Genomic DNA, 71,415 nt, shown 5'->3' on the forward strand with positions numbered 1-71,415 from the left:
TTTTCTAATTTTTCTGATTTCAATATCAAATCAAAACATGAATGAACGGAAGATACCCTCAGGATATTAAATATTGTATTTTTTAAATACATTTTCAGTGCATTGTTACAATGATCATTTTCAGCACACAGTTAAAATATACCTCAAATATATTTTATAAAGTGCAAATAAATACACTTTTAAAAAATAAACTGAACTTACACTTCAAGTATATTTTTCTAAAATATATTTTTTAGAAAATATACTAAAGTATAATTATTTTAAAATGTGTTAAAAGTTGCATTGTGAAAATATGATACTAATATACTTTTTATATATTTAATGATAGTACATTTTTTGTTAGTTTATTTGCAGTGTACTATAGAAAAAGGGAATATATTTAAAATACAATAAAGTATACTTTTTTTTTCACTAGGGTATATAGCAAGAAAAGATATCAGCACTGTATAACATAGTGAATAGTGATTTTCATAGACAAGGCTTAAGATAGTCCCAAAGTAAAATGCATGTTTGAGCTGTTTTAACTGAAAGTAACTTGCACTGACATATCTTAAAATATGTCAGCGTCATTGTTTTGTCTCAAGATACACACCAGTAATGTTTTTTTTTCCTAGGGTATGTTTATTAAAGCTTCTTAATCCTGGTTTAGTTTAAGCCCTGTCTGTGAAACCGGGCCTACGGCTTGAAAATTTAATACACTGTATAGTGTTACAAATCAGAATGGCTGACAAAATTTGATATAATTATCTTATCTCTGAATATAATGAATCCCAGGTGAAAAAGACGTACTATTAAATGTATTAAAAATGCAGTATAGTATCCCAGCCAGCGATGACATGTGGGGCCCAGATGAGGGCTTCATGGGCGGCAAATGTGGGCCCCATTATGGGCTTGCACCCGGGATCCACATTGGGGCAAGCCGTGGAAGCCCAGACGTACTAAAAGTGGGACCTGTAAGGGTACTGCATGGGTCTTAATTGGGCAATTCATGTCAGACCCATTTGGGCCCCACCTGCCCAAAGGGGTACAAAGTGGGCTTTGCAACATGGCTACACAGATGGGCTTTAAATGGGATCTGTAAGAGTCTTATGTGGGTCCTAACTGGGCAATTCATGCCAAACCCATTTGGGCCCCACCTGCCCAAAGGGGTTTAAAGTGGGTTTGCACCCGGGATCCACATATGGGGGCCAGCCGTGGATGCCCAGATGGGTTTTAAGTGGGATCTGTAAGGGTCTTGTGTGGGTCTTAACCGGGCAATTTGTGTCAGACCCATTTGGGCCCCACCTGCCTAAAGGGGTTTAAAGTGGGCTTGCACCAGGATTCAACCGTGAATGCCCATATGGGCTTAAAGTGGGCTCTGTAAGGATCTTATGTTGGTCCTAACTGGGCAATTCATGCAAGGTAAGCCCAACCATTCATTTAAGGGAACAATCTAAGAAAAATTAAAAAAAGAAGAATGAATGTAAGTACAAGATAAATACAAGACACTTGATGCTTTGAACTGGAAGAAATATATTAAATTGAACAACAAAAATTATCTTTAAAAAACAATGTCACAACATACGGTAAACTAAAAAATATATTTTAAAAAAATCTCTGAAAAAAAAAAACAATACAAAATACACTCATTATATAATACATTGAACAACAAACATAATCTTTAACAATTTAAATTTTACAACGTACCGGTAAATAAATTAAAAAAATATATTTTTTAAAAATGTCTGAAAAAAAGAAAACAAAACATCTCTCCAAAAAATACATCCAAAACAGTCATGGCGTTTGTGTTGTCGATGTTCTTTTTTACCCATAGATATATGAGCAATATCACACTCGTAGCCGTGCGATATGGCTGTATATCAGCACGCTGTGATTCGTCCGTAGGTAATCACTGCTGATATACAGCCATATCGCACGGCTACGAGTGTGATATTGCGTTTATACAACAGTTCGACGGCACGACTTCGGTAAAGTTGGTTTTATATTCGCACATTCGTACTTATGATAAATTCAAACTTTCCAATAAATGTGCAATAAATTAATTAATTTTTAAATATATTTCAAAATATACAAAAAATGGCCAAAAAATATATTCGCTATAAATATATTTTCACATATAAATATATTTTCTAAAAATATATTTTTTGGCCATTTTTTGTATATTTTTAAAAAATATATTTTCAAATATATTTATATAAATATATTTTCCTAAAATGTATTTTTTGGCCATCTTTTTTGTATATTTTTTAAAAATATATTTTCAAAATATATTTTACAAAAGCATTTAAAAATATATTTTGCCCTACATATATTTCAACCCAAGAAAATACATTCACATGTCACATTTGAAAAACTTTTATTTGTTGTCTGTAACACGTGAACATTTGAATAAAAATCAGCAAGGAACATACTTTACAATGTTCAAAAAAATTACAATATTCAAACAAATATAACTTTTTTGCTTTCAAGAAGTCTCAGTTTCCCCACGTCAAATCCTCAAAGCCTCTTTGGACACATTTGGAAATCTCTTCTTTACTGTGAGACAAAAATCAGTTATTTTTTTAACTTAATGTTTCTAGTAAATTTTCCTTTCACTAAGTATTAACTTACCGTATATATGGCTGCCATGGTTTCCTCATCAAAGGCACTTCTTCTCTGTCTCTACCACTGTACTCATACAAAAGACAAAACACAATAACTGAACATCAGTACAGGCACAGAGGGCATGCACTTTGTCTTCTAACTAGTTTTGGATTTCCTGATATTTTTGTTTACACTGGAACTAAAACAATTACAGGTATACTGGATTTTAAAGATATTTAATGGGCATATTTTTAGACAGTACAGTAAAGAAACTGATGATTGAGGAGAGGTCGAATTAGCCTTTCTTTACACTTCTGCATTGCATTTTCACTTTTACAAATGAAGGGATAGTGGAATATCACAAAGTCACTCAGTTAAGCACTGGGATACTTACCCTCATGCTGTTCCAGTTGATTATGACATTCTCTTTTTCTGTGGAATACAAACAGAGATATTTAGAAAAATAATCCATCTCTGTGTGTTCACGCAAGAAGGTCAAAAACCAAAGTGAACATGATGGTAATCCACATGACCTCAGTTGATTAATCAACTTCTTCTGAAGTGAAACTTTAGGTGTGTTTTTGGAAAATACTGTTATGTTAAATTTGTTACATTACAGATTTGCCAACTGTCCAATATGGGCTCAAAGTCAACATGTTGTAATTTGTGATGTGTTTTAAAGCTTGAGGAATCATTTGGATGTACAGACTTTAAAATATTAGTATTTTTCTAACACACACCTAGTGTTTCACTTCAACTAGGGTCATGTTGACTATTTCATGTTTTTTACTGTGAAGCTGTTTTGTATAAAGTGCCACAGAAATGAAGATGACTTGACTATGAACATTATCCTGTACCTGTGACTTGTGGTTCTCCAGCACAATCGTTGGGCTGGTGGGGCGGACAGCAAGTGGACAAGCGTCTTGACAGATGGGTTTTGACCCGCACCTGTTCCAGACAGAAACAGATATTAACACAAGTGCAGAGAACATATCAATTCATAAATTACACAAATAAAATAATATAATTTGCTTAACAGTGCTTAATTAAAAAAAAAAAAAATCTACTTCTTAAAGTGTCTCATCATTCTCACCTTGTTGCTGTTGCACAAACCGTCTCTGCTTCTGCTACTGAAAATAAAAAGCAGATTTTTTTACAGTAATGAATGACACATGTAAACCTGTAAGTCGTGACAAATAAGCATCTTCTGTTACAAGTAACTTACTGAATCACTGGCTCAACTGGATAATCGAAAACAGCTTCATTCAGCAGAAAGTGAATAAAAATTATATTATAGTAAGGCTATATTAATAATGATAATAATAATAGTAGAAAAATTGAGCGTATGAAATGCCATTAATGCCAAACCAGCATATGCCTGAACTTTAATAACGTGTGCCTACTTAACAAGTTTAGTAAAACATTAAATTTAGCCAAAAAAAAAAAAAAAAAAAAAAAAAAAAATTACGTTACAGGCCACTATGACAGGAGCATCATAGATCGACAACAGCAGGCAGCACCGTCTCCCAAACACTCTACAGCTGAAATAAAAAAAAAAATATATATTAAAAATGTTTTGTGTGTAACGTTAGTTTTCACTAGTGTCCAAATTAAAAACAACTAACTTTAAAACGGAATTCTGAAATAAAACATTATACATTCAAAGTAGCAATGAACATTACATATGTGAAAAATGACGACTAAAAATAAAGTTATAACGTTAGCTCTTACCTTTTACTCCGAGAACTCCCGGTTGACTGACGACCGTTACAGTTCAAAATGACGCGCATGCGCAGTACTCCAAAAGTCCGTGAGCGCTGCTAGTGGTTTCCCATTCAAATTACGTCACAGTTAACATCGTACAGCTAGCGATTTTATTAATCTATTGTATTTGATGTAGATCTAAACGCTATATTACACTGACAATAAATTACAATTAAATAAATAAATTAATTAATTAATAAGTAATAGACTAAAACACATTTGTGAGGTGCCATGATTACACAGATCTGTATTTTTGGGAAGATATGTGAACAAAGTGTCAATGTGGAAAATATGTGTAAATTCATGTTTTTCTGTAAGTGTTTAAAATTCTTCAAACATAATGGATAGTTTTGTTCGCAAGGCTTTCTTCCACGCACATTTGCATTGTCGACTGTAAGATTGGAAATGTATTTTCTTGCACCCTGAAATATATTTTTATATATAAATATATTTTTCCTGCCCCTGAAATACATGTTTAAATATATTTTAAGTATATGAAGGTTGAAACAAAATATATTTTCAGTTTCAAAAATATATTTCATTGAACTTCACTGTTTGCAACATATATTTACCATATATTTAAAATATATTTTGGCCAGATAAAATATATATTTTTTACCGTATGGGAATGTTTGCGAATTTTAAGCAGCGACATGATATTGACAACCAACAATTGTCAACTTACAACATTTTTCACAGGCGATCAAAATAGGCAAGTATTGTTTTAATGGCATATTTACTTGTGAATGTCCAATGTAAAGGCTATTGAATACGGATGTCTGAATGTGCGAATATAAAACCAACTTTACCCAAGTGACGGCACGAGTATGTAAATAAATAAGAACAACAACGGAGTGTCTTTAAAACCCTCTTTTGTGCAGCACTACTTCCTTCCGCCACGGATTCATATCTCAAGATGTCAGTTGGACCAAGCCTCCGTTACTAACTCTAAAACGTCACTTTAGAACTAGTAACGAAGGAACGTCGAGTCGCTTCATTGAAACACATTGAATTTTATACAGTATTAGAGAGAGAGAGAGTAGGCTATTACCTGTCTGAAATATTGCATTACATTCATTCTTCAATTATATCCTTGAAGATATCCATATCCATATTCTTCTATTATATCCAATAAAAAAGTCAGTTTGAAAGTCCTTTGAGGAAAGCGATCTTTGTATAACACCACAGCGCTAAAAACATCTTCCTTTGCAAAAGTTCCTTTCAATTTAAAAGTCTCTTGTGCTTCACTGACTCATTCCTCCTGTAAAGTGTTGCCGCCATCTAATGGCGTATTAATGTAACTGTCACTCAATCCATATTACTTACTAATGGACATATTTATATAAAAATAATATTTATTGAACAACAAATAAGCACAATTGTACAGTTCAGTCAAACAAAGCACTAGTTATTTACAAAAAACAAAAACAAAACAAAAAACATTTACGCCTGTATGTGGGTTTTACAAATATTTAACAAATGAAAAGGATTTTAAAGAGCTTGTGACAAAACCTCCTAACTCCATTGGATCCTAAAACTGTCAATCAAACCTCATTTATCCGCCTCACCTCGTGAATTAAGTGTTCACGCAGTTTGGACATCTCCTCTATGCAATGCCAAGGTAAATAAAGATCTGATGTTTGTAAAAAAATTGTAAAGCGTTTTCTTTACTCAAATTTGAAGAGCAGAGAAGAGTCTTCGTCTGATATGTGACGTCTAGTTGAAGCCAACATGCTATATATAATGATGTAACATAACGTTGTTTATTATCAAATTTAACATGGCACAATTCGACTTGCTCTGGAACAAATAATAGATTAATAAAGACCAAAGATTGCCTGTTCTATGTACTCAAATTGAATAATGTCTCGTGTTTAACCACTATAAGAGCCAGCGGCAAATCCACGAAGCACTGGCCGAGACTAAGCTGTTCTCGGCGGTTACAGAAGCACTGAATGGCCGCTGACGCCCTGGAGCTCACATCTCCGAAAACGTCAAAACAAGTTGTAAAATAGGCGTTATTAAATATGAGTCACATATTTCAGGTCTAAACAACTACATTCTCACCTAAAAACTATTAAAACTGCAGTTTGTGGTACAACAAGTAGTATTTGTAAAGCTTGCGGTTGATTTGGTCGGCCGCCATGACGGTCACTTCAAGTGGAGTGATACAAACGGTGAAAACATAGGAGGAGTGCTGTTATCACTGAAATATCGCATGGCTATCAGCCAATCAGATTTGAGAACCAGACAGAACTGTTGTATAAATATATATAAGACCCATATATGTGTTCCCAGTTCAAACCCATGCCAACTTGGCCCATAAATATATCATGCAAGACCCATATATGTGTTCCCAGTTCAAACCCATGCCCACTTGGCCCATAAAAATTCTATGCAGGACCCATATGTGCATTCCCAGTTCAAACCCATGCCCACTTGGCCCATAAATATGTCATACAAGACCCATATATGTGTTCCCAGATCAAACCCATGCCCACTTGGCCCATGCCTGTCCCTTATGGGGCCCATGTAATCAGCTCATATGGGCTTCCTATGTGGGACTCGTACTACAAAACCTACATGGGACCCGCTGATTTCACCCAGCCAAAGCCCATGCCCACACAGTACCCATGGAACCCGTAGTTAACCCATCTGGGCCCCACGTGTCATTGCTGGCTGGGATATTTGTATTGTACTAAAAACATACTCAAATACATTACAACTCCATATTCACACAAAGCGTACGTGTTTCCCAAAACAAGTTAAGTTTCCCAAAAGAATCGTAAGCCTAACATTGGTGGCAATGGAGCTACGATCAACTTAAGCTTACAATGCTTTTGGGAAACTCTGCCCAGCTCTCCATGAGCAAAGTGTAAGCATTTTAACATTCTCATTAATTAATTCTTTACATGTAGGTTATTGTTATTTTTTTCAGTTGTACAGTGTTTTCATCCTTGCCACAGCTGCACCTGACCAATTCGTTAGGCCTACCAAAAATAAAATATATATATTTTTGTTGTTAATTAATTATATATTGTAATGTAGAGTCCACCGATTGATTCATCTGGCTCCACCAACCTTCCAGCGATGTTCAGTTGCAGAAACGAACACAGGGAATTCACAATCAACATATTGACAGCTTCTATAGGCTATAATTATTTTTTTTTATTATCATCGTTTTTACTTACGATTGGATTTAGTTCTTCAGGAAGAATGTGTTTCTCCTTGCGGTTGTACGCTTGATGAAATCATCTGCAATAACATCCAGATTTTCATTCCTTCAAAGGTGAAAAAAAGTACACTTCTATAATGTACTTAAAGTGCTCTGTGTTCGTGCACTAATTTTGTACTTAAAATACTAAAAATTCTTCTTTAGTACTTCTTAAGAACATCTAAGTGTACTCAACTGTGCTATTTTGAGACACCATGAAATCTGAACTAAAATGTGCTTATACTATCTCTGTATTTAAAAAATGTATTTAGATATCACTTATAACACATTTGAACCCAAAGTGTACTACAAGTGGTATCTAAATACATTTTAATGACTTTTTTTCACCTGGGTTGACATGTTCTTGTGACAGTTTAAATCAGCAGTATGATTCAGTCGTCCTTGACCCATTCTGGAACGCAGATATGTCTTAAGACATCAAAGTCCTGAAAATGACCTCTCTGAAGTGCAAGACGTCCAGCAGTGTAGACACTGCTAAGCGTAATACCGCCCTCCACAGGTCAAAGATTGAACTAGTTGTTATATACTATTGAACTAGCATATTGCATATAAATATTAGTTCAATCTTTGACCTGTGGAGGGCAGTCTTATGCTTAGCAGTGTCTACACTGCTGGAATTCAAATAGAGGAGAAGAAGAAGAATAGAGCTAGTTCAAGATGAGCATTTATGGCTAAAACTTAAATCATTTTCAATTTTTTTTCAGAAAATGAGTGATGGTTTCACTAGATAAGACCCTTATTTCTCATCTGGGATCGTGTTGAACAATTTGAAGCTACAGTGAAACTAATTTTGACCTTCAATCGTTTGGTGCCCATTCAAGTCTACTATAAGGAGAAAAATCCTGGAATGTTTTCATCAAAAACTTTAATTTCTTTTCAACTGAAGAAAGAAAGACATGAACATCTTGGATGACATGAGGGTGAGTAAATTATCAGGAAAAGTTTATTTAAAAGTGAACTAATCCTTTAATGTTTCAAATGTATATTAGTTAGGCTTGTAGTTTTTGCTGTGAGAACTGTGAAATTTCTCTGAATTTTGGTAGCGTATTTATTACAAAACAATTTATATGATGATATTCTTTCACGATGTATGGACGCCCTTAGCCTTGGCCACCCCCTAAAGTCTGTCAAGACAATCACTGATCTCAGATGCGTTTTATACATTTCTACACATTTTTAATGCCATATTTGTATAATAAAAAGGAAGAGTAGTAGTTAATATTCTCTTATTAGCCTGTTTAGCCAAACCTTCCATAAAACAAACAAAACAAGCCCTGCAAATTAATAAAATAACCCCTATTACACAGACACTACTGCTGCGTCCCAATTCGCATACTATGCGTCCTAAATAGTACTCGAAAAAAGAATTAGTATGTCCCAAATCGTAGTATGTTGAAATGAGTATTCCAAAGATACCCGGATGGTGTACTTTTCCCGGTTAGAATTCGAAGTGCAGATCCGTGCACACTTCTAACAGCTAATATTGCCCATAACACAATGCGCTGTGTACGAGGATTCGATTAGAACTACAAATACGAATAAAAAGTGTTTAAAAACTACAAACATGACGGACGTGCGAGGTACGACGGTTAAGATAAAGGGGCTTGAATGATTAATAAGCAGTGTCTAACCTGACAAAAATATATTTATTAAATGTTATCCACATTATATTTCATCTGCAACAGCATTGTGAACTTTTATAACGATGTGTTTGGTCATTAACTTTTAAATGCATCATTATGCAAAGATGAGGAGAGTTCTCTGCATGAAAGACCCATGACTGGCAGATCAACGTGCCACTACATTTCTCTCCGAAACGGTAGGAAAATAAATTTAATTCAATGTGGAGGATTTTAACTGTGACAAGATGATTGACAGGTAGTTTAAACAGTTACAGGTTGAGTAACTAAGCAACAGAACGTCCGTTAAAGACGCAGTTATGACGAGGTAGTATGTCCCAAAACTTGCATACTCTTCTACTACACACTCAAAAGTATGTACTTTTTCTTTACAAAAACAGTACATACTTTTAGGACGTAGTATAAGTAGGCGAATTGGGACGCAGCATATATTCACTGTTTAGTTATTTTCAAATTAATAGACTGCACTTTCATTAAAACATTAGTGATTGGTCTGTGAAGGTGTTTTATGCATGCTTTGGTGAAGTTCACACAGTTCAGACCAGCAGAAGATTCGAGCGCTTCCACACTGAATCATTTCGAGCGGAAACTGATTCGAAGTTCCGAAAAGACTCGTTTCTGTGCTCGTGCTCGTGCTGCCATCCAGCGGCGTTCACGAGACCTGCGCCGTGGCGTCATCAGCACGCGCCGCCGGGCACGAGGAGCAGCGCATGTTGAGTTGACGCGTCGCGTGTGAGAGCGAGCAGCACGTGAAGATCAGCAGAGATGGAGTCGACACAGAAACCAGAAATCATCTTTGCCATAAAGCTCGCGTCCAACGAGAAGCCCGTGAGGAGCAAAGCCTTACTGAAGCTCCGGAAGTACATCCGTGCGCGCTCTGGCAGAGAGGAGGGTAATTAATGATGATTACACTGATTAACTTCACCAGAGTTGTGTGTCACTGTATAATGTGCTCTTTCAGGGGATGTAAACAGCATGTGTAGTGCACTAGGTAGTGTGGTTCAGTGAGCGGGTTTGATCTGGTTTCAGGTGGTTTTGGAGAGGATGAGCTGCTGAGGATCTGGAAGGGGCTGTTCTACTGTATGTGGATGCAGGACATGCCACTGCTGCAGGTGAGGAGGAGGATGATGGACACACACACACACACACACACTCACACACACACACACACACACACACACACACACTGCTCATCATAACCTCCTCATGTTTTGGGATTTCAGGAGGAACTGTCGACGAAGATCTCCGGTCTCCTCCACAGCTTCCAGACCGCAGACAGCCGTGAGTCTGGATCATTCGTGAAGTCTGAAGTTTATTTATGTGTCTGCTTAACAATACTGTGACTTCATTAATGCAGAAAGTTCACACAGAGCTGTGAAAACAGATGTAGACGTGACACATGATGATAGAGCGCCTCCAGAGGTGTCAGAGTAACGGATAGTAAAGAGTCCTCTCTGACAGACTGATTCAGATGTGTTTGATCTGCTCATGTCTCTGGGAGCTGAATCAGTGTTCGGACAGTATATATCAGATCAGTGTTTGTGTGACGCTCGTGGTGTTCACGGATTCTCCTCTCGTTCGACCGCAGAGCTCCTGTACTTCAAGACGTTTCTTCAGACCATGAAGAGGGAGTGGAACGGCATCGACCGGCTCCGAATGGACAAGTTCTACCAGGTCAGGCTCAATGTGCTGCAGTTCTGCTGTGTTGTGCCATTCTTTCTGTTTATTTCATGTAACTCATAACATCTGTGTTCTTCCTCCATGTTAGCTCGTCCGCTTCGTTTTCCGAGAAGCGTTTGAGATGCTGAAGAGGCGGAGCTGGGAGTCCAGGTAACACTGCGGGTGTTTAACATTGTGTATGCTTTTGTTTTCTGGAGTAAAAGGAAGTCTGTTCTCGATTACATAAAGCAGCTTAAGCGTAATGTACTTTAGCATAACTTGTGTTTAGTAACTTCACCATCAGCGTGAGACGGAGTGAGCCGTTCAACCCAAGCCTGCTGATGAGACATGATTGAACTCTGTATATGAAAAACATTTTAATTTAAGCGTTTATTCACATTAACATTGATCAGATTACATAAGCATACCCTATCTGTGTTAATAAATATTGTGTCCGTGGCAACAATATAATCTTATAACAGTAAAACCCGAGGCGCTTCAAAGACTTCATATGCAACATTCCCATAAGGCTCAGCGCTGCAGATGATTTCTGCTGGCCCGGTTGGGTTCAGATTTACTTGATCTGACAACATTTTCCCTGGCCCAGCAACAAAAAAATTAATAAAGAAAAGAAAATGGGACCCTAAAATTTTAGTTATTAGGTATTATTTTCATTGTTTTTGATATATATTAAAGGATTAGTTCACTAAAATTCTCTGATAATTTACTCTCCTCCATGTCATCTAAGATGTTCATGTCTTTCTTTCTTCAGTCGAAAAGAAATGAAGGTTTTTGAGGAAAACATTCCAGGATTTTTTTCCATATAGTTAACCAATGCGTAATATTGGTTAACTATTTTAAAGGGTTAGTTCACCCAAAAATGAAAATGTTGTCATTATTGACTCTCCCTCATGTCGTTCCACACCCGTAAGACCTCCGTTCATCTTCTGAACACAGTTTAAGATATTTTAGATTTAGTCCGAGAGCTTTCTGTCCCTCCATTGAAAATATATGTATGGTAGACTGTCCATGTCCAGAAATGTAATAAAATCATCATTAAAGTAGTCCATGTGACATCAGTGGGTTAGTTAGAAGTTTTTGAAGCATCGAAAATACATTTTGGAACGACATGAGGGTGAGTCATTAATAACATAATTTTCATTTTTGGTTGAACTAACCCTTTAAATGACATTTATAAATATAAAAGATATTCAGGGTAATTTTTGCCCCTTTTCTTGATTTCTGGGTCATTTTAAAGGCATTTTAATAGACTAAATCACGCAGTGAAAGCGTACACTCTAAATATGCACACGCACCAGTCTAACCTATTAGACTACGTCACGTAGGTCATGTGTGCGCTCAATGAGTGTGTTTTTGTTTGGTTTTTGTAAAGTGAGGGACATGCTCTAATATCAGATCGTTAAATCAATAATTACGATATCATAGATGATATATAACGCACACCCGACAGCACTGGCCCGATCGGACAGGTGACCGCTCCGTCTGCTGTCCCGAGCGTCGTTCACACTGGCTCCGGGCCATCGGTCAGTCGAGCCCTGAATGTGTAAAAAGTTAATGAATTAAGTTGTTAGTTTTATGATTTAAACTGATTAGACATGCTTTTTGATTATTATTATTCTGATATTGTGAGTTTACATCTGTCTACTTTCTCAACCCCATAATGACATAAAGCTGAAGAACTTGACCTGGAATATATTTTCACTCCTGTGTGTGTGTGTGTTCAGTGTGGTGAGTGAGTTCCTGCAGATCTTCTCGGCTCAGCTCCTGCAGAGCTCCAGCGCCGCTCCGGCCGGACTCTTTCTCCATGTGCTGGAGCTCTACACCACTGAACTGGCCCGCGTCGGCGCCGCACAGGTAACACTGGGGGATTTATCAAGTCTGAAATCATCTTCTCAATGTGTTGCATGTGATTTTCACATCTAATTAGTGTTCATATCCATTTGTAGTTGTGATGCATGTAACCCTCTTCATCTGAACAGTCAGAAGTACCTTATTTATCATCATTTATTCTCCCTTATGATGTTTTAAACCCACAAATAAAATCCATTTAACAAAAATTTTCATAAAGGGATGGTAAAACTAGTCCATATGAAGCGCTTTAATCAAAGTCTTCACCGGTCAGGGCCGATTCATTTCAGGAAGTTGTTCTGTATCTTCATCATTCCTTCTGATGTTCATTCATGTTTATTTGCTGCTGTAAGTAGTAGTGAAGAGGTAGAGATGATCGCTTTAACTACAGTGATCTGTCACACCACACAAAAACAGTTTAAACACATTTTATTACTCTCAAGTTTGAGTATAAATGTGTCTGATCTCTCATGTTCTCCTCCAGCTGACTGCAGAGCAGAACCTGACCTTCATTGAGCCGTTCTGCAAGGCCATGGCCAAGACCAAAGAGTACGACCTTCAGTCCCTCATCAGTTGATCTATACACCGCTGTGATATGAAGCTTGATGATGATTTGTGTTTCTCACGTCTGCTCTTCAGTCGGGTCCTGCTGAAGGCCATCGGCAGCAGTGTCTTCAACACCATTGTCGATCAGGTTCCCTTCGCCATCGAGGATCTGCTCCGAGAGATTCGTCAGGGTGACGGGGAAGAACTGGACGCTAGTGACGGATCTGAAGACCAACAGGACAACGAAGAGCTGAAGACTGAATCCAGCTCGAAGAAGAAAACTGAAGGTGCACAGGATCATGGTGGGTAGATTGACTAAACATGATCAACTCTGATACCGCAGCAAAAACTGTTTTAAATATTATTGTGGGATTCAATAGATAATAGAAAGATCTTAGCAAACATCTAAAATTAGATTTTTGCGCTGTTTTATCAAATGATACAATTCATCGTACATGTCTGGCCTGAAACACTTTGCTTGTCACACAGTCCGTCTTGTCTTGAAGACATCAAATAATCATCAAAGAAAAGATTCAAAAGATTGTACATTGTATGGCAGGTTTAAGGGAAGCCTATAGAAGGAGAACAGGACTGGACCTATGACAGAAACTTGAGGCACTCCATACTTTGTTTTTGTTACATTTCAGTTCTTCATTTACAATTAACAAGTAGTGACAGTCAAACAAGAAGGATCTGAACAAGGCCAATGCTTGACAGATCTCTTCATTTTTCAGTTTCTTAAAATTGAATCATTTAGTTTGAGTTTTAACCCTTTAAACTTAGACATGCATGAAACCAGTTGTTACAGTGTCGTCTTGATGGCCTCGGGGTGCATTCTGGGAAAAATAAGTAAAAAAATATATATTCAAATTGATTGTCATGCGATTTGATTGAAATGTTTTGTTTTTGTTGATGGTGTCAGAATCTGAGAAGGACTGTGATGAAGATATCACTTCACTTCCAGACGACATTGATAGTAAGGATGATGCAGATGATGCATGTGGACCAGTTCTTCAGGTGTGTTTCATAGTCTTTTCTCGAGGAAGGAATATATCTTTAATTGTATATCATGGTGAAAGTGGTGAAACCCAATTAAAGGACAGGAGGCACATAAATGTGGTGTAATTGTCTTGTACACTCATGGTAGCAGAGTTGTTTTTGAACACTCTTATTATTCAGTAATGAATGGATGATCAGTAACTTGTGACCTGTGTGTGTTTGTCTGTGCTGTCTTTAGAGATGAACACTTGCTTTCAGAGGTTGTCTGGTTGTTAATGTAAATAATTGTTTGTTCTTGTACAGTTTGACTATGGTGCAATAGCTGACAGGCTTTTTGAGCAGGCCAGTCACTCAAATATACCCAGCTTTAACCGATCCAAGATTTACAAGTTTGTCAAAACGTAAGTAGTGATTTTTTTCTATCATTTTGTTGTTTAACTTTAAAAAAAGCAATGGACATAAGTAAAAGTGGTCAGTTTTGTTTTAAAATGTTTCTTTTAATCTCTTTCCCCATGGGATGAAGTTTCCGAGACTTGAGCGAAGGTAAACTCTCTTAATATCACAAAACCTTTGGTGAAATGATTAGTCTTTCTGGCACTGTCATCATTGTTTTCTGTGGCGTCTTTGTTTAGGCGCGTTCCCTCAGGATGAAGTGGAGGAAGTGTCCACTGATGAAGATGACTTTGACGACAGCAGACGGAAAAAAAAGAGAAGGAAAAAAACCAAAGGCCAGAAAGAACAGGAGTCACTGAAGAAATCCAAAGGTTTGTCTCTTGTTTAGTGGTCATGTTATAATGGATTTTTATTTACTTATTTTTTAAATGAGCCAATGTCGATATCAACTGAGCAGTGTGGCTAATTATAGAATAATGGTAATATTTTTATATAGGAAGTATTGTGTTGACAAAATTGTCAAGATAAAAAAACATTGTGAGTTGGTTTAGTTTGGATTACACTCATAGTAAAGTGCATGAGAATCAGTGTCCATGTTACATATTCTTAATATTGTAAAAACAGGATTTTTTTTTTTATAATTACAAGCAACTAATCCTAAACCCATAGCAAGTACATGTTAGTTAATATTACTGCAGTATTTATTAGTTTCTGAAGTGTCAGTTTCCAACAGGTCAGTCGGAGACAACAGCTGACGCTGACACATCCGAGGACACAAAACAAAAAAACAAGAAAGGGAAGAAGAAAAAGAGAAAGAACAGAAGTTTGAAGAGTGTTGAGGGAGAGACGGATCAGCAGACGGATGCACAAACACCTGTTGAGCCCTCGAACCCTTCAGAGGTCACAGGAGAGACGCAGGACTCGGAGACAGCAGAGTCTGAAAACAAGCCTGATGAACAACAGAATGGTCTTGGCCTTAAACTGCTAAAGAAGAAACGGAGGAAGAAGACAGTAGCTGAGGACTCGGAGATGGGAATCGGCTCTACATCAGCTGAGGTCGTTACTTCTGCTCCCATGAAGAAAAAGAAAAAACTGCTGAAAAAGGCGAAAGACGTCGGTGAAGGAGAAAAGGAGCATGACGGACAAGCAGAAGTTTCTGCGCTAACATGCTCTATCCCAGCCAGTGCGGAGGAGCCGTCAGCGGTCACTCCGTCAGAGAAGAGGAGCACAGGAAAAAACGCAGAAGTCAAAGAACAGCAGGATTCACAGGAGACGGGCTCCTCTAAACCCTCGAGAAAAACACTGATGAAGAAGAAGAAGAAACAGAAGGACACAGCTGTAGATGTTCCAGAAGCAAACACCAATGGAGAAGCTCATCAGGAGGTTGAGAGCGTTCACACTGAAGAGCAGCCAGATGGCCCTACAGAACTGACGACTGGGAACATGAGAGCGAAGAAGAAGAGGAAGCAGAAATTAGAAGAATCCGCTGACCAGATCAAACCGAAGAAGGTGAAGGTGAATGGACACGCCGGGAAGACGAGCGTCAAGAGACCGAAAGTCATCAGTGTAAGTCTGTCGGGCTCAGACACGTTTGCCCTGTTAAACCATCTGAGTCACTGAACACTTTCCTTCCCTCTCTTTAGGCTTACGGAGCGTCGCTTCCTGTCAACGCTGAAAATGAGATGAAGCAGAAGCAGTTTGTGCTCCGTCAGAAGAAAGCTCCCGCACCCATCTTCTGTAAAGCTGCAGGCCGCAACACACGCAAGCTCAGTAAGAAGGTACAGACCGTCACTTCCTGCTCACATGCACACTGCTGACAGATATCCTCCGACTGAGAGAGATGGAGTCGGCAAACAAACATTCCCCACGGGTCCATAAAATGTAGAAAAATATCTTAAATGCTATAGGAAAATCAAAATAACAAGATCTAGAATTTGGGGACGTTAAACCAGAAATTGCGGAATGACTTAATGCGATTATTAAACTTCAAATGTAGGGCTGTGTATTGCCAACAATCTGCCGATACGACACGTATCACGAGACAGGGTTACGATACGATATATTGTGATATTTCTAGTTTTTTTAGAAAGAGAATCTAATTTTAGAAAAAAAAACTGTCATAGAGAACACACAACCATATGCTTAAAACCTGACACCAACTTCTGTTTTATTTAATCAAGACCGTATAATTCGTATTTATATCACTGTTTGTCAAGTCAAGTCAAGTCAAATTTATTTATATAGCGCTTTTACAATTGGTAATTGTTTCAAAGCAGCTTTACATATTAGAAGCACAGAAAAAAAGGGAAGTGGTTAAAACTGTACAAGCAAGCGTGGTAATATGTAACATATACAAGATGGTGCTACATTAAGCCAATGTCGGCTGACTTCCAGGGGTGGAAAAAACCCCCTAGGAGAAAAACCCAGCGTGCTAGCACTGGGAAAAAAGTCCTAGGAGGGAAAAAACCCCTTGGAAGATATATATATGTAAATGTATATGGAGATCAAAATCTGAATTGTACATTTTTATTATAGAGATTAAAAATCGATTATATATAAATATATGTAAGCGGATACGGGGATCCTGGGCTACGTTGTAGTCAGGTCCAGACGCAGGTTCTCCATCTGACCTGGATACGGCCTGGATCCAGCACCCGGCAAACCTCAGGATAAGCAGAGAGACAGATATTAGCGTAGATGCCATTCTTGTTCTGATGTACAGGTATATCTAGTGTTATAGGAAATGTTCTCGGTTCCGGCCGACCTAATTATTGCAGCGTAACAATCCTTTAACGGATTTGAAAAATGTTAATGTATTGATAATGTGTTATGTGTATGCAAGAGCAAAGAGATGTGTTTTTAGTCTAGATTTAAACTGACAGAGTGTGTCTGCTTCCCGAACAATGCTAGGAAGATTGTTCCAGAGTTTAGGTGCTAAATAGGAAAATGATCTGCCGCCTTCAGTTGATTTTGATATTCTGGGTATTATCAACTGGCCTAAATTCTGAGATCGCAATAAACGTGAAGGACTATAATGCATTAAGAGCTCACTTAGGTACTGGGGAGCTAAACCATTTAGAGCTTTATAAGTAAGTAGCAAGATTTTAAAATCTATACGATGTTTAATAGGGAGCCAATGTAATGTTGACAGAACTGGGCTAATATGGTCATACTTTCTGGTTCTAGTAAGAACTCTAGCTGCCGCATTTTGAACCAACTGTAGTTTGTTTAAAAGCCGAGCAGAACAACCACCCAGTAGAGCGTTACAATAATCTAGTCTTGAGGTCATGAATGCATGAACCAACTGTTCCGCATTTGTCATTGAGAGCATATGTCGTAATTTAGATATATTTTTTAGATGGAAGAAGGCGGTTTTACAGATACTAGAAACATGACTTTCAAATGAAAGATTGGTATCAAAGAGCACACCCAGGTTCCTAACTGAGGACGAAGGTTTAATGGAGCACCCGTCAAGTGTTAGAGAGTATTCAAGGTTTTTTCGTGAGGAAGTTTTTGGTCCAAAGATTAGGAAATCAGTTTTTTCTGAATTTAATAATAAGAAATTTCTTGTCATCCAGTTTTTAATGTCAGCTATGCATTCTGTTAGTTTTGTGAATTTGTAGGTTTCGTCAGGGCGCGAGGAAATATAGAGCTGAGTATCGTCAGCGTAGCAGTGAAAACTAACACCATGCTTCCTAACTTTACTCTTAAGTAAAGGGAAAATAGTAAAGTGACTGCAGGATTCTTTAGGTGTATGTTTTTAAGGTTCACATTATTTTTAGTTTCTAAAGTATTTAACAACATAAAGTCATAGTCTATTCCATGACTGCATTTTTTTTTTTTTTATATTTAATACTGTAAAGCTGCTTGCTTTAAAGCAATCTATTTTATAAAGTGCTATTTAAATAAATGTGCTGAAGTGCAAACGTATCCACATTCAGTTAAATGTTGCTATTTACATCTTGTTTTGCTCTGTTAAACTGACGCTTCGCACTGGAATTCATACTCTTTTTGACATTGACGTCAATTTTGACATTGACGAGCGCTGTTAGACTGCTGAGGCAGACCAGGCTAAAAAAATGTAACTTTTAAACCTTTTTGTCATCCTAACAGCATACAGAGTGCTGTGTAATGGAGTGCATCAGAGCAGTGCAATAATTTCAAATACCGTACTGGGGGTCAATTTGGCCTTTTCCACATATTTGGCAGGGAGTTGTTTTCCTCAATGTCTGTGGTGGTAACCGCCCTGCTTTATGCTGTTTATATCATACGTGCAACCTCAAAAGAAGGTTAGATGGCATGATCTTTTCATATTACATCCATATAATGCCTAATAAAATAGTGTTCAGCATAGAGCTGCTTAATTTACAGATGGAACCGGGGTAACCGCTATATTTCTGCTGTATCATAAACACCATCTACTGTCAGAGTTCATTCAGTTTCAGTGCGTCTGCCTCTTTTTGTTTAGATCAATGCGAAGATTGACCCATATTTTTCACTCACTGTTGAAAAAGTTAACTATCTATACCCTTACACAATTATAAACCTCACGTTTCCATTTTTTTTTTTTTTTTTTTTTGTCAAAACTTTTTCAAAACTATTTATTTTTTTATATATACTGTCATTTTGTGGTTTATGATGTTACATAAACATAGGTTTACATCCCTCTCAATACAGTATTGATTTGATCTATGCAGGTCTTTAAAAGCAGTAAATTTTAAATGAAATCCTGTAGATCCCCTGCATTTATCTTGTCTTGATCTTGTAAAAGTTGTCTCCTAATCTTTATTTATTTTATTTTATTGTTTTTTTCCTCCAGATTTTGCTGCCTTCAAAACCTGAAACAAAGAAGGTCACATTTGGTCTCAAGAATAATAAAACCATGGGTATGTATGTGTTCTACAGTGATAATGAGCTGCTAGTTAATGAATTAAATGAAGCACATTAGAGTTTGTGCTGCTAGGTCAGGGATCCTCAGGCTGAGAGGCACTTCTGTCAAATAAATCTGTAAAATCATTGTGATTTTTGAAGAAATACTAAGGTTGAATGTCAGTGTAACTCCATAGTATCCTCAAGTCTAATCCAGAGTATCCTGTTTCCCCTTCAGAGATTTCCTGTAATTCGCGGGTCAGTCCGGCCAGTCAGTCCCATGTGGCCTTTGACCCCAAGAGGACGCCGAAGTCTGGCGTGTTGAAGTCGCCCACATCATCGCCCGCCGTCACGAAAAGAGCCATGGCTGCGGATTTCTTTTAAAATAAAGCTTCCCGTTTTCTTCTATGTGAAGTTTAATCTATTGAAATCTCTTGAAAAAGAACATTAGGAAACAAATGCCTAAAGATGTATTTTATATTCACTTTTTAAGTGTTCTCGTTTTACTTTTCTTCCTACAGTACGTGTAAATTGAGAGTTTCAACATTTTAACAGTGGCCTTTTTTAGACTGGTTGGATCATTCAATAATTTCATAAAAGTCATCATAATGAGTGAACAAAGAAGCAGACATGAGTTTTACTTTATATGTTTCACTGTAGTTATCTAGTTCCGGGATAATCGGCTCTGGTCCTGGAGGATGACCGTCCCTCAGAGTTCAGCTTTTCTAGTAATCCTGAAGTCTGTGTTTGGATTTTTCAGGTGTGTTTTATAAACTGTCCCTCTTTGACTTGTAGTCAACTTTAAGTAAATCCCAATCTGTCAAGAAACTACTAATGACCTGATGATGATGATAGATTTCATGCATGTGACTGAACTCCGAAAGCTGCTTTTACATGAATGATGTGATGAATGATGTGATCACATGTATATCACAACCCTTCCAGTGTGAGTGAATAAACTGATCCTCAGTTTTATAATTCAGTTAATTAGAACTGAATTACATTTTTTTTTTCTCACATTTACTCTTGATTTTGCAAAATTTGCTGTGCTGTTGTATAAATCAGACACAAGAAGCATTATATTTAGGCTGTGCACACAATTTACACAACTCTTTAAATGAACCAAAACAAGACTTTCAGTGATAAAGAACACATGAAAAACAGACATAGGATCTAGTTCAATGCAAGATAACTTTTGGCAGAATTCACTGTTCTGACAAATCATGTGATCCGTGCTGATTTGAGGAGTTTATCTCTGAATGTGCGAGACTTCTGATTCATTAGCTGCTATAGGGAAATAACAATTACTAGTTTGTCATTTCAAGCTGTAAAACAGGCTGGTTTTATACTGTTAAAATGAAGCTTCCATCTAATGGGAAGCTTCTCAACATCTAAAACATCCCTCCACAAGTTTGTACGTGGCCTGATAAAATCTCATTTAAAATGAGTTCACGCATTATAATTGCTAGGACACGTTTGTCAATACTTGGGTCACTTTTTCAAAATTCAAATTTTCAGCTTTACAGCAGTTAATTTTACATTCAAAATGCACTAAAACTACCAAAACACTTCGTCTCAAATCAACTCATTCTTCATAACACTGACAAAATGTTTGTTAGATTAAACCTTTGCTAATCATAAAACACTTAAAAAACATTTAATAGGCAGCATTATACAATGATTTATTTTGTAAAAATTCATAAAACGAGCGACACTCTCCAGACACCGCAGTTTGTTACATGATCCATGTTTACATTACACTAAATAAATTATTCCTAGGTTTTCCGCTTTTGTAGATGATGATCACACTGAAAGACTAATGCTGCGTTCACACCGAACGCGTCTGGGGCGTCAAATTCGCGCCAGACGCGTCTAGTTGGACGCTTGAACATTTTGAAGTCAGACGCTTCAGACGCGCGTAAAATTCGCTCAATTCGCGCGTCTAAACAAAGTGTGTTCAGACGCGAATTCGCGTCATGGGAGGGGCTTTCATCTCTTTCTGCACAGATCCTCTGAATAAACACATAATCTCGTCAGTTGGAAACCTGTAGCGGCAATTTAACTCGGTTATGCCGGCCGACTTTTGCTAGCTAGAAGGTGGGCTAGTATCAACGGCTAAAATCATGCAAAAAGTTTTACAACTAACCAGATTGTCCGATTTCTTCGCTTATTCTCTTCCAGGCAAGTTCCTTTTTATTCCTGTCTCGATAAAAATATAATGACACATCATAGAGCTCAGGGTGGCTACACACAGCGACATCTTTGTTCTGGTCTCCGGCATCACTGATCACATCATAAACACGTTACTACCAAAGCAGAGTCCCTGATTGGTTAACGCGCCGCGAATTTACGCCAAAGTTCAGATTTTTCAACTCGGGCGTTTGGGCGTCAGACGCTCAATTCGCGCGTCAGCCGAGTGAAAGCTCAATTCGCGCCGCGCCATTCGCGCGTCAACGGCCGATTCGCGCCGCGCTAGAGCTTGATTCGCGCCGCAGGACCTCTAGACGCGCGTTTGCATTGACATAACATGTAAATCAGACGCCCCAGACGCGTTCGGTGTGAACGCAGCATAACACTTGTGTAGGTGTTCAGATACATGTAATTGTTTTTGATAGTATTTCAGTTTTTAGATTCAGAATATATTTCAGTATGGTATTACTGTAGAAATGTAGCAGATTGCTGTATTCAGTTTTGTATTATGTTAGGTTTTAAACTCACGTTTTACAGTTTTGAAGAGTGTATATAATCACGCAAACTGGCCTGGACACAGTTTTGGTGCTGATTCTGTCTAAGTGAGAAATGAATTTAATTTGAAAGATGTCATCATTGAACGTATTTTGTGCCAAAGCAATGATAAATGATGTTCAGTTTACGTCATTATGTCATGTGGTCGTTATCACGGCGACATCTTCATTAGTTGTGCTGGTGCAGGCTGTTCATGCACTCATTGCTAGAATTACCAAAGGACTGATTGACAACATGAAGTCTGTCCTCAAACAGTATAAATAAATATTAATAACCTTGATGAAGAAAAAACTTGACAAAGCCAAGGAATGGATCTTGGATAACAACCAAACGGAAAGTTGCCTAAAGTCTGATCCGTACATAATTCAGAAAGCAAGACAATGACAGCAGCTTATGTTCAATGTCTAAATTCATATCTCGAGGCGGAGAAGAGGTTAAACAGGCTTGGCATTGCCTATGTGATGATGTCCCAACAACTTTGAGTGTTTCTTACTGGGGGAAAATCCTGATGCTGTGTATAAATTCCTTGATGAAATGCCAAGCCAAGTTTAACTGATCTACATAATGTGTAACTTTTATGGGCACTTTAATCACTTATGGGTTAATGATGGACTGTATCTGCAAGGTGTGGGGATTTAGGAGAGATCCCTCCTGCTCAATCAACATTAGTGATCGCTGAGGTGAGGAAAGGCTGTCGCATATAATGCCAAAACTAGTTTCTGAAGGTGTGATTATTTCATTTGACCCCGAGTTCTTGACGTTACAGATTTTGTTCGTTTGTTTTGGGGGTTTACCTGCTATTACAGCAACCTGCCAGATTTCAGTTATATGTTTTTAGGACTGAACATATAGGACTCTCTTCCATTACACTCTGAATTGTGATGTGAAAGAAGTAAACAATGCAAACTGAATCAAACTGGGGGGAAAAAGTTATACAGATCACGTTTCTACAGGAGATGCGATTGACTGTCAGTCAGGTGCATTATTGTTCCTATTCATCTCACCTAATAGCAAAATAGCCATATTAATACACCGTGTGTCATTTACATTAATGTGCAAACAGCAAAAAAACATTATGAAGAACAAGAAGCTCCATTTCAACAACTCTAACCTTAACAGACACCAAGTGTCTTTGTAGAGTAGAAATGATTCTCCTTTCTCTAATAATACCAGATCAATCTGGGTTCATTGAGAACAAGTTACATTATACTGAAAGAAGGAACTTAACAGGCATGAGAGTAGCTTCATTTGAGATCTGTTTTATACTTTTCAACAGTTCATTCTGGAGACCCATTTGTGAACTGGATGAAGTTGTTCTCAGAAACCTCTTATTTTCATTGTGAAAGAGGAACTCACCACTGTTGTTCACTCTAGCTGATGTGTTCACTTGTTATGGGAATGTCCAGAGGTTTTGGACTGAAATTTTTTCCAGACAGAGATCTATAAGCCTTGGCCGAAACCATGTCGACCACTATTAACCAACTTAAAATCTCTAACAATGAAAAACACGTACAGAATGATAACACTTTACAAAAAGTTCCTATTCATGTGTAACGGAATACCAAACTCAGAGACAGGATTTTCGTCAAACCCAGTCAGGTTTTGACTGAACAGGTGGAATGAAGCAGGTGAGTAATAGTGAAGTCAGAGTTATTGATGCCTGATGAATAGTGAATAAAGTCCTTTCTTATTATCAGGTATCTGGGGATTAGAAGATGACCGGTGAGTGGACGAGACTGAGAGCACACACTTCTCGGCAGAATGGAACAGGTGCAGAGACACATACAGGTAAGTGGAGAGTCTTACTAGGAGAACGCTGGAGGAATCCGAGGGGATCTAAGGAGTATAACTGGGAATCCACAGGAGACATCTTCAGGTAAGTAGATCAGGTAAGGAGTTGGTAATCCACAATTCAGACCAGAGCCTGGTGACACTGTGTCAGCTCAGGTCTGTTAAATTACAGTTTCAACTTTTGATTTTAATAATGAATTAGTAAATGTTAAAATTACCTAAGAATAATAAAGGCTATCAAAGTATTTTCTTTGTTAGTTAATATTTCAAATGTAACCTTATTGTAAAGTGTAACCAATAACATGGATAACTGTCTGTTCCAACGAAACCACAGACCTCACTGAGTAATTCTGCATCTCTGTGGTTTCGATATAATGTGTTGTGGAAAACTTTTTCCATATCAGAGAAAGACGTCCGCTCTTGACCGGTGAGGTAATGTATGGAAGAGTTCAACAGAAATGTGACCTGTTGAGGTCAGTATTAGAGTTATGTCCTCTCTGAATGAGTAACCAAACTCTCAGAATCATTAAGTGCTGAACTTTGTCACACATAGCAACCGTAATAACTGTGTTATAACCTAAACTTTCCACCTACACAGACTGAAAGACCCCACACACAAATGATTTCTAACATCACTTGTTCATGTTGTACTTGAATAATGTGACGATATATTTACTTACATATCTTAATGTATTTTAAATTCAATAACACTTAATAATATGCATGTGATAAAATATGCTACTGTGTATGTATATATATATATAATTGAACATATACTGTATGTTGCATTTAAATGTATATTTGTAAAATCTTTGGTAACGGTGTAGATGATCCAACAAAGATGATGCATGATGCAGAATTACAGATGAAACAATATTTAATCATCACAAAGAGCAATAGCACACTACACAACTAACATAACGTTAATGCAAGAAAATGAACCGGAGTGGAGACGGGATGAAGGCCCACAGCAGAACAAATGGAGGGAGTAGCCAGGCTAGAGTCAGGAGCCCAAGTGAGTGAGGTGGAGACGTGACCAGAGAGGACCCAGGCGGAGCAGGAGCGAAATAAAGCCAGGTTCACACTGAAGGCCTGGAGATGTGGGGTCAGGGTGGAGACAGAGGGAGGAACCAGAAGGAAGAGCCCAGCAGAGCCAGAGGGGTGGAGGGTCGAGGCACAGTTGATGACTCAGAAGTCTGTGGCGAAGCCAGAGTGATGGTGAACCTAGAAGGACGAGGGAACAAAATGAGATGTTCAGGAAAATGCCCTGATTGTTTATCCTAGGCTCAGAGGCTTGAGGTGGAGCTGATGGAACAGGCTGCGCAGAACCATCCGTGACAAGGGATACTTGGAGTTGGGCAGAGCCAAAGGCGACTTGGTGCTGGACGACAGAGACTTGGTGCTAGATGGAACCAGCGGTGATGAAGACTTGGAACTGGGCTAAACCAGCAGAGACTGAGACAACTGGACGAGACCTGTGGAGACAGCAGACCAGGAACCATCATATCATTCCATTAAAAAAATAGTTAAGCGGGGACCCAGCTAATTGCACAAACCTCAGCAATGGGAGTGTGGGCGGAGCTCCAATCCATCCCATAAACTCCACCCATACTCCCTCTATGCCGTACACTAGTGCCGGCTCATGCACCTGTTCAGACTCAGTGATCAGCTCAGGCTCCAGGACGAAACTGGCCCCTGTCAAACGCTCTGGCTCTTGCTTCGTTGGCAGGCTCGGGCTCTGAGTCTCTGGTTGGCTCTGGGTTTTGCTCCGTAGCAGGCATGGCTGAAGGTTCTGGGTCCGGAGGGGGGCTGGTGTTGTCCTCATCAGTGAGGCAGATGGTGTATGTTGAGCCACAGTAGTGTATGCACCCACTCCACATGCCAGATCGAAAAAATCCCTCGAATGATCCTCGAGGGAGCAATCTCCCTGCTCCAGCAGGAGCAGACGGACAGCAGGTATATCCATGGTTTTCTCTTCTGCTGCTTAATTCAATCTGGGTCTTGCATTCTGTCACATGCTTTGTAGTAATATCCAAAAGACGAGATGTGTGACGCAGAATGAATAAAGATACTTTTAATGAACAAGAGATAAACGTACACAACAAAACTATCATAAAGTTAACACAAGACACTGAACTGAGGAAAACTGAGGGCTTAAATACATAAGGAATGATAATAAATGGAACAGGATTGAACTAATCAGAAACCATGACAACTAATAATGAACTAGAATTCAGGCAAAAAAACAGGGAAAACGAAACAAAACGAATCTCATTTTCTTGTTGCTATGACTATAACTTTATACCATCACAAATATTTTCATATATGAAATGTGTAACTATGCAAGCAATAAAGTAAGAGAAATGTTTATGAATAGTGCTCAGCTTTATGTAAACGTGTTTGCTGTCTGGTCTGGTTGACTCATTTTTCTCTCTTTCTTTCTTGCATACTTTTACAGTAAAGCCTTATAGAGACATATAAAGTCTTACAGAGTTTTTCTTTTTTTAATTTGGTAAAAATAACAACAAAATTGATGTTTAACTTAAAAAAACATTTAATACATTATAATCTAACACAGTTAAACTAAAGGAGATGTTTCTCCCTTGTCTTTCTCTTGAAGCTGTGATGTTCATTTTCCAGGGTTTGAGGATGAACTCAAGTCTTGGTAGAGAACAGGGTTAAATATTCCTAAAAAGTCCCTGCTCTTTTGTGCATTGCCATCTTTTCTCTTTTACCGGATGCATTCATAGTCTGGCACACCCTCCAGTCTCAAATGGGAATATATTACCCAGCTGATCTAGTGCACTTGCTAGACGTGCACAATACCACAGGAGAGACAGCTGGAGAACTTCAGAGGGACAATGAGTAGCATGGCAAGAGAGATCCTGGCGTTTATACTCACCACGTCGGGCTGGGTGCTGGTGTCCTCCACTTTACCCACAGACTACTGGAAGGTGTCTTCAATCGACGGCACGGTTATCACCACAGCCACCTTCTGGTCCAACCTGTGGAAAACTTGTGTGACGGATTCTACTGGAGTGTCCAACTGCAAAGACTTCCCTTCAATGCTGGCGCTGGACGGTCAGACGCTTTTGTCAAGTTTGTGTGCTAATAAATATACTGTAGCGGTCAAAAGTGTTGTCCGGCCTATCTTCACCCTTTATTAAAATATGATTAACAATTTGTAAAAGTTTTTGTAAGCATACTGTGTAGCTTGGGGTTGACTGTTTTATTTGTGATAACACAATGAAACATGACATATTGTGCTGACATAATTTTTAGCCAGGCTGTAATACAAAGAAATTATGAACACATGAAAAAAGAGAGAGAGGCAAACAAATTTTAGTAACTGATTATGTTGTAGTTTATATATGCTTTTTTCCGCTTTTTGTTTCTCTATGCATTTTTTTAAACCTGGGGCTGTAGTTTGCCTTTTTTGCCAAATAATTTTGTCAGATAAATAACTAAAAGTTTAGTGTTTTGTTCTTCCCTCATATTTAAAATATTTAATAATATATAAAATATTTTCCTAATTTTGATGGTTTAATCAAACTTGTAGTCATTAAAAACAAATATCCCCTCCGGACATTACTTTTGGCCACTCCTGTATGTATGTACTTTATACAGCCAATGTCTTGGCTGTATATAAGAAATATTCCAAATTGACTTGTTAAATGTCAGTAAAACTCTTTGTCTGCTGCTCATCAGCACTGAAGCTGCTCTTGGATCATCTCAGATCATCATGTTTAGTTCATGTAGCTCCAGTGCTGCTGAAAGACACAGCAGATACATTCTCATATTCATGTTCATTTAAATGGAACCCAATGCTTCTTCTATGTGAAATGTAAGAAGATTATATATTTATGTCTCATTCTTCAGCATCAATATATCTCGCCAGCATTTAATCTTGCCAAGGTGATTATTCTCTTGAAATAATGCTCTCAACAGAGCAAACTATTTGTGCAAGGCAAACACACAACAGTCTGAAATGACTCTTTTCCTTCTAATATGTCAATGTTTAGCACTTTTAAGAGAGCTGAGGGCAATAATTTAGATGTATTCGTCTCCAGGCTGTTTTCCATTCATTCATTTGTTTCATGGGTTAACTAGTAAGCTAATATTTCCCCAGAAAACAGCAAGAAGAGTGTGTGTGTGTGTGTGTGTGTTCCATGAACAGACATCAGAGAAAGAGCTTGTGCTCATCAACAGGCTCATCTCTCAGAGTTTGATTAATTAATCACCATAACACCATTTGAATTGTATGATATAACCAGTGTTTTGTTGAGCAAGCAGAGATGATCCCTGTCGAGTTTTTATGGGGATTATGTAAAATCACATCGTGTTACTAATGAAGCCGTTGACCATGTTTAGGATGCGGCTGGTGATAGAAGACTACATAAATTTGTTGCCAACATAGTGGCCACAAGAGGGAGTTGTGAAGCATTCAGTGTCCGAATACATGCAGTGCAACTGTAAATTGATATACCTTGTCTTTTAAGGCAAAAATAAGCATGCACCTGTGAAGAGGTGCTTTCTGAATATGCAGTGTACAGTGAGACAGTGGACTCTCTAGTGTCTCTAACACACACAGTCACTACAAGTGGACCTTTTTGAGTCACTACTTGTTGAGCTGAAGTGCTTTGTACTGGCAGACCACCGCGGTTAGGCTGTTTATTACATCATGTGAGTGAGTGACTGGAACATTTTGTGCATTTACAAGGCAGAAGGCCACTCTGAGGCAGGGGCTGCTTGTATTTTAGGTACAATCGGAGAACATGTGGGACCTGTATATGAACTCCTTGCTGTAATCTCTACTCTCGGCTTGCAGCTCCACCTTCCCGAGAGGGGAACATGAGATTTGGTTTTTGAAGAGTTGGGTAAGATGACTTCTGAGTGGGTGATCCAAGAGTCATACATCCAAAATCAGTAAAAGAAAAGTTGGCATCCTCAGCAGAACGCTGGAGGGAAGCAGCAATCCAGGCACAGTCCACTGAGCGTATCTCTATGGTGAGGTGTAGCTGGCTTCTTGAAGACAGTTCAGATGTCTGAAGGTAAAGGATTCTGAGGCATGACTGCTCAACGCCTGCTCATATAGTGGGAAGGCCCGTCTCCAATTTGCGTGCTTGAACTTCATTGACATTTTAGCACCATTCAACAGGGCTTCAGTATTTCTCAGAGAAAGGAGTTTCCCCATCACATCAGCTACTGATGAGTGAACCGAACTCGAACGGGAACTGATTGATTGATTTGATTGACTGTTCATATTTTTATATGTTTTCTATTGTTGCTCAGGTTATATCCAGGTGTGTCGAGGTCTGATGATCGCTGCCGTCTGTCTTGGTTTCTTTGGATCTATCTTTGCTCTGATCGGCATGAAGTGCACTAAGATCGGTGGTCTTGACCAAACCAAAGCCAGAATCGTCTCCTTCGCTGGGGTCAACTTTGTTTGTCTTGGTGGGTTTTGTTGAAGTTACACATCTCTTTCTCTGAACTCTGAGCTCTATTATCCACAGCTGGAGAGCTATACTCAGATATAATGATGTTCCTCACCAGGTCTGTGCTCTCTGACCGCCTGCTCCCTCTACGCTCACAGGATCACCTCCGAGTTTTTCGATCCTATGTTTGTTGCGCAGAAGTATGTATCATGTATTTTTTTCCTAACATCTTTCAGTGTCTACAGTGATGCTGGTGATGAAAGGTTGTGCTTCCTCTCAGGTATGAACTGGGTGCTGCGTTGTTCATCGGCTGGGCGGGATCGACGCTGTGTATCCTCGGAGGAGCGCTGTTCTGCCTCTCGCTGTCTGAAGGCATGAGCAGCAGGTAAAGGCCAAAGGTTTCTTACACATGAGAATCTGATTTGTTTTTGACCCAGATGTTATGTCAGTATTAACAGATGTTGATGATTGTTTCCTCTTTGCAGCAGTTCGCCGTATCCGCCGGACAGAAGGGCTTTCGTCAACAGCGGAGTCTCTGCAATGTCCCGTGCGGCGCCACAGAGTCAGTCGTCACACGCGAGGAGACCTCCGCCAGAATACACCAGCCCTTCACAACACTTCGACAAGAACGCCTACGTATAACACACAGGGCTAGAGTATGGTGTCATATCTCGTTGGGTTTTGTCGCTCTTTTAGTGCCTCGGGATGGCCAGCACATGTTGTGTATCAGATTTGGTCAGGATTATTATTTGATTTCAGCAGCATGTTTATGTTTACGCAGCACTGCATGAGATCACGTCATCTGTTGATAGTTATGTTGTGCTCCACCATTTCGGGTGATTTTTCATTTCTGGCAGTATGTGGTGTTGATCAGTACATCAGTCCCAGTCCGAAGCAGAAGTTTCAGGAGACTGTCGAATGAAATTTCATTTCAACGCAGATTTGAGTTTCAATAATGTTTGAATTTATAACTTCAAATATTGTTTTGCCAAGTCTAAAAAATTAATGTGATTAAGAATGTATTTTGTTCTTCTTCTTGTTGTTGATGTTTAATAAATATTCATATAATTGTTACAATATATTATTGGGGTGATACAAAAATTAAATTATGATTGTGCCAACTAGATAGAAGAAATGTTCATTTCAATTATTTATCCTTACAAAATTTACCATTGTCTCACAGATTAGGTCTTATTTCTCTGCCAGACACAATCTTCATAATATTTATAGTAAACCAGCGTCATGATGTGTGTACAAACACAACATCCGTCCCTTCAGGACTGTTTCTTAAAGGTCAGACCGCAAACTGCTCTCCTCGCTGAAGAATCGACCATGTTTGAGTGAGAATGAGCGTAGGCTCAGATGACAGAACGATGAGGAAAAGTCTGATACAGGTGTTCGGATTCTTGTTTTCCACCCTCGGCTGGCTCTTTGTCAGCTGCACATTAGCCATGAACTACTGGAGAGTCATCTTTGTAGGCGGCAAAGGTGGCAGCTGGATGATCAAGTCGTCCTGGTATTGGTCAAACCTGTGGAGGGACTGTGTGACGGACACGTCTTCTGTCACGAACTGCAGAGACTATGATGTGCTGTGGGCCGTCACACGTAAGTATCCTTTAATGAGGCTTGATTCATGGGAGAGATTGAGTTATCTGACTCTTGATCCTCTTGAATAGCGTACGTTCAGGGCGTCCGAGGGCTGCTGATGGTCGGCATGAGTCTGGGGTTCGTTGCTGCTGTGCTCTGCTTCATCGGCATGGACTGCACATACATTGGTGGAAGTCGGAAAACAAAGGATAAAATATTATTCTCTGGAGCAGCTTTTCATTTTGTTGGTGGTGAGCAAAACCATTTATCGAATATATATGCATTTAAACAATATGTACTCACACAGAGTATCTGGCCTGTGTTTATGCAGTAAAGTGGGGCTCTAAAGTTTTAAATTCATCCATTACATAGATGATCAGAAATCAGCATGGTTCCTCCTAAAACTGATGTACTCATTGGGAACATAGTTTAAAGACAAAGAATAGGAAAGTGTTTTACCAGTATTCACCCATACATATATTAAGAAATCTCTTGTTTCTCGTCCTCACAGGTGTGTCAGCGCTTGCAGCATATTGTTTATACACAAACAGGGTCGCCAGAACTGCCTTTTCACCTGTTGTTGACAGAAGTATTATAAGGTACATGATTCTCCAAGAAAAGGCAATGCCATACTTTAAGATTAATGATCCAAACGGGGATGTTTTTAATTGAGCAGTAGCACACGCTGCGGCTTGTGTTGGTTGCAGCGGGAGCGTTGAGGCAGGATCTAGTAGCAGCAAACTTATTCAAAAGGCAAACAAACATACTGAAAGACTTACTAATAGACATAAGGATGGACAGTTAACTGAACAGGGAGTATATACTCAGACTAAATAAATTAGTTTTAGTTTTTCTACACTTTGATATTCTTCTAGCTATTTCTCTATAGTGGCTAATAAATCACACATTCACAGAAAACAGCTAACAAAAAGATGGATAATATTAATGAAATAAAATATCACTTAAGTGTACTTAAAGAGAAACACTTTCATGACTGTTTACACTTTTAAAAAGTGAGCTTTTAAATAAGGTCAAATTAAAAGTTTAACTTTAAGGTAAATTTTTGATCATTGTTTTAATAATCTTTTGTCGTGCTTTAAAGTACATTATTATTATGTGTTGACTATGAGCAGCAGAGAAGACATTTACACTCGCTCCTGCAGTAATCACACACTCCAGATTCACTCCGGATTCCACATTTTCACACTGGTAATCATGGAACAAGAGATGCTCTGACTTTCAGGCCTGGAAATGAACCGGCACAATCCCAACTAAAGGCCCGTTCACACCACAGATGATGACTATAATGATAAAATAAATCCATCTAAAATAAACAGGATCAAAATCAGTTAATCTTCCTCCATTAATATTCACACTATTGGTAAATATGAGCAAAAAAACACACTGTGGAAATTGTTTTTGCCATTTCTTAGTCTTTCATTTAGAATATTCACACAAACTTTTAACTGAAGTAAAATTACACAAAAAAATATTAGTCAATTTATAAAAGGTGTCCTTAACTACTATTTACTTATGTCAAAAAATGATATTGTTAGTTACGTAGTTTAGGGTCCAATTCTCACTATTAACTCTGACATTTGCCTCAAACTCATAATTACTGCTTATGAACAGTTAGTAAGGTATAGCTGTTAAGTCTAGATACTGGGTAAAATTAAGGGATGTAGAATATGGTCATACAGAGTAAGGCATTGATAAGTAATAATAAACAGCCAATATTCTAGTAATATGTGTGCTAATAAGCAACTTGTTAATAGTGAGAATTGGACTCTAAACTAAAATGTTGCCAATGTACTTATTGTGTTCATGTTGTATTGCAAAACACTGTAATTACAGAAATTAATTATATGCAGGTATTTTGTAACTATAAGTACAATGTAAAAACATGTATGCACCCAATATGTGAATTGTTTCGATTTGTGTTTCACTGCTGACACACAAAGCCTAGAGCAGAGTAATGAAGGTCATGTGGTTATATGAGGAAAGACACCAGTAGGAGGCGATGAAGAAGCTGTTGTACAGTAAAACATGTTCATACAGATAGTGTTGAACTGCTCAGATCAAGAAAGGGCTTGATGGATTTTACTTTGTCATAATGATGTGGTGTAGATTGATGTGAAACTTGCAAAAACTGTATTTCAGAGAAATATCTGATTTATGTTTACACTAGTATAATGAGACTAAAAAATCTCTTCAGTGCTGATTATCAGATGTCAGAGATGTACAAAAGATTTTCTGTTCACTTGCATTATTACTTGTCTGCACTGTATTTGTACTGTGTAGGTATGGGATTGGAACTCCGATATTCCTCGGACTGGCTGGAAGTTTCTTTATAATTCTTGGATCTATTTTATATGGTGTTACAGTCATCCCAACGAGGTAAATGCTTGCTTCAGCAAAACTTACAAAACAAATCAAGAATATTTTATAACACTTAAAGTTCAAATCAAAGGGTGCTTCAACTAGGCATCAGTTCAGGGGGTGAACACTTATGCAGTTAGTTATTATAAGGTTTAATTCTATCTTTTTTTTCTGAAATGTGTCACTTTGGTTTTCAGTGGCATTGCATAAGTTGTCATTTTCACATTAAAGGTCATAAAAGACTTTTAATATCAACTGTAACAAGAACTAACAAGGAGCAATATATCCATACAGCATTTATTAACCTTTGTTAATGTTATTTAATAAAATGTTCATGTTAGTTCACAGTGCATTACCTAATGTTTACAGATACAACATTTGATCTTAAAAATATATGTTGAGATTAACATTAAGATAAATTCTGTAAAAAAGATAATTGTAAAAAACCTTATTGTTGCAGAATATTTTCATAGTGAATGTGTAGATTGATCTCCAGTTCTCTTTTGTAGAATATTGAGTGCGTTTGCAGCGAGTGCAGCAGAAGCTCCTCCGTCGTACGGCCAGCGGACGGCCGGTAAATCTCTCTACACTACTCCATACTACGCTCTGTCACAACGCTCCAGCAGCTCTCACGTCTCCAGCATCTCACATGTCACAGCGGAGAAAATATCTGCCAGAGACACCTTTGTGTGAAACCCTAAAAGAGCTCTGTAACATGACAACCAGCAATAAAAACTACAAAAAACCTGCTACATGTTGGATTCATTTTGTGGAAAGTCTTTCAGTTTGTTCCAGTCATTGATCCAACTAATATTTTATATCACAAAAGGTTCTTCAGAGTGGAAAAATGTTCTTTAGATTGTTAAAATGTTCTTCATGTGAAAAGAAAAACAATGGCTATTTTAAGAACTGATCACTGAAAAGTTCTTTGGGGAACCAGAAATGGTTCTTCTATGGCATTGCTGTTGTTGCCTCCCAGTTACAGGCCTATTTAACAGCATAAAACCTCTATTAGCTTTTCCAGTTTGGCCTTTGTCCATTACACAATACTGAAACAGCCCTGGTTATGGTTCTAAGCTATGATGATCTCATAGTTTCTGATTCTGATGTTAGAACTCAGCTTTGGCACTGTTAGTCATGAGATACTCCTGTAACAGCCTTCAGCAACTGGAATGACTGGCACAGCCTTTGACTGGTTTTCCTCCTATTTGACAGGGAGGCAATAAATTGTTGTATATCCGAAGCACAAATCATCCACCAAATCCATCAGTTCTGGTGTACCTCAAGGATCTGTTTTGGGCCCTCTTCTTTTCACTATTTATATGTTACCAGTTGGACAAATAATTCCACTGTTATGCTGATGACGTTCAGATTTATTGTAGCACACCTTCCACCTCAGCATTTACTCCTACATTAACAACTTGAACTCAAGCTTTGGCTGGAGGCAGATTACCTAAATTTAGTAAAGTTCCTAAATGTAATTGAAGGAGCTGATCTAATCTTCCAATCAACAGAGTATATAATCAGCTGCTTACCTCTCTTCTCCCTTCATCTTCTTCGTATGTAATCATATCCTATATTTATTCACTGTGGGTTTATATATCAGATCTTGTGTTAAAGCTGCTTCATCAAGCTCCTCATCAGTGGACAGCAAGCCAAATAAGCTAACCTAATACCCTAAAGATTAGATGGACAAACAAACTCATTAAACTGAGGTAAAACTGATCAGCCCTAAATCTGTTGTATCAAACCTATCCGGTCAACTGATGGATCTGGATGGTGACTTGATAATGCCATCTACGACAGTTTGAAATCTTGGTGCTCTCATTGATTCCACTCTTTCATTTAATGATCACATTGGTAAAGACAGCTTTTTTCTATCTACAATAATATCTCTCGTATTTGATCCTCTCATAGTCAGCAGGATGCTGTTACACATGCCTTTGTTACATCTTAACTAGATTACTGTTTCTCACTTCTTCATGGCCTTTCAGCTAAAAATATAAAACGATTACAATATGTTCAAAACGCTGCAGCCCGCTTGATGACTCACACAATAAACAATGAGCACATTACTCCAGTGCGTATAAACTCTTGACTTACTTCAGCCTTAAGCTCATGTTCGCCCCTTACGCTCTTCTAGTGCGGGACTGTTGGTCACCCCTAAGTTTAGTCAGGTGACTATGGGAGCCAAGTCTTTCAGTGTTGTGGGAATGCTCTTTCTCAAGACATCCGTCAACCATCCTCACTTCTTTCCTCTTAAAAACATGTTTTTTGTGCTCTGAATATTACTCTTCAGCTCTTGATCTGTAAATTGTGGATATGTTATTTGTTTGAATCCCTCCTTGTTTGTATCTCTAACCTAACTTTGTAAGCAACATCTGTATTTTACTTCTTTACATCAGTATGTGTATTGTGATTTGATGTTGATGTTTATTTGGTTCTGTTCCTTAAACTTGTCTTTGTAAAGCGACCTTGGGTGTTGAAAAGGCGCTATATAAATAAAAATTATTATTATTATTGTTGTTTTGGAAACTTTATTTTACAAAACCATGTGATATGGGTGTCTGTATATAATAAACACAGAGTTTGAGAGTGGCATTGATGACACCACAAACAAGCAGTGTCCTCCACCCTCAGACCAGTGAAAGCACTAGATCCCTCCAACACCTGACGGAAGGTGCATCTGTCTTCTCAACGAGTTAAGATCTTTAAAAGATCTTCTATATTTTCATCCCAGCATGCATTACAGAACGGTGCTGATGTACACTGAAATAGGCTGCTTTGTAGCCTGCGCCTGCGGCTGGATCTTGGTCTGCTCGACTATGCCGACGGAATACTGGACTTACTCTGAAGTGGACAGTTTAGTCCTCACGTCATCTCACTATTTCTCCAACCTCTGGAAAGACTGTCTCTCCGACTCCACCGGCGTCTCAGACTGCAAAGAGTTTCCCTCCCTGCTGGCTCTGCAGAGTAAGTGTTATCAGAACTTTACTTCATTCCAGTCCATAATGTTTTAGGCTGGCCGTTTCTGTACACGCACTAACCTAAAGATCTTTTGCACTGTAAGTGTGTAGGGGGTGAAAGACATCGAACTATCACTGATGGTTATTCTGATGCAAGATTACGTGGAACATGAATTTAAAGGTGCCCTAGATTATGTATGTAATCTAGATTAAGATGTAATATAAGTCCTAGGTGTCCCCTGAATGTGTCTGTGAAGTTTCAGATCAAAATACCCCATAGATTATTTTTTATTAATTTTTTTAACTGCCTATTTTGGGGCATCATTATAAACGTGGCGATTTTATGCTGCGGCCCCTTTAAATCCCGTGCTCTCCGCCCACAGAGCTCGCGCTTGCCTTGAACAGTGCCTTAACAAAGTTCACACAGCTAATATAACCCTCAAAATGGATCTTTACAAAGTGTTCTTCATGCATGCGTCGGATTATGTGAGTATTGTATACTGTTATATTGTTTACTTCTGATTTTGAATGAGTTTGATAGTGCTCTGTGGCTAACGGCTAATGCTACACTGTTGGAGAGATTTATAAAGAATGAAGTTGTGTTTATGAATTATACAGATATATTGGGGGCGTACACCCTGACTGTTACGTAACAGTCGGTGTTATGTTGAGATTCGCCTGTTCTTCGGAGGTCTTTTAAACAAATGAGATTTACATAAGAAGGAGGAAACAATGGAGTTTGAGACTCACTGTATGTCATTTCCATGTACTGAACTCTTGTTATTTAACTATGCCAAGATAAATTCAATTTTTCATTCGAGGGCACCTTTAACATATATAAATAAACTGCAATATTCCATAAAAAATAAGAATCGTCAATTTGTCAAGGACTTGTGCATGTGCGAAATATTCATCTCATAATGCAATATTAGTGCACTGTGAAAAACACTACAAATAAATGTGACTATTGCTGTGTCCATCTTTCAACAGCATACATTCATCTGTGCCGATCTCTCGTCATCACATCCATACTTCTGGGATTCATCGGATCCGCTCTGGCATTGGTGGGGATGAAGTGCACAAAACTTGGGGGCACTGAAATCGTGAATGCAAGAATAACCTTTGCTGCAGGGATCACCTACCTTCTATCCGGTAAACGTCTGCACCTGTCCGGTCTGTTCGGCATGTTCCTGCTTCTCTGAATTCGTCTTCGTCTCTGTTTTAGGTTTCTGCGGGATGTTTGCTTACAGCTGGTACGGACACAAGGTGATTTCTGAGTTCATGGATCCCAACTACAAGGCCAAAAAGTGAATATTTCAGTCCAGAAATTAAGTCAGGTGAAATGTGCTCTTGATACGGATCAGAGCTGTAAAGGTGTTTGTTGTGGAGACAGGTTCGAGCCGGGAGTGGCGCTGTTTGTGGGATGGGGTGGATCGGCGTTACTGCTGGTCGGAGGACTCGTTTATAGCATCACTGCAGGGAACCAGGCCTGCAAATCCAGGTATTAGCGCACAAAATCTAATGCCAAGTGGACAAAACAATGACCTGAACCTCTGAGTGTATTGCTAAAACACATCTTTATGAAAAATTAAGCCTATATTGTAACCAAGTGCCTTGAGATTCACCCTTCAAGATCGTGTTACACTCTATTTTAAGGTGTCTTGTTACAGTGTAATTATACATTTGGGTACTGAGTTATATTAATTAACAACACGCGCTCTCTACTGGGTTAGGAATAGGGTTTGGCTTGCACTATGTACGCACTCATTACCTAACGAAGTACTGGGTAATATAAGGTGACTACTTGGGTTAAGATCAGGTTTATGGGTAGGTTCAATGTCCGTACCTAGATATTACCCAGTTATTGTAATTATAAGTACATAGTGTATAGATGCAGAGCAGGGCTGTAAAATACAACTAACCCTAAACCAAACCTGGTAGAACTGTATGTAATAATGCATCATTTAATGGTATTACTACAGTAAGTACATGTAACAAGGACACTAAAATGAAGTGTTACCCAACATTAATGTAAAAGGCATCTAATGTGTAATCAAGAAAGTGTGCTAAACTGGTCCAAACTTAAGATTTTGAGTTGTTCAAAGTCAATTTTAGTTCAAATGTAAGTTTTCATATATCGAGGGCCTGGGATTCTATTTCATTTCATATTCCACTAACCCGAACCTTAACCTAACAGGCATTACCTTACATATAGGTGCAATGTAACATTAAGTAGACCATTGAAATAAAGTCCTTCCCCTCACTTTTGTGAATTTTCAACCAAGATGTCCTGCCACTGAACATAATCATGATTAGATGTTTGTGACTTCAGCTCCAAGACCCGAGAGACGTCATCACATCACAGTCCTTCCTCCAAGCCGAAGCAGAAGAGCCTGTACACTCCTCCGCCGTCGCCCATCCCGGACAGAGCAAAGCAGACGCCAAGCAAACCACTGAAAGGGTTTCACCGTGTGGACGCTTATGTCTGATATGTTCCTCTCATATAATCTGGGACTTTTTTACAATGTGTTTATCTGGAATACCTCTAATAATTGTTTGGATATTCTAGTCTATCTTGTTGACTGTGCCACGGGTGATGTTCTTCAAATCGCCTTTAGGTCTGTTTAGATTCCTCGTCTTCCATCTCTTTAGTCCTGTTTAAACAGGATTCACGAGTTCACACCAACATATAATTAAGCAGAGTGAAGGTTATGTCCAGGGGGCTCAGAATTTTGAGATAGGAATAGTTTGGACTAGAAGTGAGGAGATGTTGTTGAGGAGAGATGCTGATAAACTGTCAGTGAACAGAGGTAAGACTGCTGTATATACACCTCTTATCGTTGATTAACTGAATGGTCTCCACTTGTATTAATTAGGTTAATTATCTGAACATGCTCCTCCCAAACGTTGTTAATAAAACATCATTTATTCACAGCTGTTCCATGTTAGTCCATCAGCTCTGTATAAATTGCATTACAGAAGAGTGAACGCCAGTCCTTGGAGTTGATTGGTGGGACACAATGGATCATTCCAGCGCACCGGTGTGCCATTAGGTGCATTCGGCTTATTTACTAATGATAATGTTTTACTTCTTTTGCTACATTCTGTATACACGTACTGCCCCAAAAATCTATTTATGAGCTCACTAGCATTACAGCAAATAAACATAGTTGTTGTTTTTCCAGCCAAAAGTGTAAGGAAAACAGACACACAAAACCTTACAATCACACGCAATACGTTGAGAATGTTGATGTTAAAAGTTGGTAAACAATTTCTAAAACAGTAAGTTTCAGGAGAAATGCAAACAAAAATCAAAGAATCATAAAAACACAAATGTCTCCAGACTGTTACATGCTAAAATTTGGGATGGTTTCGGATTCAGTATGCTACTAGAACTTTGTGACTTGTGGGAACTTTGATGAGGCAGAGAAAACAAGCATTGTTAAACATGTTGGGGAATAACAACGTTCAATTAATATAAACTAGAATTCAGAGTGACTGAATGTGACTGAGCATGTTTCACATATAAGTTATCTCAAAGCATGCTTTCATAAAAAGAAGAACAAATTATTAAGACATAAAGCACACCATCTGTTTTGTGGATCAGACCTAATAGACAGGCACCTAAAAGTCATGAATCATCCCACCTTTTACCTAAAATGACTACTTTTCAACTGTAATTAATTTACTTAACGGATGCTTAGAGACATACACAGAAGAACAGTGAAATGCTCAGCTTTAAGTGTAATAGTAGAAAAACCTGAAGTGTAATAGTTATATTAGGTAACAGAAAAACAGCAAGACTCACTTGTTTTTGTTGTTGGGGCGTCGTGTCTTGTGATCCCACATCGAAGACATACCAGAAAGATGACCTAAAAGAATCATCTGTCATCTGTTTAGTCTTAAGCAGTGTCATGTAGAAAGGCTGTCATTTAATTCTCTTTATGCTGTATTTATGTTTTCATGAACTCCTGTGAACATGTTTGACCATGCTTATACTGTACATCTTGGGCTGGATGTTGAAGTGTTAGTTGAAAAAGTATTAGCAAATAACAAACAAAAATCTGTAAAGCAACATGAAACCATAATATTCATATTGAAAATATTGAATAACGTTAAAGTACACTCACAGTTTAACTTACATAATATTTTCTGTTAGTATGAAGCTTTTGTCTAGAACACCTAATACAAGGTTTTGTGTTCTGGGTGAGAGCTCACAAAGATTACACCAAAATGAGCTTTCTTGAGCATTGCATGTAGTGCCTGTAGTGATCAACATTTTAGGTCTGAAAAATAAAAGGAATAACTATAGGCCTATGGCTAACTGGGAAAAATAACTGTTGGGGGTAAATGAAACATTCTTTTTGTCTTGTTTCAGTAAAATAACAGTACTTGATAAACTAAAAGTTACAGTAATGTTACTGTTTTCATCAATTTCTTGTAGAGAAAACCTACGCAATATGAATTCGGGGTGACAAAAGAGACATTGTTTTAGAAGCACTTTTGACCTCTTTTGAGATTGTTGAACATCATGTGAAAAAAACTTTTTGTTTTGGGTTTTGTTGTTGTTTTTAACATTTGTAATGTTGTTTGTGGGGAAAAACACCCTTCAAATGTATATATGAAAAGAGTTTTAATAAAACAACCCTTGATTGCATTGTTTAACCTCAAAACCTTGTTTCGTATTTTTAAATTTTAAAGCATAATGTTTTACATAGTTTTCAGAAACCTTTTCTGATAACATTTTACTGTGTCTGAATACTACGTTTTAGTTTTCAAGGATCCGCATCACTTTAAAGTTGTATGTGAACGTGTAACATGTGTGTGAAAAAGTGTTTCGTGTTTTTAAAGTTTAAAGCACATAGTTTTCAATATACTTTACTCCAAAAACACATTCTCAAATGGTGAAACATATATGTTTGCATATAACATATATGTGAAACATATATGTGAAACACAGATGTATTGCATGGAGCGGTGTAAGAGTTATTTTTGTTAAAAACTAAACAAATCCTTTGCAGCAAATTGCAGTGTTAAAATGTTTTGCTTGAAACTATTCATCTTTTTAACAACAGTTGCTTGATAGTTTTAATGCTAAGGCACGTGTTTGATATTTTACCCTGTTATTTTTCTGTTATCTTGTGTGAAAGACATTCTCTAACTTGTTTTACATTTTTCTGATAATGCTTAAAAAGGTCTGGATAGGCCTTTGGGTTTTAACAGTATACATCATTTTAAAAGTTAAAGTTGTAGACCCTATGTGAAATGTTTGTTATTGTGAAAGAAGCTTTCTTCAAATGTATGTGAAAAACGTTCTCTAACTTGTTCAAAGCACTTTTTCTGATAATGTTTTAAAATGTCTGACTTTTTTTGTTTTTACCCTTTTTAAAACTGTGTTTGGAAAACTTGTTTTACATTTTTAAATGATTGGACATTGACTTTAATGTTTTTCATGTGATGAAAAGGCTTTTTCTGACTTGTTTAACTTTTTTTCTGAAAATGTTTTAAATGTTTGAACATTGACTTTTTGGTTTTTAATGTAATTGAAATGCTTTCTCTAACTTGTTTTTACTTTTTCTGGTAACCTCTTTAAAATATATTTTAAGCCTTCGTGTTTTAAATGGTACACTTTATTTTTATGTCTTCAAAATAAAAACTGTACAAATGTATGTGGAAACAAAACTTTCTTTAATAAAAACATCCCTTGACTCCCTAATGTCTGTCACCCAATACATTCTTTTTTACATTTTAAAATTTTAAAGCATAATGTTTTCTGATAACATTTTACTATGCCTGAATGCTAGCCTACGTTTTTTGTTTTTGACAAACCGCATCACTTTAAAGTCGCATGATGTGTTACATGTGTGTGAAAAAACTGTTTACCTCCCACGTTTCATGTTTTTTAATTTTAAAGCACATAGTTTTAAACAGTTTCAATATACTTTACTCCATATATAAATTTCCCCCAGTGAGAGCGGTGGATGATGCTATCAAAGAGTGAATAAATCAATTAAAGAACTCAAATTAATGAACAGTTAATGAGTTAATGAACTAAAGAATGTTAAAACATCATTATTTATAAGTGTTATTTTATTTTATTCCCATTTAAATGTGCATCTCTGCTCTCATCTATCCCTCCGGTGTTGGGGGGCGTGTTAGGGGCGGATGACATCGATGTTTGGAGGTGTGTTGGGGCGGAGACTTGGGACCGATTTCACAGGACGTTCTGACTTCATTCTGTATTTGACAACGAAGAGATAGGATGTCTTTCATGGTGCAGTGTAAGAATTATTTTTTGCTAAAATGTTAACAGTAAATTGCAATGTTAGAAATGTTTTTTGCTTTTTAAAAAAAAAAACATTTGTCTTTTAACAACACTGTTTAATACACTTAATGTTAATGCACTTGTTTTATACATTTGTTTCAGAAAATCTGATAACATTTTTAAATTGTCTTTGTGTTTGTACAATTCGTTAATGTCTTTTTAAAAAACATTCAATTATGTGAAATAACTTTCTTTAATAAAAACATCCCTTGAAAGCACATGTCTGTCACCCCGATACACTGTTATACCATTTTTGAATACTTTTTGATCGTTTTCAAACATTTTCACTTCAAAACACACAAAGTCCAAAACACAGTCATAAATTCCTTAGTAGGGGTAATAGGGAGGGGCAGTGGGGGGAGGACAAAAACAGGTGTCCAGTCCAGAGGGAGGGGTGGGGGGGATATTTTTATGGGGGTCATAAATCAATAATTTTTGACACATTGTACCCTATAACCCTCTCTCTGCTGTGTCATCATCAGAGCTCGTGCAGCTGCTCTTGAGAAACTGCTCTCGTGGTGCATTGATGCCATATGTCACAGTCATGTGGTGTTGGCACTGTTGCAAGTCAGACAAAATTTCTAACCAGCATGCACTTCTGCAATTCAGACGCCAATCTTCATGAACTCAAACACATCTATTATCTGCTTGTCTGATGAAACAAAGCGGTTTCAGTTAAGACTGGATGTACTGCAATTTAGGAATTTTACAGGATTTGAAGGTTCCCTTTTTAAAACACCTCCCCACCCCACATCTACACCTAAATGCATTCTTCACATGTAACTTGGCTTATGATGGATTCTTTTAATAAAAATAGTTCATATAATCACATCGAGAATGCAAGGAAACGCTTCCGAGACCACATGAGGCAACAGAACAATCACGTCTTGATTTATTGTCATTCCACAGACACAGAACATTTCAGAGGATCTCTTTCAGAAAGCATCACTGCACAAACACTTCTCTTGGTCAAAATATCAGTTTCTTATAATCAAAATACTGCGGCTGATTTCTTCCTGAGATTGCAGTCATCATGTTGATCATGGGCTTCTGGATTAGGACAGGTAATGAAAGTTAGCCGTTCATGTGGACCATCTGACGTGGACGGGGCTGAAGTCCCAGCGGTCCGGATGGCCCATGTGCAGGAGGTCGCTGTACGGAGATTTGCTCCACTGGAACACGGGCGTCTGATCCCAGGTCGGACCGCTGACCGCCAAGAGCTGGAACTGCTGGAACAGGCCGAAGCTCGTCATCTGCAGGATAACAGGAATGTTAGGAAAAGTGTGATATCAGCCGCAAGTAATACTCCAAGTTTGGGCACAAGTTAAATTCATCACTCTGGATGGGAGCGCAGCTATCGCTACTGACCTTCATGTCCGTTCCACCATGAGGCCGCTGCTTCAGAGCTCCAAACGGATATGTGCCGTTGGCAGGATTCAAGTCGGATCGGGCAGAGATGGAGTTCTCACCGTTCTGAACGGGGTCACAGGCGTCGCAGCGGGACAACGGGTCCTCCATATAGTTATTATACCTGCAGTACACAGACACATGCAAGGGCCAAATGAAGACGGAAGCCATCAAAGAAACACAAGAACTGAAGGCACGCAGCGGGACCGTACCTCATCAGACGCACCATGGACTCGATGTCCGTGACCAGAGTTTGGTTTCTGCGGAATATCTGTGCTCGTGGATTCTCGCTGAAGGAGAACCAGGACCCGTATTTCTGAACCAGCTCCTGACCTCCGCTCGCATTGAACACCTCCTCGAAGTACCTGCACAGAAAACAACAACTGCTGTGCTCCAGATCTCTAGCATGTTTTAGTCACAGTGGCTCCAGTCCTGGCCTCTCTGTGTTCAGTTCACATGGGATTCCATCCCCACAATCAAAGACATGCAGGACAGGAATGTACAGAATTGGAGGCTGGGAATTGCCTGTAGGTGTGAGGAACTAACGCCATGTCCTAACCAGACGTGGTACGATGCCACAACACGTGATGAAAGGTGTCTATTCCATGTTAAACAGAGTTCGAAATGGTTCTACCTTAGAAATTATTTCTATTTCTGCAAAGTCGTGGCTGGAACAACAGGCAAAGTATGATAATGATAACTTCAGATACTGATTATGTGCTTTAAATGTCAAAAGCGTCTAATGCTTCTGATTGGCTGTGATTTTCGATTGATTTAATAGCGAGGGCAGTGTGCTTACAGAGAGACTCCGCCCACATGCTCTTCTGATTGGCTGTGATTTTTGATTGATTTGGTTGCGTCTCATAGGCGTGTCGTGTCTGGTGTGAACAGACAAACTGTGTCTCGCCAAATTCCTCTTCCATCACGTCTGGTTAAGACATGGTGTAACCATAAACTAAACAATAACCCTACAGCAAATACACTGAAATGAACCCTGTTTGCATCATCGATCATTATTTTTCTGTTTATCACTGTAAAGCTGATTTGAAACAATCTGTATTGTATAAATCATTATATAAATAAAGGAGAATTGACTTCTGTCAGCGGTTTAGTCTCTCTTCATCCGTCAGCAGACAGAAGTGTGCGATTACAGACAGAAGATGGACATTATGAGGTTGTGACAGATGAGGTCAGTGTGTCATGTGATTCACACTTAGATAATAAATACATCAACACTGCTGAGAGAGCGACTCTGTGGTTTCTCTTCTCCACTTCAACTTCTTCTTTACAACTTTTCCAGCAAAGATGGTTATTAATCGCTTATCTTTTCTGCCACAGAATAAAAAAAAGTAACTGCAACTTTTTCACCTCACAGTTCTGACTTTTTTCTTGTAAAATCACAACTGTGTGAAAAGTATCGTGAGATGACTTTTATATATCTTGCACTTTGGACTTTATAACTTGAACAGTCAGAATTGCAAGTTTATATCTGGCAATTACCTCTTATTTTTTATTATTCTGTGGTGGGAACAAGTGATCTGTGTGAACCGCTTAAATATAGACTCATCTTAAATCTTACATTTATGTCTAAAATACTATAAATGCACACATGACTTCATCACATGACAACTTTACAAGTGAAGTTTGGAGAGCAAGATGAAATTTCTCAACTGTCCAAAGTAAATTAATTTGATAAATGTGCCTAAATCAATGAGGTGTTATTCACAGGAATGAGCTGCTGGAACTCAATCCGTGTCCAGACGGATGTACCGTTCTCTCAACTCAACTATAACTACAGACACGGACTTCAGCGTTACGCTTGATGACCATCTGTCCACAGAAAACAACATTTCTAAAACATTCTTCCACCTAAAAAATACTTCCAAGAATATTGCAATGTCCGTCAGTCTCCATAAACGAGTTATGTTCGGTTAAAAACCAGGTAATATTTACACAAATGTCTGACGGCCGTGCAGCTGTGACAGAGGCAGCGAGTCTCTTTACTCACGGGATGTTGTAGCTGGCCCAGTATCCTGTCTTATACAGCTCTTCCGATCTGTCTGCTGTTACGATCATCCCACTGAGGAAACAGACAGAAGACACCACAGTTTCCACAGCTGATCAATGAGTTTATTATTCAAGAAGTAATGATTTTTCATTTGAGTTACACAGCCAGTCAAAGTTTGGAATAATTAAGATCATTTAATGTTTTAAAAGAGTCTCTTCTGCTCACCAAAGCTGCATTTATTTTATCAAAAACACAGTAGAAATTGTTAAATATTATTCCAATGTAAATCAGCTGTTTTCTATGTGAATATATAGTAAAGTGTAATTTATTCCTGTGATCAAAGCTGAATTTTCAGCATCATTACTCCAGTCTTCAGTGTCACATGATCCTTCAGAAATCATTCTAATATGATGATATGCTGCTCAAGAAACATGATCAGTGTTGACAGCTTCTTATTTCTGTGGAAACTGTGATGCATTACATTTTTCAGGATTCTTTGATGAAAAGAAAGTTCAAAAGAACATTTGAAACAGAATCTTTTATTTTTACTTTTGATCAATTTAATGCATCCTTGATGAATAAAAGTACTGATTTATTTTTTTAAACTTACATACTCCAAACTTTTGAATGGGAATGTATGACAGTCTCCACAAAAATCCACAAGGATCATGTGACACTGAAGACTTTACTGTATATTCACATAGAAAACAGCTGATTTAAAAATGTTACTGTGTTTCTGATCACATAAATGCAGCTCTGGTGAGCAGAAGAGACTCTTTCAGAAACATGAAATGATCTTAATTATTCCAAACGTCTGACCTCTAGTGTATGAATGCCTGGTGCGGAGACGATTTCACACTTACGGGATCTGCTCCAGAACTGTGAAGAGCCCTTGTTTTGAGTATTGCTGTCCCGGGACAAAGAGCTTGTAGTCGACCACCATCCACTGATTGTTGTACCTGGCCAAGCATGCATCTCAATTTACTCTGACCATCTGCTTTTATTCAAATGTTCTTGTTTATTAATTATGCATGCATGATGCATTAAAAGTTGCTTACGTCCCACTGTTGTGCTTGCTGAAGATGTCCGCCCACGCCTGACCGCTTTCAGCGAGTCGATTGGCCACGATGTTCCTGAGCCACTCCATGACAGCGCCGCGGGGCTGCACAAACTTCCACAGGTCAGGGTTACTGTTGCCAATCGTGGTTTCCAAAGTCACCTGAAGAAAACACACAAATATTAAAGAAATAAGCACTGCTCCATCCAACAAGATAACAGTTTAACTACGATTAAAAGAGTCTGACCAAACCACTGCTGAGCAGATAAAAGTCATCGCCGGAGAAAATACTGCCAGGATAGGAGGAAAACACCTGAGTTCTCCCGGGAATAATGTCCTTTCCTGCAGGAACAGAGATTAGTACAATATAGGACACAAACTAAGTGAACACACTCATGATCGTGTTCACACCTGTGGGAGACGCGTGGAAAGCGAAGCTGTATCTCTTCAGTATCCGCAGCATTGACTGGTAGGTGTTCCACGTGTCATGTGACACCAGCAGATCCTTGCCGTCCGGAAGGAGTTTGATCAGAGCGGAGCACGAGCCCGAGCCGACGCTCCGAGAGCGGCTGGATTTGTTGAGCGCAGCCTCCAGGTCCTCCAGGTCTCCTCCCATCTGGAAAAGGCTGAACGGTAATGCAGAAAGGAAGAGCGCACATGCAATAATAATAATAATAATAATAATAATAATAATAATAATAATAATAATGCAGATGGACTAAAGAAAAAAGGCTATAGTAAGCTATACTCACAGGAAGCCCATGGGGTTGATGGAAAGACTCCCTAAAGGAAATTCAACCTGCCCATTGTAGCCGTCCTCCAAACCCTTCAGCTGCAGCAGAGACAAACGGACCTGAAAGAGAACAGGCCATAAACTAGAAGAGGCTGAAAAACAGTCCTGTAGCTTTAGAGACGCTTCCCCCTTCAGTCAGTGACACTGATGCAACAGCAACCAATCACTCTTCAGTATGCAAATTAATGCAAGAATGAGAATGCACAAATTAAAATGACCGTCAGAAGGTGATCGAGGTCAATAGGATTAGTTCCTGATAATTTACTCTCCTCCATGTCATCCAAGATGTTCATGTCTTTCTTTCTCCAGTTGAATAGAAATTAAGAGGAAAACATTCCAGGATTTTTCTCCATATAGTGGACTTCAATGGCCTTCAAACGGTTAAAGGTCCAAATGTCAGTTTCAGTGCAGCTTCAAAGAGCTCTACATGATCCCAGATGAGGAATAAGAGTCTTATCTAGAGAAACCATCAGACATTTTCTAAACAAAATAAACATTATATTTTTTTTAAACACAAATGCTCGTCTTGCACTGCTTTGTGATGCTCCACGCATGACGTAATCATGTTGGAAAGTACCGCGGAAAACTCCATCATTTTCTCCTCGAACTTCAAAATCGTCCGACATCGTTGTTTTACCTTTTTTTGTAAAGGCCGTTTGACTTAGTCTTTGACGTTCACATTGTAAACACTGGATCGGTACTTACACCCATGTCACGTGACCTTTCCAACATGATTACGTAATGCGTGGAGCATCACAGAGCAGTGCAAGACGAGCATTTGTGGTTAAAAAGTATATAATGTTTATTTTGTTTAGAAAATAGCCAACGGTTTCTCTAGATAAGACTCTTATTCCTCGTCTGGGATAGGGCTGGGTAGAAAAATATTGATTTCTCGATTTTAATCGATTCTCATTTTTACGAACCACTATTGATTCTTAAATCCCAAGAATCGATTAGTCTAGGCTGTTTTCAGTTGATGAATGAGCAGAATATGTAGCTCCTCCCATCCAATAAATCACAATAATCTTTGTTACTTTTGATATGAAGCAAAGTCTCAGATTTCAAATGACGTCCATCTTATTATGAGATTCAAAAAATAAATAGCGTTTTGCCGCTGTTTAATGTGGCGTGACAGATCGCTTTAGCGCCTCAGTTAAAGAGAAGCATGTGATCATCCTCTCCTCCGCTTTAATACCAGTTACAGCGAAATAAACATGAACATCTGAAGGTATGTTAAAATATACAGTACAACTTACTGAAATCCGTATCATGTCTCGTGTAATCGCTCAATCAGTGCTTCAACCTCAATAAAACAGCTTCAATGTCACGTGACGTCACATTTACCTCAGAAACACACATTCAGTGACCATAAACTCATTAGTCAGCTAGAAAAGTGCTCTAGAAAGATAAATATAGCTATGCACCGTTACATATTCATTATAATGTTCTTCAATATTTAATGCATGTTTGAATAAATCAGTTATGACAGCCACCATTTAAATGTTTATATATTTGGAGTAGAAATATGATTATGAAATTCTAAACTTTATTTATAATAAAAACATCATTGAGTGTAATTTAAGTCTTTGTATATAAAGTTAATTTAACCTTCAATATTATTACAGTAGCACCAGCTGACTCCCGGCATGTACTCTAACTGATCCAAAATAATCAATATCGAATCGAAATCACGTTAATAGAAATCGAATCTTGAAAATTGTGTCAATACCCAGCCCTCGTCTGGGATCATGTAGAGCTCTTTGAAGCTGCACTGAAACTGACATTTGGACCTTCATCCCGTTGAACCCCAGTGAAGTCCACTATATGGAGACAAATCCTGGAATGTTTTCCTCAAAAACCTTCATTTCTTTACCACTGAAGTAAGAAACACATGAACATCTGGGATGACATGGAGGAGAGTGAATTATCAGGACATTTAACTGTCAAGTGGGTGTAATGTTTACACAGACAGTGGAATAAGACGGGATGTTAGAGAAAGGCCTGCAGCTGAAGTGAAGCAGTCACCTGATGCCAGTACGGACAGTCGGTGTGCGCGTCCATCTGCTGCGCGAGCCACTGCAGGTTGGTGCTGATGTAGTCTTTGAGCCGCTCACAGTAGCCGACGTCTCGAGCGAACGGCCCGCAGTAACCCATCAGTGTGTTCATCCAGTGCTGGTAGATGAGCTGCGGCAGACCACAGGAGAAGATCGCACTCACTCAGCAGTGCTCATGGATCTGCTGCCTATCATGAAGTGTTGTCTATTTGTGTCCAGCACATGATCTCTCATCATGTCACACATGTGCATGTTACAGTATGTGGTAATGACAGACTCTGAACTCATCAGACGTGTCCAACATCTACACATTGTTTGTTCGGTTAATTTAATGCATCATCTGGGCATCCGAACTGCACTATTTACACTAAAAAGGCAAATCAGGACGACCTACATGCTTGATGGCGTGTGCATCAGCTAGAAAAGTTAATTTCTTCTAAATTAATTTCTATAAAAAAAATGAGGGAATGATATGTGACAAATGTTGGCAAAGCAAACCGTAAGTGTTTGGCCATTAACTTTACATCTTTTCTTGAAGCTATTTTGTACAGCATCTAAATATCAGAATAAAGCATGTAAAATTAAAATCACTTCACAAGAGATTATTTGCTGCCATCGTTCACATCCATATTGTAATGCTAGGAACGGATCTAACTGCAGGAGAGATTTTAATGTAAAATCAAGACAGGAAACATCCAATGACTGACAACGAGCAAGAGAAACTCAAGGTGTATTTAAACACACAAGCTTAACAAGATGAGTTCATCAGACACACCTGGGGAAGAACTGGGAAAAACTACAAACTGACTACAAAATGGCACATGGGACAGAATACAGGAAGTGTAACAAAACGTCACAGAACGTATCGTGACTCCACTTGAAGGCCACATTAGCACTCTTAAAAATAAAGGCTCCAAAAGATGCCGTAGAAGAACCATGTCTGGTTCCCCAAAGAACCTTTCAGTGACCAGTTTGTCTTTGTGTGAAGAACATCTGAACCTTTTTTCACTATAAAGTGTCTTTTATGGAATGGAAAGATGTCATGGATGTTAAAGGTTCTTCATGGAGCCATCGACGCCAATAAAGCAGCTTTATTTTTAAGAGCCTGAGAGTGCGACTTTATATCTGTGCCTGTATTATCATTATTTTTTGTTAATGTGTCCTTCTCAAAATTAAAGCCCTTTTTGTAGGGTGACCATATGCGCCATTCTCCCAGGACGCGTCCTGTCCAGGATTTCTAAGTTGCATAAAATGTCCCAGTTTTGGTTTTGTTTTCATATTTGCGGAAGGTAACGACTGAAAAAAATTTGACCAATAGCATCACTTCATACAATCATAAAACATATCTACAGGCCCTTATTAAAGACTGATCCATGTCATTATGGTTTATTTGTGAGGTGTCATACCTGTGAGGTGACCTGAGCCTCCACGAGTCCGGCCGCGTACGCCTGCAGCGAGTCATTATAGGCGGTGCTGGTGCTGACCTCCAGATACGCCCACCTGACACACACACACACACACACACACACACACACACACACACACATCAGTTTATGGAGCATTGTTCAAGTCCAAGCTGTGTTACCGTCATCTCCACTGAGAAACACCTTCACTCTATAATGCTCTTCTTCTCATTTAATCATACTCTAGAATATCACGAAATGTGCAAAATAATCCTGAAGCAAGTATTCTTTATACAGTGCAATAATATTTCTCGTCTCTTCATAACATTAAGGTTGATCCACTGCAGTCACATGACTGTTTTAACAATGTCTTTAGTTCCTTTCTGGACCTTGAAAGTGTTGATTATATTGCTGTCTTTGGAATCATAAACCTCTCAGATTTCATCAAAAATATCTTAATGTGTGTTTTGTTGTTTTTGTACTACATGCATGTGATATTTTCTGACCCAATTTTACAAAAAACATCTGACACAAACCATGTGATGAAAACACATTTGTGTGTAAAAGATCTAAATCTTTCTGTGTTGAGAGGAATAACACTCTGGTTGAGTTAAAAGTAACACAAAATGTGTCGTCCTTATCTAGAAAATATAAAAAGGTTGTTGTTTTCAACACTTCGGTTTTAAGAGTCAATAGGAGCCAAAAAACACCCAGATCCACCCTAACAGCTGCAAAACTGTGTGACGACATGACGAGAATCAGCGCCGGTGTGAGTGTTTCAAAAACAGGATCGAGACTACGTTTGGGGAGGAGAATGATCTTTTGACACGACAACTGATAACAAGAAACTTGACATCTGACAGCATCTCCAGGCCATGAACTCAGAGCACAGCTCATCTCAGCCACACGGTCTTGGAATCACTAAAGCAGAACCGCTGGATCAGGGAGGGCAGTTCCTCCGTCATCACGTCATCAGTACATCTTCATAGACGCGTCTCATCTCTCCAGTTCTTTCAGGTTCAGCGTTGACTGTGAGAGCTTCACTGACTGCGGGTAACAGATACTGTCCGAGCGCCATCAGCACAACCTCATGCTGCTGTATGACGAAAATGTGACTCATTTTTTTATTCATTAAAACTAGAGTAAAATGCCCATGTATTTAGTCGACTGTAAACCGGACTACCCAGATGGATTTCAATTTATTCTTTCAGTTCAGTTTTTGTTGAGTTTTAATTTTTTATTTAGTGTTTTGTTTGAGTTTTGTTGTTGTTTCTTCCATTATATTCTGTTTCAGAGCTGCCAAAGTGAACAGAGCTGAATGTAAATCTAGTGTCATGTTTACTGCAGGTGGATTGATTGTAAATGCTCAAAATTGACTGATTTGACCGGTCAGTTTTATTTTGTTAGTTTTGTTGGTTAATGTGGTTGAGTTTCAGCTTTTTTCCACTTTTGTTATTTAGGTTTTCATTAGTTTTCACTAACAGTGAAATGTTCACAGATGTCTGAAATGACTTTCACACAAAACGGAAAATAAACAGCCATGATTCTGTCTGAAGGAAGTGTGAACAAGTTTTCTGTTGAGTTTATTCTTCTGAAGGTCTAAAATGTGAGAAAGATTTCCCACAGTTCTGTCACGAGTGTTCAACACTGGATCCCCGACTGAAGAAATAAAAGAGAAATGATCTCCAGCACTTCTACTGTTGTTATTCATCTAATAGTAATAGAGTATTTTAGATATTTCACTCTTTTTATTTATGTATATTTTTATATACAGATATACACTTCTTGCCCTTAATTTAAACAGTAAGGGAGCCTTCTTAATTTTATGTTAATTCAATGCCTTTTCAAAAATCATTCATATAATGTTGTGAAAAAGTTTGACTGAACTGCTGCCTCTCCTGTCAGAAGCACCCAAGAAAACTGTTAGCAGTGCGAGAATGAGGTGGGCGGAGCTACAGGTGCTGCTCCACCCCATGACTGCTCTCATTGGCTCACACGATTAAGAATGCATGTTATGCTGCGTTCAAGACAACTCATGAGATTCAGAATTTTCCCAACTCCTACTTGGAAATAGCCTGGAATGCTGCTCAAAATCGGACATCAGACCTGTGAACTCAACCCTGACCTCAGCGAGACACGTCATTTGACGTCACATCCAATATGGCGGCAAATCATGCTTTCAACTAGCATAGCGTGGAGCAACTCTGTCAAATGTAAAAACAAACTTTTAACACACTGTACATCTATCCTCACTCCCTCAGCTTCATTCCTGTCAAAAGATAAATATAGCGGCGCTACTAGATAAAATACTACAATACAAGGATGCACTGTGCTACAGCCTTTATGTAAAGAGGCCATGTGCTGCGTTCGTCCAATCAGTGACACTGACACCACAAATATGTAAATAAGAACATTAACTCAGGGTTCAGGTGTGTGAAAGGTGAAGCAACTGATATCTCAGGATTGCTTTACCCAGGATTAAAAGTGCAGTATGTAATATTGACAGCTAGTGGTTGTAATGGGTACTGCAGTCCCCCTCCTCAGACGCGGGTTGCCGGATTGAGGGCTCAAAACAGAAACGAGTGCAGTAGACAGTGGAAAACGAGGAGACTTACAGTGTAAGTTGATGAGTTGATTTATCTGCGTTTTAATATGCCTCTGATCATAGAAATTGTAGATAGATGCTGAGGATTTTAAGTTTGGTAGAATCTGCGATCTCTAACCCAGTTCGTCCGCTGGCTTCCGTGGCTGCGATACCATGGCTGTCAACCCTCCTGTTTTTTCCGGGTTTCTCACATATTTTAGCTCTTTTCCTGCTGTCTTCCCGTATTTTCCCGTAAAATATCCCGTATTTTTACGCTCGGATTGTGTTAACTCAGAACACGCAACTATCTGTGTCTGTGAAGTGGCTTGCACTTGGGTTGCTAGACCTCCAGTCAAGCAGGTGGCAGTATACAGACAGTAGCTTAGGCTACTATCGAAGAAGAAGAAGAAGACAGTTGCAGCGGCGGGTGGGAGGAAAAAGTAGCGGGAACTGAACTTCAAGGAGAGTAGAGTAGATGAGTGTGATGTGCGATGATGGATCAGGACGCCGACGGCCAAAATTACATAATTACCCACCAACCAAAACAGAGGACATTATGCCAATATTTGACTAAATGGGAGACCACCTTCCACTACCTGACAAGCAGCCATGTAGGTCCAAATATTCCTCTGAAGGGTGACAAGGTTGTCTTTACTGCCTCTTTCACACATTCTTTCTGTCTGTCTGTCTCTTTCTCACGGTTTCTTTCTCACTCCTACCCCCAACATTAAGCTAAAACACGTTGTAGCAAATGAAAATGTGTAAGTAATGTTTATTTTGTTCATAAATAAAGCACTTTAAACATATCCATTGGTCTGCCATTCTTTAATATATATTGTGTAGTTATAAACTCTTTAGACTTTGTTAATGATTAGAGCTTTTTTTAAAAGTTTGTGGGTAATAATTGTGTAAAAAAAATCCCTTATTTTGGGGATGGATTCCAGGAAATCTCCCTTATTTTCAGTGTTCAATGTTGACAGCTATGTGCGATACGCTGTTTTCCACCAACTGGCAACCCAGGGTGTCGAAATAATATTAGGTAAATTGGCAGCGGGCGGGGTCACAAAGACCAAAACAAAAACAGATGTTGCACCCCAAATTGCCTACTTATACTACGTCCTAAAAGTATGTACTCTTTCTGTGAACAAAAAGTACTTACTTTTGAGTGTGTAGCAAAAGAGTAGACAAGTTTTGGGGCTCTCCTGTCACCGGAAACTAGCCTGTCAATCATCTTACATCCTACACATTTCATTTAGCTAATTACCTACCATACCGATTTCAAAACACTGCTTCAGGAAGCTTCGGAGCGTTATGAATCAGTGTATTGAATCATGATTTGGATTGCGCGTCAAACTGCTGAAATCACGTGACTTTGGCGCTCTGAACAAACAGATTCGACACACTGATTCATTTATGATCCGAAGCTTCCTGAAGCAGTGTTTTGAAATCGGCCATCACCAAATAAGTCGTTATTTTGTTTTGTTTTTTGGCGTACCAAAAATATTCTTGTGGCTTTATAATATTAATATTGAACCACTACACTCACATGAACTGATTTAAATATGTTTTTAGTACATTAATGGATCTTGAGAGAGGAAGGCTTTTAAAATTTTATCTGAACGTGTATACTTGCATTAGTTCACTATCAAAACAACTGATCCTGAATCACAGCCATATTATACTCAGGTATTAATACCCTTACCCTGTGTTATTGATGTTTATGAAGTTATTCATACCCTTACTCTGTGTTATTGATATGGTTTATGAAGTTATTAATACCCTTACCCTGTGTTGTTGATGTGGTCAGTGAAGTTGGCGACCGCGACAGAGCCCGTCTGAAGTCCCTCTTTCAGGAACAGACGGGATGTTTTCTCATCATAGAGCGCAGAGTAAATTTGCGCTCGTGACACATTTAAAACACAAACTAGACACAAAAACAATTGATGAAACGCCATTGATCCTCCAGAAACACTCTTCTCACTTTTCTTCTGAGGTTTACTGGTGTTCTGCAAACTGACTCAGCTGCATTACAGCCACCAACTGGAAGGGAGCGCGCAGAGCAGCTGACAAACTTTGATCTCGCCGCCGCGCGGTCACGTGATTCTTGTAGTTGCAAACAGCTTCACCATGAGCGCGCTCAAGCTCAGACCGGCGCACTTATAATTCATTTTCAGATGATAAAAAAAAGAATATCCCGTCAAAATAGTCGAGAACTGTGTGAGACATTTCCATACAAGAGCTAGATGCAGCGATTAAACAGAGAACCTGATGGTTTAACTACAGATTCTGTTTTTAAATTCTATGGGATGACCTAAAATATCTTTTATTTGAAACCTTACAAGACTGTATAAATAATAAAGACTTATTGCCAACTATGAAACAAGGGCTTATAATTTTGATACCAAAGCCAGAAAAGATTATTAGATAACTTACTCACTTTTGGTTTTGGTTATAAGTTTATAAACATTGTTAGAATGCTTTACAAAGACATAAACAGCTCTGTCGCTCTTACATGTCCAATAGGATTATTATATAGTAAATTCATATTTATGCATTACAAATCATTTGAATAATAAATTAAGGTTTGTGTTACTCTTCACTTATTAGTTATGTTAAACAAATCAAGAACAAACTAAAAAATACAAATGTGTGTATATTACATTAACCCCTTTAGACCTGAATTATGTTCCACTGAGCAAAAAAAAAAAAAAAAATTGTATCCACTTGATATTTGTTCTTCTTTAATGTATAAATGAGTCTAAACAAAATTTGTGCAAACTCATTTTTTAGTAGATTTTTTTCATGTCCACTACAATGGACACCAGGGCTCAAGCAACAAAAAACTGTCATATTTTAACCATACAGTTCTTATGAGCTAGAGTTCAAACACAATATGTGAACTATAGCATTGAATATTTTGAAAAGAACACATACTGTAACAAAGAGCAATGCAATACGAATTTAGAGAAAATGTAAGATGATAAGATGAATTCTTAAAAAACTTGTTTTATTATTTTTGTTGTTTGCAGTGGGTGAATGGGAATATGTGAATATATGTCTGTGTGTGTTTGTGGGGTGTGTTGTGTGTACTTGCTGTTTTTGATACATATATGATTGTGTGCATATAACATCAGGGCATCAGTGTGTGTGTGTGTGCGTGTGTATGTGCGTGCGTGTGTGTGTGTGTGTGTGATTGTGTGTGTGTGTGTGTTGCAGTGTATGCACTCATTTCACATTTGCTATTTCTGTTTTTCACTAAAACTAATGAAAAACTGAATGACAGCTTCTGATCACAACATAGAAGACAAAATTTTTGCAAAAAAAGAAAAAAAAAAAAGAAAAAAAGACCCAATGTCCATTGTGATGGACATCAAACTTTAAAAAAAATCGTACTCGGTTACTAATGTAACCTCGGTTCCCTGAGATACGGAACGAGTACTGCGTATGGGGAACATACTGAAGCCTTTTCAATAACGCAGTGTAACTGCACCGTCATTGGTTCACTCATAGACAAATTGTTGAACCAATGATGGCGCGGCATAGCTGCTCGGCCTATGGCGACAAAGCGCGCGAATCTTCTCGCCGAAAGGGGCGGGGTAAAGTGTATAACTATATAAGTAGGCATTTTGCCATAGGCCTCAGGCCATATCGACTTAAGCGACGACACTGAAGCCGCAGCCTCGTGGCATGGCAAGTAACGCAGTACTCGTTCCGTATCTTTGGGAACCAAGGTTACATTAGTAACCGAGTACGTTCCCTTTCGATACTTCACTCGTACTGCGTATGGGGAACGAATTCAACCGTGCCGTGCCACGGCTGGGAACGACTGGACTTGTCTGGATGCCAAAAGGGAACCATACGACAAGTAAGAAGGCCGAAGCCATCGAACCCTGTTACACTACAAGTGGAGATAACTCCTGAATAGGGGAGAAGCGGAGCTCCAAGGAGGCCGCTAATCACACCGTAAGGACCCGAGCTTGCAAGGTTGGAATGTCCAACTGATAAAATCTGACAAAAGTGGACGGCGAAGCCCAGCCGGCCGCCTCACAGATGTCTTTAATGGAAACTCCACTGGACCAGGCCCAAGAGGAGGCCATTCCCCTAGTAGAGTGGACTCTAACTCCAATGGGGCAGTCTATGCCCACAGTGGAGTAACATAGAGCAATGGCGTCGATTATCCAACACGAGAGACGTTACTTTGAGACCGAAGACCCCTTGGTGCGGCCGCCAAAACAAACAAAGAGCTGATCCAATTGCCGAAAAAGCTGTGATCACTCAATATAGGTCCGCAATTCCCTAACGGGGCAGAGTAACTCCAGCTCTTGCTCATCTGATGAAGGAGGAAGCGCAAAGAGAGTGAAATGACCTGTGCCCTAAACGGAGTTGAGAGCACCATGGGAACATAGCCAAGCTTGGGTTTCAGAATGACCTTAGAGTCACCGGGCCCAAACTCAAGGCAAGCAGGGCTCACAGAGAGGGCCTGCAAGTCGCCAACACACTTAACCGATGCTAGCGCAAGTAGCAGAGCGGTTTTGAGCGTCAGGGGCCTAAGATCCGCTGAGCGCAGAGGCTCAAAGGGAGGTCCTTTGAGAGCTATAAGGACCAGAGAGAGGTCCCAGGTGAGAACAGTGAGGGGACGAGGTGGATTCAATCGCCTAGAACCCCTCAGAAAATGCACTACAAGGCTGTTTCGTCCCACCGACTGGCCAGCGATAGAAGAGTGAAATGCTGAGATGGCTGCTACGTAGACTTTGAGCGTGGAAGGGGCACGCCCCAAATCCAGACGCTCCTGGAGGAAAGACCGTATCGGTGATACGTCACACTCCACTGGGTCTATGTTGCGTGTGGAACACCAATCAAAAAAAAAACGACCACTTCCGAGCATAGAGGCGTCTCGTAGACGGAGCCCTCACCTGCGAAATGGTGTCTAGCACGTCCCTGGGGAGGTCAGAAGGCTCCCATCGAGGGACCAAAGGTGCAGAGCCCAAAGTTCTGGCCGTGGGTGCCAGATCGTCCCTTTTGCTTGAGACAGAAGGTCTCGTCTCAAGGGAATGGGCCACGGAGATTTCGTGGAGAGCATGAACAGCTCTGAAGACCAAACTTGGCTCCTCCAGAGTGGGCTACAAAGAGGACTCTGTGTTTGTCTTCCCTGACTCGTCTGATGACCTAGGGAATCAGAGCGACCGGGGGAAAAGCGTAAAGGAGAGCGTTGGGCCAAACGTGGGCCAACGCATCGTCCTCCTTCGAAAAATAAGTTGAGCAATGAGAGTTGTCTTCTGAGGCAAAGAGGTTTACCTCTGCCCTCCCGAAGGATTCCCATATCGTGAGAACCGTCTGGGGGTGGAGCATCCACCCGTCCGAGGGGACGTTGCTCCGCAATAGCATATCTCCTCCCAGATTGCTCTTCCCATGTATGTGCGTCGCCCTGAGCGACAGGAACCTGGGTGATGCCCATTCCAAAAGGCGCTTCGCCAGAGAGTATAAGCGACTGGACGAAAGACCGCACTGGCAATTTACGAACGACACCACTGTCATACTGTCCAATTGAACTAGGATGTGGCGTCCCATCAGGTGAGCCTGAAATGAGTGAAGGGCTCACATCACTCCCAGCATCTCGAGGCAGTTGATGTGTAGATGGCTTTCCTCATGGGGCCACGAGCCGAAAGCCGGTCTGCCCTCGCACAGAGTGCCCCAACCCGAGTTGGGCACATCTGTCGAGAGCACCGTCCTTTGTGATACCGCCTGAAGGGGTACTCCAAGACTGAACCAAGCGGGGTTCATCCAAGGTTTCAGGGCTGAGAGACAGGCCTGATTGACTTTGAGACGCAGGCGGCCGTGCCGCCAAGCGTGAGGAGGGACCCGAAACTACAACGAGTACTGCAGAGGCTGCATCCGAAGAGGGCCGAGCTGTAGAACTGGGGAGGCGGAAGCCATCAGCCCTAACAACCTCTGGAAAAGCTTCAGAGGGAGATAGGCTTTGTTCTCGACGGAAGCCACGAGCTGCTGAATGGCCAGAGCGCATTCTGGCGAGACGAAATACGTTGACTGGGAAGCAGTGAGCTCTTGGCTATGTTGACCCTGAGACCTAGGCACTCTTGGTGGCTGAGGAGCACGGATCTATGATGTTTCAGCTCTGTCTGCAAATTGGCTAGAATGAGCCAATCATCGAGATAATTCAGAACCCGGATTCCCATCTGTCTCAGTGGGGGAAGCGAGCGGCGCAAGTTAATGGCGCAATATTTTTCTGTTAGCGCGCGTTGGTAGAAACTGCACCTCTGGGCGCGTCCACAGTGCGCGTTTACTTTGCTTATTACACACAGGGATACGCATCACACAAACATGCCAAATATTAAAAACAAAAGGATTACAGTGTAAAAGAATATTATTGTGTAGGCTACATGAATATAAAAATGTAATGATGAATAGTCATTGCATGTATTAGAATTAGGCTACCTATTTTCAATTCAGCCTATTACTACTTATAATGATGAATGAAACTGGCTAATTAATTGAACAATTGTGCCAACACACACATATTAACTGACTGATCGCGCTGAGCTATTTGAAAGCCTGCATCCAATGCAGACGACTGAAAGATTGACTGGCCACTTAACAGGTAATTTCAGCAAAACATCACTCGCTGAACTCCTCAGTTTAATCGGTGTGTTTAATAAGTCTGTGTATTTTATAATGTTATATAATATATAATTATATAATATATATAATGTTATATCCTGCTTGTCCCGTAGATGATCTGTTCGCGCACTTTAACTTCGCGCACGAGCAGATCGGTTTCTTCGCTTGAAAAGCGTTCAACTTTTCCGCCAACAAATTACGCCATGTAAATATCAATCCGCCATGGCGCGAGCGCATCTCGCTCTTAAAGGGAAGGGGAGATGACACTCTGATTGGTTTATTGAACGTTACGCCCATTACTCATTAAGAGAATAGGGACAACCCATGTCAAAAATGTGCCCCAGCGCACGGACCGTTTTTCCGTCGTTAAAATAGCAAAAGTGGATTTGGACACGCCCTGAGTGCACCTGAGTCGTGCGCTTTAAGTCTATAAGTCTAAAATGCAAAATAATAGTTAAAATTAGTTAAAAGTTAAAAAGTTAAAAGTTGTAGCCTAATTTCTGGACAGTAGCTAAAAACAGCATGTGAAAATTAAATATTGAATTAAATAATGTTAAAACATATTTGTTAAATATTTATCTTCTTATAGGCTTATTTATGTTTTATTTTTGAAATGTAATATGTTTTTGTAAAGTCACACGAATGTTAGACTATAACAGTATTGTTTAGAACTGCTTTTACAGTGGTTATTAATTGTGTAAAAGTTTTTTTTTGTTTTTTTGGTTGTATTTAAACCAGAGCAAAAATCCTAATAATAAAACTAAATCATAATTATTCATGTAATAATAGCCTATAAGGAACCCACAACAATTAAAAACAAAAACATTAAAAAATGTATTGTCCCTGTTTTTTAAATAGATAATAACAAAGGAGATTTTTGTTCACCTAAAATAGGAAATGTCCCCAGTTTTCATTTCAGAAATCTGGTCACCTAATTCACCTAATTAATAGTTATCTGCACGATGCCTGCTGTCTTTAGGTCAGTGATATTTAATTTAAATGACATGTAAAATAAAAACATACATTGTGATGTAATGGTGTTTTCTGGAAGGGACTAAAGAACAAAGTATTTTTATCAGCTGAAAGGCAGAATACAAATGTTGTTATTAAGTAAGATAGACATTATATAACAGCTTCAGGTTATGTTTTAGTGTTGGAAACATGTCGCACATATATTTTTTGTTAGTTTTTGTAAGTTTGTGAGAGCTATTTTTGTTAAATTTGGATTGCTAATATAGCAGAGGTATTTTTTAGGTATTTATTTTTCAAATACAGAAGAGACATTATTTCTATCATTATTTCATTTGTTATTTTTGAAAGTTGTCATAATAACACATGTTGAGTAACCTCTGACAAGCCTATCTGAATTTGTGTCTTTGGTTATGGATAGTATTTTGTAATATAACAATTTTCTATCCATACAGAGGAGGCATACTTTCAATGTGCTGAAATTATAAGGCATCTTTGAGTAAACTTCGAGTATCATTTGAGTATCTCATTGCCGGGCCGAGTGTCCTGGTTTTCGCTAATCAAAATATGGTCACCCTAGTCTAATTATTTAACCGAGGTAAATTCAATTTTCAATTCTAGGGCACCTTTAAATAAAGTTTGTTGTTTTTGTACTGCAGGCATGTGAAATTTTCTGACCCGATTTTACAAAAAACACCTGACACAAACCATGTGATTAAAACACATTTGTGCGTAAAAGACGTAAAACTATCTGTGTTGAGAGGAATAACACTCTGAGTTAAAAGTAACACAAAATGTGTCGTCCTTATCTAGACACACAGATGTGTTGAGAAATAAAAAGGTTGTGGTTTTCAACACTTCGGTTTTAAGAGTCTATAAGATCGAAAAACACGCAGATCTCTTCGTTTAGTGCAAAAACAGCCGCAAAACTGTGTGACGACATTACGAGAATCGGCGCTGGTGTGAGTGTTTTGTGTACATGACTGAGACTACATTTGGGGAGGAGAATGATCTTTTGACATGACAACTGACAACAAGAAACTTGATCAAAATGAAGTTAATTGTGGTCTTTTATCCAGCATCTCCAGGCCGCACCTCATCAACTCTCGTGTAGCCACAGCTTCAGACTGACGGCAGAAGGTCTGACTCTATCACAGCTTTCAATGGCCAAGGACCAGGACATTTGACTGACATGTAACACAACCAATTACAGTTCGATGTCCCTACAATAAATTATTGTGCAAGTTTATTGCAACAATGGAGCTGTGATATTCACAGACTTTTGAAAATCCAGCGTTTAGTTGATCCTGGAAAATGCTCATTGTCACAGCTGTAAACACAACAGCTTTCTTCTTCTTCCAAGATGGAGTTTTCCAGGTGGACCATCAAAGAATGCAACACGTCTCCCGGACTTCCTGTAGAATTCAACCAACCAGATGACAACTTCAAAAAGTGTTTCCAGTTAAGTGTGCCATATGCATCAGAAGTTCAGCCAGCGGTCTCTGGGCGTGACGTCTGAGGCTGAGACTACATCTCAACCAGCGTACAATCCCACGTTCCTGGAATCAGTAAACCAGAACTGCCTGCTCTCATCGCGTCATCAGTAGATCTTTATAAACGAGTCTCATCTCTCCAGTTCTTTCAGGTTCAGCGTTGACTGTGAGATCTCCACTGACTGCGATTACTGGCACTGTCTGAGCGCCATCAGAACAACATCACACTGTAAGTCGTTCTATCTTCATACAAGATGCATGTTAAAGTCCTTGTTTTACACACTCGGCCGCATGTCATACCAAGTTACAATAAACTGGGCATGTTGATCTGCAAAGACAACCTTTATAATTTTTTGGTAACATTGTTTTATTATATATATATATATATATATATATATATATATATATATATACTGTACAGTCCAAAAGTTTGGAACCACTAAGATTTTTAATGTTTTTAAAAGAAGTTTGGTCTGCTCACCAAGGCTACATTTATTTAATTAAAAATACAGTAAAAACAGTAATATTGTGAAATATTATTACAGTTTAAAATAACTGTTTTCTATTTGAATATATTTCACAAAGTAATTTATTTCTGTGATCAAAGCTGAATTTTCAGCATCATTACTCCAGTCTTCAGTGTCACATGATCCTTCAGAAATCATTCTAATATGCTGATCTGCTGCTCAAGAAACATTTAAAGTGTACAATTGTACAAAATATTTCAGTACCATATTTTTTTTCAGGATTATTTGATGAATAGAAAGTTCAAAAGAACATTGTTTATCTGAAATCTAATCTTTTGTAACATTATAAATGTCTTTACTGACACTTTTGATTGATTTAATGCATCCTTGATGAATAAAAGTATTAATTTCTTTAATTTCTTTTCAAAAATAAAAATTCTTACTGACCCCAAACTTTTGAACGGTAGTGTATAATGCTACAGAAGCTTTGTATTTCAGATAAATGCTGTTCTTTTGAACTTTCTTTTCATCAAGGAATCCTGAAAAAAAAAGTACACAACTGTTTTCAACATTGAAAATAATCATAAATGTTTCTTGAGCAGCAGATCAGCATATTAGAATGATTTCTGAAGGATCATGTGACACTGAAGACTGGAGTAATGATGCTGAAAATTCAGCTTTGATCACAGGAATAAATTACTTTGTCAAATATATTTAAATAGTACACAGTTATTTTAAATGGTAATAATATTTCACAATATTACTGTTTTTTACTGTATTTTTAATTAAATAAATGTAGCCTTGGTGAGCAGACGAAACTTCTTTTAAAAACATTAAAAATCTTAGTGGTTCCAAACTTTTGGACTGTACTATATATATATATATATACACATATATATATATATATATATATATATATATATATATATATAAACACACCTAAATTCAATCTGTTCATCATAAAGTGTGATCAAGACTATTCAGAAAATTTGGACTAAAGTACTCAATTCATATGGATTAGTTTTACGATCTCTTCATGAACTTGTTTAAGTGTCAAAGTTTTGGTTGGGTAGCTGTCAATGGAGGAACTGAAATCCCTCAGATTTCATCAAAAATATCTTAATTTGTTTTCTGAAGACGAAAGAAAGTCTCACGGGTGTGAGGTTGAGGAATTAATGACAGAAATTTTATTTTTGGGTGAACTAACCCTTTAAAAGGACACATTTTCTTTGCAATCTGGCAACCATTCACACACGCTCTCTCTGAGAAAGAAGCACAGATGATCTGAACACAAGTGAGCTGGAGTTCAGAAATCTCAGTTTGAGAAATTCTGCTTCAATGAGAATCATTCAGTCAATCTGTTCCTTCACGAGCCGCGACTAAATCTGCCATCAAACCTTCAGTGATGAACTGTAATAAATACAAACATGAAATCTGACTATTACACACCTTTGTGTGACAAAAGGTCTTTTTGCTGTTGTTTTAATAGAAAAACATTCATGTAATTTAGAATTACTGGAATTACTATTAGGAATTTGACTGCTTTAATTTTTGTGTTTGTTTTCTTGTTTAATTTACATAATAAATAGCCTATAATAAATCAGGAAACTAGATGAGGTAAAATAAATAGACCATCATAGACCTTCATAGACAAATAGACCTTCATCTGTGCTTAAAAGTGAAATAAATTTCTCAAATGACAACAATTGATGTGATTATAACTGTGAGCAAAATAATCATTATTATCAATTTATCCGTTATGCAGCATGACAGAAATGTTTTGTGATGTGATTAAAATGCCCAGACCTGTAGTTGACTAACACTTGACTATACAAAAACAAATAAATAAATAAAAAACATGGTGCTCAAAAATAAAAAATAATTTAAAAAAAAAAATGACCTTTTAACAATAAAAATGCTCTTGACCTTGCACTTATTTTCGTTCTACTGATGTGTGTCTCGTGTTTTCAACAGCAGAAACGCGTTCAGAGTGAACCGGCCCTAACAGTGTTTCAATGACACAACACAAGAGCAGTTTTGACATTTTAATAACTGCTTTTGTCCTCCAGATATTAAATATCCTGCAGCATGATTTAACGTGTTGTTAATGCTTGTTGCTTCATATTGTTCATAATCTGTCCAACAGTGAAAGCATGGAACCTCTCATCATTGGCGTAATAACAGGAGGGGTTATAATCGTTATTTTGATCATTGCCGTCACCTGCTGCTGTAAAAGTAAGTGTTTCCTGCATTTTATCCCACGGAAATACAATTCTTGCTAAAAAAAAAAGTGCACAGACTCATATTTTAGTGATGATGGAAATAACGGATATTATATTAGTTAGGGCAATTGCAAAACTGAAGAATAAAATGATCTTGTTTTTCCAAGAATCACATCCGACACCTCCGATACCAGTGTAACCCTCCCTTTCATGCAGCAGTAGACTACGCCTTATTGGATGCAGAATGAAATGATTGAATTATTTATTTTTGTGTATCTTATTTTATAGATTGTAATCTGTTTGATTAATGCTCTGTACAGCACGTTGGTCAACCTTAGGTTGTTTTTACATATGCTTATTAAAATAACCAATGAATGAATGATTATACAGGACCAGCAGATGTGTTTTAGTCCATTTTATTGTCTGTTTTATTTTCAATTTGTCCTTACAGTTCAGCTTTTGTTCAGTGACAGTACTTTATTTAGTGTTTTAATTTTCAGTTTTGTTGATGTTTTTTCCATTTAATAGAATCCATTATATATATTATATATATAAATATTATACAGTATAACCTTGCATTCAAGAGTATGATCTAGAAGTTACGTTTACTGTGCAAATAGAGACTAACTCGTTTAGAGGTCTTCAGTATCGCATGGAAAGACAGCTCGTCCCGTTAGACTCTAAAAGCAGCCAGAGCCGAGCATCTCCGCAAACTCATAGAAAATAACCAAAACAAGCCACGGTTCTTGTTTAGTACAGTGACTAGATTAACAAATAAACAGACATCACCAGAACAAAACATTTCATTACAGTTTAGTAGTGATGACTTTATGAATTTCTTTACTGAGAAAATTGAAAGTATCAGAAATACAATTGTAAATGTACAACCTTTAACAGAGTTTTATGATTCAACCTCAACTATCGCCCCTCAAGAACAGCTGCAGTGCTTTACAACTATAGGACAGGAAGAGCTAAATAAACTTATCACTGCGTCTAAACCAACAACATGTTTACTAGATCCAATACCCACTAAACTACTGAAAGAACTGTTACCTGTAGCAGAAGAGCCTCTTCTCAATATTATCAACTCGTCTTTATCTCTAGGTCACGTCCCACGACCGTTCAAGCTAGCAGTTATTAAGCCTCTCATTAAGAAACCACAATTAGATCCAAATGTATTAGCAAATTACAGACCCATCTCAAATCTTCCATTTATGTCTAAAATACTAGAAAAAGTGGTGTCGGCCCAATTGTGCTCCTTCTTGCAAAAAAACTCTATCTATGATAAATTTCAGTCAGGATTCAGATCTCATCATAGCACAGAAACTGCGCTCGTTAAAATTACAAACGACTTACTTCTAGCTTCTGACCAAGGCTGTGTCTCAATACTAGTGTTACTTGATCTCAGTGCTGCGTTCGACACTATAGATCATAAAATACTCCTAGATCGACTACAAAATTACACTGGTATTCAGGGACAGGCATTACGGTGGTTTAGGTCGTACCTATTAGACCGTCACAATTTTATCTATTTAAATGGGGAAAAATCTAAGATCACGATAGTAAACTATGGAGTGCCGCAAGGATCTGTGTTAGGCCCTCTGCTATTTTCAATCTACATGCTGCCACTCGGCAATATTATAAGAAAACATGGAATTAGTTTCCACTGCTATGCCGATGATACTCAGTTATATATATCATCACGACCAGATGAAATCTCTAAATTATCCACTCTGACAGAGTGTGTTAAAGAAGTAAAACATTGGATGACTAGTAATTTTCTTCTATTAAATTCAGATAAGACTGAAGTATTACTTATTGGGCCAAAAACCTGTACACAGAATCTCTCAGACTACAATCTGCATTTAGAAGGATGTACTGAAATGAATAATAAATCTAGATTAAAGACGCATCTCTTTAGCCAAGCATTCACATAACGCATCTCATACCAGATCAACTGCACATGATTATCTTTGCTTAATGTTATGAACAGCAGCTACACTAATTATTCTCCATTTGCTTTTCTGTTTTACCTCGGGATTAGAGAGGGCATGAGCTGAAACATCAGTTTGGATCCAGCCTCAGATGACCAACACCTGTGAAGAGACGGCGCCAACTCCTGCGAGGACTTCAGGAGATGCAACATCTGGATCAACATTCACATTCCCAAATCTCTATATATCCTAATTATCGTTATTATGTAATCATTACTTCCACAAGCTTATTGCTTCTACCTTAAATTAATTTGCTCACAGTGATTGTAAATGAATTGCCCAAATTATTACATTTGCTAACTGAATTCTTTAAATTGTAATGTTGATATGCATTCTCTGTAAAGCTGCTTTGAAATGATATATATCGTGGAAAGTGCTATACAAATAAATGTGAATTGAATTGAATCAAATTATTTTTTAATAGAGATTTCAGAATATCTAAATATAAATCTAAAAAAGTAACTTGTCTAACTTGTCCAAACTACTCCAGGGTCCCAAAAACCATCAGACCCCTGAGTGTTAAAGAAAATCATGGGTGATTCTGTGGTGGCCAAGGGATACACTAATAAATATAAGCACTGGGTTTTAATTAAATAGCAAAACAAGAGTGTCTTTCTTAAAAAAAAAAAAAAAAAAAAAGTCAACTTAAACTAAAAATGTTAGCACAGTGCTGCTTCATTTGTTAGGTGGTCTGAGGCAAAACTTGTTCTCATATTTCGTTTTGTTTTAGGGAGAAAAAATGGGGCAATGTGGCAACAATCCAATATGCTCTTGTGTATTATAATAAATATCCCTCATCCCATGAACCCCACAACAGAAAGACAACCAGTAGATAAGGCAATAATGCTGTCATGCAAGAGGTCTGCAAATGTTTACACTGCAGAAAATGCTGTTCTTAGAATTTTTGTCTTGTTTTTAGTCAAAATATCTTAAAGTTCTTAGATCAAGAAGCATTTTCTTGACAAGAACAAATTATTTTCTTGTTTTCAGGAAAAATAAATCAAAATTAAGCACGTTTTTCCTTAAAACAAGCAAAATAATCTGCCAATGGGGTAAGCAAAATAATCTTAGTCCAAACTGAAAACAAGATTATATAGCTTATTCTTGGTTTGAAATAAGATTATTTTGCTTACCCCATTGTAGGGGTGTAACGGTACACGTATTTGTACCGAACCGTTTCGGTACAGGGCTTTCGGTACGGTGCACGTGTGTACCGAAGCATTACATTGCAACCAATATTCACCACCAATAACCGCAATAAGCTCTGCGTTTTGTTACTTTCGATAAGAAACAAAGTGTCATCCTTCAAATTCTGTCCACGAAATCATGAAGTTTAAACAGAAAATGCCATTTTGACGTGCTTTGATGTGGGGTGACAGATCACTGTACAGGCGCCTCAGTTCAACCGGCAGCGCGAGCGCGGAGCGCAAGTGAATGTGTTCATCTCTTCCTCCTTAATACTAGTTACAGAATAAACATGAAAGAACATCTGAAGGTATGTTGCAAGATTAAGTACAACTTACTGAAACGGTCATATCTCATGTAATCGCTCATTCAGTGTTTCAACGGTGGAAAGACATCAATGAAAGCGTCCGTATTCAACAATATGTCATGATGCATTTACCTCAGAAAAGCCATTCAGTGTTCACAGCTTGTTAGTTCGCTAGAGAAATGAACTCTTTCACTTAATATACGCACTGTATTAGCCAATATATTCATTATTTTACTTAATCTTTTAGTGATATCCTGATTAGGCTATTTAATGTATGTTTAAATAAATCTGATGTTAAAATAACAACTACTGTGTAGAAATGATTATATTTCAACAACGAATTGGAGTAAAAACATTTAGAAGTTAATTCAAAAACTGCCTTAGGTGCAGCTTACAGGTTTGCATACAATTTGTTATTTGAGTGTTGATTATTTTATCTAAAAATAAAAAGCAATTGAATTTAGGCTAATAGTTTGGGCTTCTTTCAAGTTAGGGCTCCCTACATAGTTTACAGCATTAGCAGAGATCTTTTTTTTATTATCCTTAAGAAACTTTTAATTTTAATTTAATTTAATATATTTAAAGACAAAAACACAATTTGTTCAGTAAACCTCTGTTTAATAAAAAAAAAAGAAGCAATTTTATGTTTAGTTTTCTCTCCACCTGCTGTACCGAAAACTGTACCGAACCGTGACTTCAAAACCGAGGTACGTACCGAACCGTGTGTTTTGTATACCGTTACACCCCTACCCCATTGGCAGATTATTTTTTAGGAAAAACGTGCTTAATTTTGACTTATTTTTCCTGAAAACAAGAAAATAATTTTTACTTGTCAAGAAAATGCTTCTTGATTAAAGAACTTTAAGATATTTTGACTAGAAACAAGACAAAAACTCTAAGTAAGAACAGAATTTTTTGTAGTAATATGTTTTAACCAAATATAATTTCTGGAGCGTAAATATAATTTCTTAGGATTGTAAGTGTCCTGGGACAGGTGAAGGAGTGTAGGAAACACAACTTTGCCATTGTTTGTCCTCATGGATGAGATGTTGGGACAGAGGCTGTCCCTCATTGCCTCCATCCCTGAGGAAACCTCAGGGCCAAGTTCAGCAGTGGGTGAGCAGGATGAGGAGCCAGCACCAAGGAGAAAGCAAGACAGAGGACGAGTTCGTGGATTTGATCAGGGAAGACGTGAGATTGCACAGGAGAGCAGGGAGAGGATGGACAGACTGTTTTCTCTTCTTGAAAGAATGGTTGAGAAAATAAAATTCATGCAAGTTAAAATTAGTAAATGAAACATACATTATTTTTGTAATGCAAGTTATGGTCCCAAATCATATTAAGTGGCCTTAACTACTATGTAATTACATTTAAATGTATAATTTGATACAATGCACTTATTGTGTGCATACATGTTTTTACATTGTACTTATATTTGAAAAACACCTGCATGTAATTAAATCTGTAATTAATTTCTGTTATTACATTTATAATTACACTGTTGACCCCTACCCTTAAACCTACCCAAACCACCAGAGCTTTCCCTAACCTTACCCGTATCCACCTCAATAGCAGAAAATGTGTTTCACAATTCAATATGAACACAATAAGTACATTGTGCTTATTTTTTTTTTATTTAAGTACATAGTAGTTAAGGCCACTTAATATAAAGTGGGACCCAAGTTATTTGTAAATGAACCCAAGTAGTTTCTGTACATTGTTTTGTAATTTAAGTTCAAATGTGTAAAGTGTAAATAAGTAATTATATATATACAATAATATAAACAACCCTGAGTGCTTGTGGTGTGAACCGCTCCGTTGTTTTGACGCGCTGTTCACTTTAATCTGTAAAAATGGTAAAACGGCGCAGATGGAAGCAAGCCGTGGTCCGCCATTTGAATAACGCTGTTCTGTAGCATCACACAGAACTGACTGACAGCTTCAGTGATTATAAAAGGAGCGCTCTTTACTTGCTTTCTGTGTAAATCAGTCACAATTTGAAGAAGTTTTTGTTTTTCATAAGACTTCTCATACGTCAGTACAAAAAGTGT

The 71,415-nt window shown here is 38.3% G+C and overlaps 5 protein-coding genes and 2 long non-coding RNA genes across 8 annotated transcripts; 5 read left to right on the forward strand and 2 right to left on the reverse strand.

The window, feature by feature from the left end:
* Positions 1-2,605: 2,605 nt before the first annotated feature.
* LOC137036524 (uncharacterized) lies at positions 2,606-3,967 on the reverse strand. Its single transcript, XR_010897217.1, has 5 exons — positions 3,809-3,967; positions 3,677-3,713; positions 3,441-3,531; positions 2,978-3,015; positions 2,606-2,667 (listed from the first exon to the last, which is right to left on the reverse strand). It is a non-coding gene; the product is annotated as an uncharacterized lncRNA (long non-coding RNA).
* Positions 3,968-9,901: 5,934 nt separating this feature from the next.
* rrp1 (ribosomal RNA processing 1) lies at positions 9,902-19,965 on the forward strand. Its single transcript, XM_067410742.1, has 16 exons — positions 9,902-10,114; positions 10,252-10,334; positions 10,446-10,503; positions 10,811-10,896; positions 10,991-11,052; positions 12,627-12,756; positions 13,235-13,299; positions 13,390-13,598; positions 14,219-14,313; positions 14,599-14,696; positions 14,819-14,838; positions 14,928-15,059; positions 15,422-16,254; positions 16,332-16,466; positions 19,508-19,574; positions 19,796-19,965. The coding sequence occupies exons 1-16, from the start codon at positions 9,988-9,990 to the stop codon at positions 19,939-19,941; spliced, it is 2,346 nt and encodes a 781-aa protein (XP_067266843.1). The 5' UTR covers positions 9,902-9,987; the 3' UTR covers positions 19,942-19,965.
* A 6,741-nt stretch (positions 19,966-26,706) lies between these two features.
* Positions 26,707-30,183, forward strand: cldn10b (claudin 10b). The gene is made up of 5 exons (XM_067410750.1): positions 26,707-27,174; positions 29,386-29,547; positions 29,647-29,728; positions 29,809-29,913; positions 30,014-30,183. The coding sequence occupies exons 1-5, from the start codon at positions 26,955-26,957 to the stop codon at positions 30,168-30,170; spliced, it is 726 nt and encodes a 241-aa protein (XP_067266851.1). The 5' UTR covers positions 26,707-26,954; the 3' UTR covers positions 30,171-30,183.
* A 691-nt stretch (positions 30,184-30,874) lies between these two features.
* On the forward strand, positions 30,875-35,743 carry cldn10l2 (claudin 10-like 2). The gene is made up of 5 exons (XM_067410749.1): positions 30,875-31,133; positions 31,205-31,366; positions 31,627-31,714; positions 33,417-33,512; positions 34,004-35,743. Exons 1-5 carry the CDS (start codon positions 30,875-30,877, stop codon positions 34,185-34,187), a joined length of 789 nt encoding a protein of 262 aa, XP_067266850.1. The 3' UTR covers positions 34,188-35,743.
* Positions 35,744-36,235: 492 nt separating this feature from the next.
* On the forward strand, positions 36,236-38,949 carry cldn10c (claudin 10c). The gene is made up of 5 exons (XM_067408988.1): positions 36,236-36,467; positions 37,451-37,612; positions 37,686-37,767; positions 37,854-37,961; positions 38,793-38,949. Exons 1-5 carry the CDS (start codon positions 36,236-36,238, stop codon positions 38,947-38,949), a joined length of 741 nt encoding a protein of 246 aa, XP_067265089.1.
* A 3,872-nt stretch (positions 38,950-42,821) lies between these two features.
* Positions 42,822-56,118, reverse strand: plbd2 (phospholipase B domain containing 2). The gene is made up of 12 exons (XM_067410744.1): positions 55,877-56,118; positions 51,511-51,604; positions 50,076-50,234; positions 48,010-48,110; positions 47,669-47,883; positions 47,505-47,599; positions 47,259-47,419; positions 47,064-47,159; positions 46,201-46,272; positions 44,405-44,557; positions 44,154-44,316; positions 42,822-44,038 (listed from the first exon to the last, which is right to left on the reverse strand). Exons 1-12 carry the CDS (start codon positions 56,044-56,046, stop codon positions 43,868-43,870), a joined length of 1,650 nt encoding a protein of 549 aa, XP_067266845.1. The 5' UTR covers positions 56,047-56,118; the 3' UTR covers positions 42,822-43,867.
* A 6,684-nt stretch (positions 56,119-62,802) lies between these two features.
* On the forward strand, positions 62,803-68,713 carry LOC137036523 (uncharacterized). Of its 2 annotated transcripts, XR_010897216.1 has the most exons (4): positions 63,142-63,157; positions 63,333-63,418; positions 65,803-65,891; positions 67,923-68,713. It is a non-coding gene; the product is annotated as an uncharacterized lncRNA (long non-coding RNA). The 2 variants fall into 2 exon arrangements; XR_010897215.1 differs by having other exon boundaries at positions 62,803-63,418; positions 67,923-68,712.
* The last annotated feature ends 2,702 nt before the right edge of the window (positions 68,714-71,415 follow it).

Source organism: Chanodichthys erythropterus, chromosome 14 (genome assembly GCF_024489055.1).
Source record: "Chanodichthys erythropterus isolate Z2021 chromosome 14, ASM2448905v1, whole genome shotgun sequence".
Classification (NCBI taxonomy): Eukaryota; Metazoa; Chordata; class Actinopteri; order Cypriniformes; family Xenocyprididae; genus Chanodichthys; species Chanodichthys erythropterus.

Bases quoted from the DNA above. Each gene is read 5' to 3' on its own strand.
- plbd2 (XM_067410744.1), bottom strand. From the start codon at position 56,046: ATGGCGTTTCATCAATTGTTTTTGTGTCTAGTTTGTGTTTTAAATGTG. The intron at 51,605-55,876 runs GTAAGGGTATTA...TGTGTGTGTCAG, and splicing joins GACCACATCAACAACACAGG to GTGGGCGTATCTGGAGGTCA. The intron at 44,317-44,404 runs GTACGGTCCCGC...TGTGTACTGCAG, and splicing joins TCCATGGTGCGTCTGATGAG to GTATAATAACTATATGGAGG.
- cldn10l2 (XM_067410749.1), top strand. From the start codon at position 30,875: ATGAGCGTAGGCTCAGATGACAGAACGATGAGGAAAAGTCTGATACAG. The intron at 31,367-31,626 runs GTGAGCAAAACC...TCGTCCTCACAG, and splicing joins AGCTTTTCATTTTGTTGGTG to GTGTGTCAGCGCTTGCAGCA. The intron at 33,513-34,003 runs GTAAATGCTTGC...TCTCTTTTGTAG, and splicing joins GTTACAGTCATCCCAACGAG to AATATTGAGTGCGTTTGCAG.
- cldn10c (XM_067408988.1), top strand. From the start codon at position 36,236: ATGCATTACAGAACGGTGCTGATGTACACTGAAATAGGCTGCTTTGTA. The intron at 37,768-37,853 runs GTGAATATTTCA...TTGTGGAGACAG, and splicing joins CCCAACTACAAGGCCAAAAA to GTTCGAGCCGGGAGTGGCGC. The intron at 37,962-38,792 runs GTATTAGCGCAC...TTGTGACTTCAG, and splicing joins AACCAGGCCTGCAAATCCAG to CTCCAAGACCCGAGAGACGT.
- cldn10b (XM_067410750.1), top strand. From the start codon at position 26,955: ATGAGTAGCATGGCAAGAGAGATCCTGGCGTTTATACTCACCACGTCG. The intron at 29,548-29,646 runs GTGGGTTTTGTT...GTTCCTCACCAG, and splicing joins GGTCAACTTTGTTTGTCTTG to GTCTGTGCTCTCTGACCGCC. The intron at 29,729-29,808 runs GTATGTATCATG...GCTTCCTCTCAG, and splicing joins CCTATGTTTGTTGCGCAGAA to GTATGAACTGGGTGCTGCGT.
- rrp1 (XM_067410742.1), top strand. From the start codon at position 9,988: ATGGAGTCGACACAGAAACCAGAAATCATCTTTGCCATAAAGCTCGCG. The intron at 10,504-10,810 runs GTGAGTCTGGAT...GTTCGACCGCAG, and splicing joins CTTCCAGACCGCAGACAGCC to AGCTCCTGTACTTCAAGACG. The intron at 15,060-15,421 runs GTTTGTCTCTTG...AGTTTCCAACAG, and splicing joins GTCACTGAAGAAATCCAAAG to GTCAGTCGGAGACAACAGCT.